Consider the following 71,113-nt stretch of genomic DNA (forward strand, 5'->3'; position numbering starts at 1 on the left):
GGGCATCACTTAAGTCTTCTTGTCTGTGTGACCTGAAGACTTATTACACTTGAGGACTGTGCATCCTCCAGACGGTTAGGCATCGCGTTCTGAGCATCCAAGAGACATTGTGGATTGCCAGTGAACGAAGTCTGTGAAGGTTTGGGAGTCTACCTTGAAGACTTACCAGAGTGATTGGGCGAGGTCTGTGTGACCTTAGCTCAAGGAGAAAACGGTGAGGACTGGGTGCCTTGGACTAAGTGTCCTTGACTGGGTGTCCAGGACTGTGTGTCCTTTGGTTTAAATACCTAGCCGCTCCAACCAGACGTACAGTTGTCACAGCAACTAGAACTGGTCCAACATATCATTGTCTTCAACGAGTCACTGGTTTCATCTTCACTTCCTTTGACTTACTGTTATTCATTATGAAGCCATTGCATGCTTGCTTTATCTTTGTCTTCACAACGTGAATATATGATCTGTTTGGCTTCATAACTTCTTCCTACCTGATCCTTATTACACTGCAGTTTTTTGTCATTGTGCTTTCACTCTATTGAATACCTGACCATGGCTGGCCTAGTGTAATCTAACTTCCGCTGCATAGTAATAGGCATAATCTTCATTGTATGTCTTCATAATGCCCACGTTTTGAAGACTTTCATAAAAATCGCCTATTCACCCCCCTCTAGTCGATATAACGCACTTTCAGTCAGGCAGGTAATCGCCAAGATTGCTATAACCGGGCACCATCCTCGGATCATTAGCGAGGTTGTCGCTAGGCACCTTGAGCGGGGGCCACGATTGCTTCGCTTGTTCGCCAAGCTGGGCAATTTGTTTCCCAGCTCGTCGTTCTTTCAGCCTTTGATCACTGACAGTACTTCCCGACCGCTCCGCTTCGGCAAATTCCTTTCCAATAATGCGCTCATAGTTTTCTTTCGGCGGAGACTTGGGTGGTTTTGTCAGGGCAACCAGAGTGCGCTTCGCTTTCACCGGATCTACCTTCTCCTCCGGAGGTGGATGTTTCTTTGCTTTCACCCCTTCAAAGAAGTTCCTCACTTCTTCTCGCGCGATCTCGGCATTCTTCTCCGGGGTCCTCTCGTATGGTAACTTCTCTGGAGTCTTCAGAGAAGGACCGAATCTGTATGTCCTCCCGCCTCTGGCTATACTGCTAGACGCCGGCAGAGCAGACGGAGCGGTTGTCTTCTTTACTTGCTTACGAGGCGGAGGAGAAGGACTACGACGCGCCGGAGCAGCCGGAGCGGCGGCAGGTCTCTTCCGCCCTTGCTGACGAGGCGGGGAAGGAGGAGGCTGGCTGCTCGGGCGTGTCGGCGCAGGCGGAGAAGGAGGCGGAGTGCCGCCACGCGCCGGAGAAGGAGCCGGTCGAGTGCCCTGATCATCACTCGCCGGAGGAGAAGGCGGTGGAGGAGGCAGAGTGCCCTGACTCGCCGGAGGAGGAGGCGGTGGAGGAGGCGGAGTGCCCTGACTTGCCGGAGGAGGAGGAGGAGGCAGAGGCGTCCAGTTCGGAAGGTTGATGAGCTCCTTCCGCCATAGGCATGGAGTCTTCAAAGTAGAAGCCAGCCTAGTCTTTACTTCACCGGTAGGGTGGTCAAGCTGGAGGTCCTCAAATCCCTCCGTTATTTCATCCACCATCACCCTAGCATATCCTTCTGGAATCAGCCGGCAGTGAAAGGTTGCGCCGGGTTCAGTAGGATAAACAGAGCCAACAGCCACCTTGACCTTCAAATTCATCCATTGCGTCATAAGGTGGCAATTTTGAGACTCCGTGATAGCATCCACGGGATAGCTGGCAGGAGCCATCAAGGCATGCTCCGGCTGAAGCAGCTCGGTGGAAGCCACGCTGCTTCTCCGCTGAGATGGCGGGGTAGCTTCGGGGGAAGCTTCGGTAGTTCGTTTGCTGCGATTTGCTTCTCGTTCCTCTATCGCTTGTACCCTTGCTTGCAGCGCCTGCATTTGGGTCTGCTGCACTTTTTTCCTCCTCTCCTGGCATTTGTAACCACCTGCGTCCGAAAACCCAACCTTCCACGGAATGGATCCTGGCGTGCCTCGTGTCTGTCCAGGGTGCTCAGGATTCCCGAGGGCCATTGTGAGCTCGTCGTTCTCTCTGTCTAGAAAGAACGTCCCTTGCTGCGCTGCTTCGATATACTGCTGAAGCTTCCTGACTGGTATGTCCATTTGATCGTTTGTCCAAATGCACTTCCCTGTTACAGGGTCCAAGGTTCTGCCAGCCCCGAAGAACCAAGTCCGGCAACGGTCTGGCCAATTAATTGTCTCTGGTTCGATCCCTTTATCAACCAGATCATTCTCGGTCTTGGCCCACTTAGGCCGGGCTACGAGGTAGCCACCTGACCCCGTGCGATGGTGATGCTTCTTCTTCGCATCATTTTGCTTGTTTGTCGCCGACATCTTCTTACTCTTTTCTGATGTCTTGCAGGCCACAAATGCGGGCCAGTGATCTTTGATCTTCTCATATCTGCCCTTGAATTCTGGTGTCTCTTTATTTTTGACAAACTTATTCAGCTCTTTCTTCCACCTCCTGAATAGTTCTGCCATCCTCTTAAGAGCAAAATACTTGATTAATTGCTCTTTAACTGGCTTCTCCGGATCATCCTCTGGCGGTAGGGTGAAATTTGACTTCAGCTCAGTCCAAAGATCATTTTTCTGCATATCATTGACATAAGACACCTCAGGGTCTTCTGTAGCCGGCTTTAACCATTGCTGGATGCTGATCGGGATCTTGTCCCTAACCAAAACCCCGCACTGAGCAACAAATGCGCTCTTTGTCCGGAAGGGTTCAATCGGTTGGCCGTCGGGCGCGATTGCTATGATCTCAAACTTTTCATCCGAGCTCAACTTTTTCTTCGGGCCTCATCTCTTTACCGAAGTTGTGCTTGATCCGGAGGGCTAGAAAAAAGAACAAAGACTTAATTAATATGTGTACATAGCAAAACAATGAATGCATCAATTAGCTAGTCAGCAGAAGCTTAACTAATATATATACCTGGCCGGACTCGGTTCGGTCACCGGAGACGTCATCACGGTCTCCTTCTTGCACCGGCATTGGGTCACCGGAGCCGTCCTCACGGTCTCCTTCTTGCACCGGCATTAGGTCACCGGAGCCATCATAATCATAGCCAGCTGCTTCTAGACCATCGGTGTCGTTGAGAAACAACGAGCAAGCGGCATCACTTCCTCGTGCGATTATGTCCCCCAACAACTCTTCTTGTACTTCGTCTCGGGTGGTGTCCATAGTTTCTACAAATATTGACAACATGGCAATTATTATTCAAACATGACAGATGGATATATTAGTGGCAAACGTAGAACTAATATTAATTAGTGGCCTCGACGCTGCTTCTCTAGGGTTTGGGGTGGCCTCGACAATGCTTCAAGGATAAAAAAAGAAGAGGAAGAAGAAAAAAAGAGGAGAAGAAAGAATAGAGGAGTAAGAACTCCTCTATTCTTTCTTCTCCTCTTTTTTTTCTTCTTATTCCTCTTTTTTTATCGGGAACGAGGGTCGTCGAGGGTCACCGAGCGGTAGAGGAAACCCTAAATAGCAAGTATCGTGGGTGTGAGATACATGTGGCCGTCGGTGTCGGACAGTACATCCACATCCCACAAGTGACGTGGGCGTCGAAGCCCGCGTCACTTGTGGGATGTGGATGTACTGTCCGACACCGACGGCCACATGTATCTCACACCGACGATACTTGCTATTTAGGGTTTCCTCTACCGTTCGGCGACCCTGACCCTCGACGACCCTCGTTTCCGATAAAATATTCCTCTTTATTTTATATACACAGAGAACATATATACATATATATATAACAAGCATATAAGCATATATATATTCTATTTTTCTCTTCTTCTCCTCTATTCCTTTCTTCTTCTCCTCTTCTTTTTCTTCTTTTTTCTTCTTCTTATTTGTTTCTCCTCGTCTTCCTCTACCCTCTTCTTCTCCTTTTTTCCTCTTCTTATTTCCTTTTTCCTCTCATTCTTTTTCTTCTTCTTCCTTCTTAAAAATACATGAAGTAGTATTGCCTAATTCATTGTTCATATGAATATACAAACATTTGCATATTTACAATAATTAATATCACCCAAAAAAAATATGAACAGAAAAATCCTATTTTTTTCTAAAAAACTATCTTTTGCATATATACATGAACATATATATACACAGAGAACATATATACATATATATAAAAAACAAGCATATATATGAAGAAAAAAATGCTAGCTAGCTAGGGAGGGCGCCGGCCGGACCAGGAGGACCGCGGGTTCGGCGGCGAGGATGGCGACGGGGCAGTGGGCGCGCGCTCGGGGTAGGGGGCGCGGGCGACGGCGACGGCGGGCCAGGGCGGAGCGCATCGGGGAAGGGGCCGGCACGGGCGACGGCGAGGGCGGGCCGGGGCGGCGCGCGTCGGGGCAGGGACGCGGGCGACGGCGACGGGGGCGGGCCGGGGAGGCGCGCGTCGGGGCAGGGGCGCGGGCGACGGCGACGACAGGGGCGGGCCGGGGCGGGCGGCGTCGGGGCAGCCTGGCAGCGTCGGCGTCGTCGGGGGCGGCAACTGCAAGATGAGAGTGAAAATTTCCTAAGTGTGGACTTATATAGCAGAGCCTTTAGTCCCGGTTCGTGGCAGCAACCGGGACTAAAGGTGGGCATTAGTCCCGGTTGGTGCCACCAACCGGGACCAAAGGCCTCTTTTCAGCAGCCCAAAGGGCGGGAAGCGGCGGCCTTTGGTCCCGGTTGGTGGCACCAACCGGGACTAAAGGGAGGCATCCAACCGTGACCAATGCCCCCCTTTAGTCTCGGTTGGTGCTACGAACCAGAACCAAAGGCCTTGTGCTGCTGCGGCGTCGAATGTTTAGTCCCACCTCGCTAGTTGAGAGGGGTGCGCAGTGGTTTATAAGCCCCACTGCCGCACCCCTCTCGAGCTTCTCTCCATTGCAGGCTTACGGGCGTAATTGTCATTGCTATGCCTGTGGGCCTACTGGGCCTCCTGCGGGCCTGAATCCTGGCCCTTGGATGGGTTTCTAGTCGTATTCAGGCCGTGGGGGCCCAGTAGGTGGCATTTTTTTTGTTTTTTTGTTGCTTTATTTATTTTATTTTATTTTGTTTTTTTCTTTATTTTTTAATTCTTTATGCTTTTAGTTTTAGAAAAATTATAAACTTTTTGTTAATGCCATTAGTTTTCAAATTTGAAAACACTTTTTTTGTTTTTTTGTTGCTTTATTTATTTTATTTTGTTTCTACTTACAACAAAATACTTATTGTTGCTATTTTTTTCCAGTTTTTTTGTTTTGTTTTCTGAATTATTTATTTTCTTTTGTTTTTTGCTTTATTTTTTTATTCTTTTTGCTTTTAGTTTTAGAAAAATTATAAACTTTCTGTTAGTGCCATTAGTTTTCAAATTTGAAAAAACTTTTTTTAGTTTTTTTGTTTTCTTTGTTGCTTTATTTATTTTATTTTGTGATTAACTTTACTATAAAAATAGTTTTTTTTCCTATTTTTTGATTTGTTTTTGCATTATTTATTTTCTTTTGTTTTTTGTTATAATTTTTAATTCTGTTTGCTTTTAGGTTAGCAAAATTATAAACTTTCTGTTAGTGCCATTAGTTTTACAAAAATTATAAACTTTCTGTTAGTGCCATTAGTTTTCAAATTTGAATAGTTAAAATTTGAATTCTTTGAAATTTGTGTAAATCACAAGTTTGTGATTAACTTACTAAAAATGAGAATAGATGCGCTTATAGAGAAAATTCAACCTAAATTCATAGTAAATTTCTATGAATTTCAGAGAAATTCACTATGAATTTAGGTTAAACTTTTCTCTATTAGGGCATCTATTTTCACTTTGAGAGGAGCTCAACAAGGCAGAGAGGGAAGGGCTTATAAACTGGTGTGAGCCCCCTTCGGTTGGCGAGGTGGGACTAAACTCTGCCCGCAACGAGGACCAACCCTTTAGTCCCGGTTTGTGGCACAAACCGGGACTAATGGTCATGGGCCAGGGGCGAGGAGCAAAATTATAAACTTTCTGTTAGTGCCATTAGTTTTAGAAAAATTATAAACTTTCTGTTAGTGCCATTAGTTTTCAAATTTGAATAGTTAAAATTTGAATTCTTTGAAATTTGTTTGAATCACAAGTTTGTGATTAACTTTACTTTTTCCAGTTTTTTTTTATTTTTACATTATTTATTTTCTTTTGTTTTTTGCATTTTTTAATTCTTTTTGCTTTTAGGTCAGCAAAATTATAAACTTTCTGTTAGTGCCATTAGTTTTAGAAAAATTATAAACTTTCTGTTAGTGCCATTAGTTTTCAAATTTGAATAGCTAAAATTTGAATTCTTTAAAATTTGTGTGAATCACAGGTTTGTGATTAACTTTACTATAAAAATAGTTTTTTTCCTGTTTTTTGTTTTGTTTTTTGAATTATTTATTTTCTTTTGTTTTTTGCTTTATTTTTTAATTCTTTTTGCTTTTAGGTCAGAAAAATTATAAACTTTCTGTTAGTGCCATCAGTTTTAAAAAAATTATAAACTTTCTGTTAGTGCCATTAGTTTTCAAATTTGAATAGTTAAAATTTGAATATTGGTATTACGAGGGCCGAACCATAAGACATTAAAGCATTTCAAATGAACTCTGAAAAAGTTGAAAGTTGGCATGGTATCATAATTTCACCCACATAGCATATGCATGTACAAAACGGACAATGGTAGCATACTCGTGTGTTACAAAGTTGGCATGGTATCATCATAATAGTTGCGGGAGAAAGTCTTCACTTTTCTTCGCTTGTGTCATTTGCTTATTGCGCCGTAACCATGGATAATCTTCATCATTTATCATGATGCTTGGGTCAGCCTTGACATTGAAGGGAGGAATTTCATGAAACTTTTCATAATCTTCAGACATGTCTGTCTTGCCGTCCACTCCCAGGATGTCCCTTTTTCCTGAAAGAACTATGTGGCGCTTTGGCTCATCGTATGATGTATTCACTTCCTTATCTTTTCTTTTTCTTGGTTTGGTAGACATGTCCTTCACATAGATAACCTGTGTCACATCATTGGCTAGGACGAATGGTTCGTCACTGTACCCAAGATTTTTCAGATCCACTATTGTCATTCCGTACTGTGGGTCTACCTGTACCCCGCCGCCTGACAGATTGACCCATTTGCACTTAAACAAAGGGACCTTAAAATCAGGTCCGTAGTCAAGTTCCCATATGTACACTATGTAACCATAATATGTGTCCTTTCCGCTCTCGGTTGCTGCATCAAAGCGGACACCGCTGTTTTGGTTGGTGCTCTTTTGATCTTGGGCGATCGTGTAAAATGTATTCCCATTTATCTCGTATCCTTTGTATGTCAATACAGTCAAAGATGGTCCCTTGGACAACAAGTACAACTCATCACAAACAGTGTTGTCACCTCTGAGACGTGTTTCCAACCAACTGCTGAAAGTCCTGATGTGTTCACATGTAATCCAGTCGTCGCACTGCTCCGGGTGTTTGGAGCGCAGACTGTTCTTGTGTTCATCGACATACGGGGTCACCAAGGTAGAGTTCTGTAGAACTGTGTAGTGTGCTTGAGACCAAGAATATCCGTCCCTGCATATTATTGAGTCACTTCCAAGAGTGCCTTTTCCAGTCAGTCTCCCCTCATACCGCGATTTAGGGAGACCTATCTTCTTAAGGCCAGGAATGAAGTCAACACAAAACCCGATAACATCCTCTGTTTGATGGCCCATGGAGATGCTTCCTTCTGGCCTAGCGCGGTTACGGACATATTTCTTTAGGACTCCCATGAACCTCTCAAAGGGGAACATATTGTGTAGAAATACGGGCCCCAGGATGACAATCTCGTTGACTAGATGAACAAGGACGCGCGTCATGATATTGAAGAAGGATGGTGGGAACACTAGCTCGAAACTGACAAGACATTGCGCCACATCACTCCTTAGCCTCGGTATGATTTCTGGATCGATCACCTTCTGAGAGATTGCATTGAGGAATGCACATAGCTTCACAATGGCTAATCGGACGTTTTCCGGTAGAAGCCCCCTCAATGCAACCGGAAGCAGTTGCGTCATAATCACGTGGCAGTCATGAGACTTTAGGTTCTGAAACTTTTTCTCTGGCATATTTATTATTCCCTTTATATTCGACGAGAAGCCAGTCGTGACCTTCATACTGAGCAGGCATTCAAAGAAGATTTCTTTCTCTTCTTTCGTAAGAGCGTAGCTGGCAGAACCTTTATACTGCTTCGGAGGCATGCCGTGTTTTTCGTGCAAACGTTGCAGGTCCTCCCGTGCCTCAGGTATATCTTTTGTCTTCCCATACACGCCCAAGAAGCCTAGCAGGTTCATGCAAAGGTTCTTCGTCACGTGCATCACGTCGATTGAAGAGACGACCTCTAGGTCTTTCCAGTAGGGTAGGTCCCAAAATATAGATTTCTTCTTCCACATGGGTGTGTGTCCCTCAGCGTCATTCGGAACAGCTAGTCCACCGGGACCCTTTCCAAAGATTACGTGTAAATCATTGACCATAGCAAGTACGTGATCACCGGTACGCATGGCGGGCTTATTCCGGTGATCTGCCTCGCCTTTGAAATGCTTACCTTTCTTTCGACATTGATGGTTGGTCGGAAGAAATCGACGATGGCCTAGGTACACATTCTTCCTGCATTTGTCCAGGTATATACTTTCAGTGTCATCTAAACAGTGCGTGCATGTGTGGTATCCTTTGTTTGTCTGTCCGGAAAGGTTACTGAGAGCGGGCCAATCGTTGATGGTCACGAACAGCAACGCCTTAAGGTTAAATTCCTCCTGTCTGTGCTCATCCCACGTACGTACATCGTTTCCATTCCACAGCTGTAAAAGTTCTTCAACTAATGGCCTTAGGTACACATCAATGTCGTTGCCGGGTTGCTTAGGGCCTTGGATGAGAACTGGCATCATAATGAACTTCCGCTTCATGCACATCCAAGGAGGAAGGTTGTACATACATAGAGTCACGGGCCAGGTGTTGTGATTGCTGCTCTGCTCCCCGAAAGGATTAATGCCATCCGCGCTTAAAGCAAACCATACATTCCTTGGCTCCTTTGCAAACTCGTCCCAGTACTTTCTCTCGATTTTTCTCCACTGCGACCCGTCAGCGGGTGCTCTCAACTTCCCATCTTTCTTTCGGTTCTCACTATGCCATCGCATCAACTTGGCATGCTCTTCGTTTCTGAACAGACGTTTCAACCGTGGTATTATAGGAGCATACCACATCACCTTCGCAGGAACCCTCTTCCTGGGGAGCTCTCCGTCAACATCACCAGGGTCATCTCGTCTGATCTTATACCGCAATGCACCGCATACCGGGCATGCGTTCAGATCCTTGTATGCACCGCGGTAGAGGATGCAGTCATTAGGGCATGCATGTATCTTCTCCACCTCCAATCCTAGAGGGCATACGACCTTCTTTGCTGCGTATGTACTGTCGGGCAATTCGTTATCCTTTGGAAGTTTCTTCTTCAATATTTTCAGTAGCTTCTCAAATCCTTTGTCAGCCACAGCATTCTGTACCTTCCACTACAACAATTCTAGTACGGTACCGAGCTTTGTGTTGCCATCTTCGCAATTGGGGTACAACCCTTTTTTGTGATCCTCTAACATGCGATCGAACTTCAGCTTCTCCTTTTGACTTTCGCATTGCGTCCTTGCATCGACAATGACCCGGTGGAGATCATCATCATCGGGCACATCGTCTGGTTCCTCTTTATCTTCAGCAGCTTCACCCGTTGCAGCATTATTGGGCACATCGTCTAGTTCCTCTTGATCTTCACCAGCTCCCCCCGTTGCAGCATCACCATATTCAGGGGGCACATAGTTGTCATCGTACTCTTCTTCTTCGCCGTCTTCCATCATAACCCCTATTTCTCCGTGCCTCGTCCAAACATTATAGTGTGGCATGAAACCCTTGTAAAGCAGGTGGGAGTGAAGGATTTTCTGGTTAAAGTAAGACCTCGTATTCCCACTGTCGGTGTCAAAACCGGCGGATCTCGGGTAGGGGGTCCCGAACTGTGCGTCTAGGCCGGATGGTAACAGGAGGCAAGGAACACGATGTTTTACCCAGGTTCGGGCCCTCTTGATGGAGGTAAAACCCTACGTCCTGCTTGATTAATATTGATGATATGGGTAGTACAAGAGTAGATCTACCACGAGATCAAGGAGGCTAAACCCTAAAAGCTAGCCTATGGTATGATTGTTGTATGATGAAGTTGTCCTACGGACTAAAACCCTCCGGTTTATATAGACACCGGAGAGGGTTAGGTTACACAAAGTCAGTTACAATGGTAGGAGATCTTGAATATCCGCATCGCCAAGCTTGCCTTCCACGCCAAGGAAAGTCCCATCCGGACACGGGACGAAGTCTTCAATCTTGTATCTTCACAGTCCTGGAGTCCGGCTGAAGGTATAGTCCGGCTACCCGAACACCCCCTAATCCAGGACTCCCTCAGTAGCCCTTGAACCAGGCTTCAATGACAACGAGTCCGGCGCGTAGATTGTCTTCGGCATTGCAAGGCGGGTTCCTCCTCCAAATTCTTCATAAAAGTTTGTAAACACCAAGAGTAGTGTCCGGCTCTGCAAAATAAGTTTCCACGTATTGCCACAGAGAGAATAATATTAACACAAATCTAATCTGCTGATGTATTCCGCAGCATGACATCACACTATGGCCAAGCCTTTATTCGAATCGTTTTCACTTTTCCACCTCAGCGTGTTTCGCGAGGCGGTTTCCTTGGCACGTCTTGTCAAAGCAGAGATCATGTCCCCTTTATTTATGGGATTCTCATCAATACGGACGTGGGTAACCCAATCGTGCCCGTGAGCATGTCTTCTCGATTAAAGGCGAGTCCCAAATGGTTACGGGGAGGGCTCCTGGTATTCAACCTCTTATAAAGAGACCAAGGCCTTACTCCTTTTCTCCAATCTCAAAACAAGTTCGCCCGTCGCCTCGAGTTCCAACACCCTAGGCTCCAGATTCCAGGCGCTTCGGACCTTCGACAATGTCCGGTTCCGACCTTCAAGGCCGATGGATGCCCTCCTCCGTCACGGAGAAGGACGTGCTAAAGTTGAGAGAGGCTAAGTTCTTGACCGCTGAAATTTTGCATAGGTTGCCTGCTCAAAGGCAGGCTATTCCCAGTCCCTAGCCCGGTGAGAGCGTAGTGTTCATGTCTCACTTCCTTCGGGGGTTAGGCTTCCTGATGGATCCCTTCGTGAGGGGGCTGATGTTCTATTATGGGCTGGAATTTCATGACTTAGCCCCAGAGTCCATCCTCCACATTTCCTCATTCATCGTTGTGTGCGAAGCGTTCCTCCGTGTTACTCCTCACTTCGGATTATGGCTCAAGACTTTTGGAGTGGAGCCGAAGATGATCGAGGGACGGCATGCAGAGTGCGGAGGCGCTGTCATAAGTAAGAATGCTGATGCTCCATGGCCCGAGGGCTCCTTTCAAGAGGAGCTTGGCTTGTGGCAACGAGAGTGGTTCCATATCACCGCTCCCCGGAGCGCCAAGTGGGTGGCGCCTCCTGCCTTTCACTCGGGTCCCCCACCATGGCTAGCGTCATGGGTCAACAGAGGATTAGATTGGGGGTTATCCAAAGACGTGCCCTTATTGCAGGGCCGCATTAGGGATCTCTTAGAAAGAGACCTCAACCTGGTCAAGGTGACACAGGTCATGCTAATTCGCCGAACACTGCCCGGCAAATGTCGCTCCCTTCGTCTGCGGGAGTTTAATCCGGAGGGACCACGAGCTCTCCAGCATTTTATGGGCGCAACGCCCATGGAGATGTATAAAATGTTCTTCGGATCACAAGAAATGTGTTCGGATTTGACCAAGGACGCAGGTTTAAGCTGCAATCGCCCGGATACTCAAGTAAGTAACCTTGTGCCCGGACTCGCTATCCGTAAAATTGTCATAAATTCGCCCCTAAAAGAGTTGTCCTTTTAAACATGAGTGGATAGCGAAGGCAAAGCTGATCAGGTGTCCGGCTCCCCTTCCTGAGACCAGGCCGGATCCCGTGCTAGTCAGGATGTTGAAGATCGTGCCTTTGGAGGGAAGTGAGGGGGAGGACAAGGAAACTATGGCCTCCTCGAAGGAGGCTGCTCCGAAGGGGAGAACCGACAATTCCTCTCCTAAGGGGAAGAAGAGGGCCGCCTCTGACGACCCGGAGACCATGGCCTCAAAGCGGGGGGAAAATTCCTCGTCAGAGGGTCCAACGCCGGGGAGATCCTCGGCCGAACTACGCCCTCAAAGGGATCAGCCCTCCAGCGAGCCGTAAGTAGAGAAAGATTTTCCTTTAGAGGGATGAGAGAAATCCTTGCTTTTTATCTGAGAAGATTAACCGAAATTTTACTTTGTAGCTCGGACCTTAGCCCTTCTCAGCAGAGCTCGTCTTCGAGGGATCTTCTTCCGGAGATGATGGAGAGTGGAACGCCTCCCCCTGCCGTACCGCTTGGCGAGGCGGGCGACCCTAAGGTGTCGTCGCGGAGGGTTTCTCCGAATCCGGCAGGGGTGGAAGGTAACCATATGTCCCCCCAAGGTTCTCCGTGTCCGGCCTTCGATGGAGGTCATAGGACGAGTCCGGCACCGTCCGATGCGCGGTCGGAGGAGCTGATGATTCTGCTGGGGCGAGCTTCTATCTCAGAGGAGCACCGTGCATTGATGGGTACGGTGATTGGAAGGATTTCGTCCGCGGAAAGCGGATTGCATGAGGCCGTCAGAAGTTTGCTGACGGGTTTTGAGGTATGTTTGATAATGTACTTCTTTGTCAGTTGCGCATAAACAAGATGCGCCCTGTGTAGATAGTAGCCCCTGAGACTCTGTGTGTTGTCAAAATTGACGGCACGCAGAGGATCATAATCCCAGGTCTAAAATGTCACATTTGTATACAGGTGACGAAGTGTCATGATTCGAGCCGAACTGATGATTTTGCCGAACTAAAGCGGCAACTTGACGTGGCAGATGCCGACATCGCGCTCGTCAACGAGCGGCTTGATGAGGCTCAAGGTATGCAATTCCTCGGGCGGCATCTGGTAAGAGGAGCTTTATGCCAGTATCTTACAATGTGTGTGCTTGACGCAGATGGTGCGGCCGCCATGGAGAGTCTTCGGGCGGAACTTGCCCGAGCTAAGGAACAAGCCAGAAAAAGTGATGCAGCTGCCAAGAAGGCCCTTGAAGAGCTGAGAGCCGAACGGGCTGCTCACTGCCGAAGCAAGAAGGAGATGGCCGTGATGGCCGTGAAGTTAAAAAGTGCTGCTGACCGTTGCAAGTTTCTTGAGAAAGAAGACCGGGCAAGACAGACAGACTTAGAGAAGGCCGTTGCTGATGCCAAGGACGCTCGCTCTGCAATGAGAGTTGCGAAGGAGGAGCTGCGTCAAGCCGGACAGATTGCGGCTGGAAAGCCCTTTATGCTGCGGAGGAAGTTTTGCGATCTGAAGTTTGCTCCGTTGGACCGAATGTGGAGTGCGGAGGACACCTATCTGGATTTGGCAGCGAGTGCTGCTGATGCGACCGAATACTTTCGAGATCAAGAAGATCGCGAAGTGGAAAGGCTTTTCTGGTCGCAGTTCCAGAATCCAGAGCGTCCATTGGTAGTGGACGATCGTCTAGCTCAATGGGCCGAACTAAATAGATTGTCCGGACTCGCCATGAAGTACGTCATGGTTCATCTGTGGCCGGGGAGATCGGAGCCGAAGAGTTATTTCAGCTTGGTGCAGCAATTCCTTGACGCGGTGCCACGTATCAATGCGATGAAGAGGTCGGCATGCATAGAGGGCGCACGGATGGCTCTTGCCCGTGTCAAGACATACTGGGCAGAGATGGAGACCACCGTTGTTGCATTCCGAGATTCGGACAAAAGCCGAGTACCCTCCGAGCACTATTTTCAGGAAGTCCTTGAAGGCGCTCGTGTAATAGAGACGCAGTGCTCGAAGGATGCTATGTTCTGATAGCATATGTAATTATAAAGCAATATATTGATGAATTGTAGTAGCCTTTTATACTTGTGCCTTCAAGTATTTGGAACACCTCCTGTGCGGCCGTTTTAAGATATATGTACAAAATCTGAAAGATTGCAGTCGTTGGCTTCAGCCCCCACGCACATAGTGCGGGGTGCTCGCAGAAGGCGCATTTTCACACTTAATCCAACGTCTTGGTCCTACAAAGGAGGTGATAGCGCAGCGAGCTAGGCAACCGGACTATAATGCTTTAGCACTTTCACTTAGCCATAGGAGCTTGACAATGGGACTATTTAGGTAGCCCCTGGTGGCGACTGCGCTCGCCTGAATTTGGGGCGCGTATGTGCCTGGCCGGGAAACGGCCCTTCGTTAATGCGGAGGAATCCTACAGATTCCGGAGAGTCATCGAGTGGTTGACCAGTCTCACGCCATATCATGACAGTCGGTTTTCGGCTTTCTCTACTGAGGTGCTCGCCTGGCCGAACCAGGGCACAATCGCAGTAGTTCTCCTGGTGCCGCCTTAGCCGATAGAGCGGAACATAAGGCGGCCGAACACAGGAGCCGGGCAACCCAACATTTGACCAAAATCATGACTCGGAGCTGATGCATATAAGGCCAAACTCGCGACGCCGAACACTCCCTAAGGTATTCGGTCTTTATGAGAGCGGGCGAGGTAACGCTCTGAGGTATAAGCCCCTAGTGTCCAGGTACGCGCAAGAATTCTGACGTGGCCACATGCCAAGACGCCAGCCTCCTCCTTGGTCATAGAACCAGGGGATGTGTATCAACAAGAGACAGTAAAAAAGGTTTACGCAGGGTCTTAATCTGAAAAGAATCCTTGGAACGGGTCCCTACTGCACGTCTGCGCCTGTGTCTCTGTTGTGCCGTATCCTGGACGGGCGCAGCACGACGTTCATCTGTAAAAAGAGAGCAACTAAGTTGAAAAAGGGGCGTGCCGAACAAAAGTTATATGAAATAAACAAAGTGTAAAGTAAAATATGAAAAATTGAGCTTTATTGTCTCTTATTTTATACATGTGAAGCCCCTAGTGCAGGGGTATAGGCCACTAAGCCTTTATCAACGATACTTTTGTGCCGGACTCGTCTATCCGTGTCCGTGGTCTTAATGACCTGTTCCGATGTTCTGGCTAGTGAAGCCATTGTATCGTGGGGCTGTTAAAGCGGCCGCACAATCCTCCGTTTGGGGGAGGTGTTCTCACTGCTTCCCCTTTAAGGAGATGATGCTGCGTGGACCGGGCATCTTAAGCGTAAGAGATGCATAATGCGGTATTGCGTTAAAGCGGGCGAAAGCTTCGCGTCCCAGTAGTTCTTGATAGCGACTTGAGAATGGGACGATGTGGAAAGTCAACTTTTCGCGACGGAAGTTATCAGCAAAGCCGAAAATAACCTCGAGCCGGAGAAAACCCATGCAATGGGTGTCCGGACCTGGCGTTACTCCTTGAAAGGAGGTTTTGCTGTGGCGAATTCTTTTTGGGTCGATCCCCATGTGGCGGATTGAGTCCTGATATATCAGGTTGAGTCCACTGCCACCGTCCATAAGGACATTTGAAAACTGGAGTCCGCCAATTATTGGATCGAGTACCAGGGCAGTCCAGCCTGGGTTCCTGACACTTCTAGAATAATCCAGATGATCGAAGATGATTGGTTTTGACAACCAGTGGCGGGATTCCTTTGGGATAGGTCGTGGGGCGCGTACCTTTATGGGCGCCGCACGTTTTGTTATGTGGAGTAAGTTTACTGTTTTTACTTCTTGTGGGAAATTCTTTTGTTTCCTGGTACTCCGCTTTTGGGGTTCGTCCTCGTCTTCGCTTGGTGTGTCGAGCCCCTTGTGTTCGGCGTTGAGTCTGCCGGATTGTTTGAAAACCCAACAATCTCTGTGGGTATGGTTAGCAGGCTTTTTGGGAGTGCTGTGTATTTGACATATCCTATCCAAGATTTTGTTTAGGTTGGATAGGTCGTCCCTGTTATCTTGGAGGGGTGGCTTTTTCTGATTCTGTCGTGAGCTTTTGAATCCGACGTTGACTGTCGTGCTCTTCGGACTTTTTTCCTTAGTCCGGTGACGGTCCTTATTGCGTCGCGGTTTTCCGTTTCCATCCCTAGTTTTGGATCTACTTGGGTCACTGGTGCTACATCTTGCCAACCAGCTGTCCTCTCCTGCGCAAAAGCGGGTCATGAGGCTTGTTAGTGCGGCCATTGTTCTTGGCTTTTCTTGGCCGAGGTGTCTGGCAAGCCATTCGTCTCGGACATTATGCCTGAAAGCCGCTAAGGCTTCAGCATCCGGACAGTCGACTATCTGATTCTTTTTAGTAAGAAATCTTTTCCAGAATTGCCGAGCTGACTCTCCGGGCTGTTGAGTTATGTGACTAAGATCGTCTGCATCCAGAGGGCGGACATAAGTCCCTTGAAAATTTGCTCGGAAAGCGTCCTCGAGCTCTTCCCAACTTCCAATTGTGTTTTCAGGAAGGCTTTTGAGCCAATGCCGGGCTGGCCCTTTAAGCTTGAGGGGTAAGTATTTTATGGCGTGGAGGTCATCTCCTCTAGCCATATGTATGTGGAGGATATAATCCTCGATCCAGACTCCAGGGTCTGTTGTTCCATCATATGCCTCTATGTTTACGGGTTTGAATCCCGCTGGAAATTCATAATCCAGGACCTCATCGGTGAAACATAGGGGGTGTGCGGCACCCCTGTATTTGGGTGTGCCGGATTCTGATAATGGCTTTATTGCATTGCTTACGAGAGCTTGCTTTCTTGGCCCGTAAATGGACCTAGCTGGGCCATGATGCGAATCCTTAAGTGGGTCGCATGCCGGCTTAAGTGCGGCGCTGCTTGCCGCTTTATGCTGGCCATGGGGTCATCTATCCGACCGTGTGGCTTTCTCACTTTTGGAATGCGAGGGCTCTAAGGCCTCCTCGTCGAATTCAGGCAGTAGCTTTCTCTTCGGATAGCTTTTAGTGCGGCGACTGTCGCCGTATTTGTCTGCGGTATTGATTACTTTACTCCATCTGATCCTGAGTGCATCTTCCGCAGTTTTTAGCTTCCGCTTCTGCTTTTTCAGGCTGCGTGCGGTTGCAACGAGCCGTTTGTGGAGGTTCTTCTGCTTCGTGGGCTTGTCCGGCGTAGGGTCGTCCGGAATGCCATTTTCGCCGGGGGAGGGATGTTTGGTTTCTCTATCCGGGTTGTCCTGTTGGGACGGTTGCTCTAAGGCATGCTCGTCGTCTACCGGCTCATCCTGCTCTATGGCTGGGTCTTTATCGAGGCGGGGCTTGGGTCGGCGTTTACGCCGACGCTTTGATTGTTTTTCGAGAGATCGATCCCTCTTTCCATCCTCGTTTTCCTCGTTGTTGCTTCCTTTAGGGGTATCGACCATGTACACATCGTGAGATGAGGTGGCTGTCCAATGCCCTATAGGCGTTGGTTCTTGGTTGTCTCCTGCATCGTCGTCCATACCGTCGATGTCTTCGGAGTCGAAGTCGAGCATGTCGGTTAAGTCGTCGACAGTGGCTACGAAGTGGGTGGTGGGTGCGTTTTGAATTTCTTCATCATCCGAATCCCATCCTTGCTGACCGTAGTCCGGCCAGGGCTCTCCTGATAAAGAGAGAGACTTTAGCGAATTCAGGATGTCGCCGAAGGGCGAGTGCTGAAAGATGTCTGCGGCAGTGAACTCCATTATCGGCGCCCAATCAGATTCGATCGGCAGGGGCGCGGGGGGCTCGGAGATCGGAAAGGAACCCGGCTCCTCGGAGTCACGGGCCATGCGGAGTACGGGGCTGGAGTTCGGCTCGATCGCCTCTGAGATCGCAGCCCCTGAGGCAGCGTCCAACCGCTGATCCTCGATCGGCGCAGTAGGCTCCGAATCAATGGTCAGAACCGATGCGTGTGCGGCCTCCAAGGCGCTGTTCGGCGGCAGAGCTATGCCCATCGAGACAGTGCGGCGCGCTTGGCTGTGGCTCGAATCCGTCGAAGATCAAGTCCCCGCGGATGTCAGCCGTGTAGTTTAGGCTTCCAAACCTGACCTGATAGCCAGGGGCGTAGCTTTCGATCTGCTCAAGGTGGCCAAGCAACTTGGCCCGCAGTGCGAAGCCGCCGAAGACGAAGATCTGTCCAGGGAGAAAAGTCTCACCCTGGACTGCATCGTTGTTGATGATCGAAGGAGCCATCGGGCCTAAAAGCGACGACATAGAGGAACTATCAATGAAAGCACCAATGTCGGTGTCAAAACCGGCGGATCTCGGGTAGGGGGTCCCGAACTGTGCGTCTAGGCCGGATGGTAACAGGAGGCAAGGAACACGATGTTTTACCCAGGTTCGGGCCCTCTTGATGGAGGTAAAACCCTACGTCCTGCTTGATTAATATTGATGATATGGGTAGTAAAAGAGTAGATCTACCACGAGATCAAGGAGGCTAAACCCTAAAAGCTAGCCTATGGTATGATTGTTGTATGATGAAGTTGTCCTACGGACTAAAACCCTCCGGTTTATATAGACACCGGAGAGGGTTAGGGTTACACAAAGTCGGTTACAATGGTAGGAGATCTTGAATATCCGCATCGCCAAGCTTGCCTTCCACGCCAAGGAAAGTCCCATCCGGACACGGGACGAAGTCTTCAATCTTGTATCTTCACAGTCCTGGAGTCCGGCTGAAGGTATAGTCCGGCTACCCGAACACCCCCTAATCCAGGACTCCCTCACCCACATTCAGTGCATGGACAACACATAAAACCATTCTTCTTGTTTGCCTCAGCCGCATCGCGAAACTCATGCACGCCCTTAATGTACTTGCAGGTGTGTCTGTCACCGTACATCCATTGCCGGTTCATCTGCGTGCATTATATATAATTAAGTGTCCAAATTAATAGAAGTTCATCATCACATTAAAACCAAAGTGCATACATAATTCTCATCTAACAACATATAGCTCTCCAGAGCATCTAATTAATTAAACCATACATTGAAACTATGTAAAACATTTCAATGCGAAAACAAGTGCGATCATAATCGCAACCAAGGTAACAATTGATCCAACGGCATAATGATACCAAGCCTCGATATGAATGGCATATTTTCTAATTTTCTAATCTTCAAGCGCATTGCATCCATCTTGATCTTGTGATCATCGACGACATCCGCAACATGCAACTCCAATATCATCTTCTCCTCCTCAATTTTTTTTATTTTTTCCTTCAACAAATTGTTTTCTTCTTCAACTAAATTTAACCTCTCGACAATAGGGTGGGTTGGCATTTCCGATTCACATACATCCTACATAAATAAAATCTATGTCACGTTGGTCGGCATAATTTTCATAAACAATAAATGAACCAATAGTTATAAAGATAATATATATACCACATCCGAATCATAGACAGGACGAGGGCCGACGGGGGCGGATACCAAAACCATCGCACTATATAAGATGCAATAATAAAAGTAAGAAAATAATACAAGTATCTATGTAAACATACAGGTAAGAATATTTTTCCTTTCAGAAAGAAGATAAGAACAAGAGGCTCACCACGATGGTGCCGGTGATGAGCTCGGCGCGGGTGATCGACGGCGGTGAAGACGGGGACGGGGCGTGATGGACCGCTAAACCTAGACAAATATTGTGGAAAATGGAGCTTGGAGAGGAGAAAGCTTAAGTAGTGTGGCTCGGGCATTCCATCGAACACCTTGTGTGCATAGGAGGTGAGCTAGAGCACCACCAAGCCCTCTCCCCCTCGGGCAGAAAAAACAAAGCAGTGTTCTCTGCTCTTACGCGAGGGGGTATATATAGGCACCTCATTGGTCCCGGTTGGTGGCATGAACCGGGACTAAAGGGGAGCCTTTGGTCCCGGTTCAAGCCACCAACCGGGACCAATGGTGGTGGGCCAGGAGCGAGGCCCATTGGTCCCGGTTCGTCCCACCAACCGGGACCAAAAGGTCCAGATGAACCGGGACCAATGGCCCACGTGGCCCGGCCGGCCCCTGGGCTCACGAATCGGGACCAATGCCCCCATTGGTCCCGGTTCTGTACTGAACCGGGACTAATGGACTGACCCGGCCAGGACCAAAGCCCTGTTTTCTACTAGTGGTAAACTCTACATCCTGGAATTGCCCTCTTTGGTATTTGATATCTTGTAAGATGGAATGATAATGGCAAGGAACTTCAACTTGTATATTCGACACCACTTCCAAACAATCTGAGGCCACACAAAAAGATTGGACATGCAAATCAGCTGCAAGAGAGAGTGCCTCACTGCAGGCCTGCGCCTCGAGGATGGTTGGATCAAGTCGGCCCTCATGGATGATTACCGAGGCACCTAGGTACTTGCCCCTTTTGTCCCTGCATACCACTACTGAAGCTGCTCTGTCCCTAATCTTGAAAAAAAAACCCGTCGACATTCATTTTAACCTCATGATGCTCGGGTGGTAGCCAATTGGGCGCTGACGAGACCACGTGATCACCTCCTGTTACATGCAGGCCCCTGATATTCACATGCAGGTCCCTGCAGTTTACATGCGGGTCCTTGGGGCGTGATTGTTTGTCCGGTAACATCTCAAGCTCGGCTAGGAACTTCTTGATGAAAATGTGGGTACTCAGTGGGCTCTGGAACTGGTTGTCGTGTATGGCTCGGCGTCTTGCCCACCAGATGGCCCACATTGTAACTAAAACTTGTGCTACGTCCGCCGTAGGTAGAGTGTCAACGAGCCATAACATCCATAACTTAGCATCCTTTTCCCTGTTTGAGATGATTGTTTCAGTGAGGTCCTCATCGGTGAGGGCCCAGACACACCGGGCCATGCGGCAATCAAAGAGAGAATGGCGCCATGTATCAATGGCCGCGTGGCAGATCGAGCATTCCGCCGAGTCAGGCATGCTTCGATGCTTGCGGACCTCTCCTGTAGGGATAGAGCTCTTCGCCAAACGCCAGGTAAATACACGAACTTTCGAGGGAACTGTAGCACCCCAGAGCGTAGACCAGGACCTTCGATCTGAATCCCCACGCGAGTGACCCTCGTTGTTTTCGAGCCAGTCCGTGCGCTGCTGTTTTGTTGCGGACAAGAGCTTGTACGCTGACCTGACAGTGAAAATTCCTTTTCGTTCATAATGCCACGCCCAGAAAATCTTCCCGCACGCGGGAGCTGAGCGGGATATTGCAGATCGCTACCTTGTCCATCGTGTAGAAGTGTGTCTCAAGCAAGTCGATATCCCAAGATGAGGTGATTGGGTTAATGAGTTCTGAAACCATCTGGGGGGGTCGGCATTTTGGGGCACACCGGTCGAAGCTTGAAATCACGCTGTATCCAATTGTCCCCCCAGATATTGGTATCTTCGCCGGAACCAATACGTTTCACTAGCCCGAGCCGTAGAGTGTCTATTCCTTCTATCAGGGAACGCCAGACCTGCGAAGGGTTCCTGCCCAGCTCGGCTTCAAGAATTGACGAAGTAGGATAATAAACCGCTTTAAGAATCCGGGCGCTCAGGGAATTTGGTTCCTGGAGAAGATGCCAAGCTTGCCTTGCGAGCAGGGCTAGGTTGAAGAGCTCGATGTCGCGGAACCCCATCCCACCCATGAATTTCGGCTGCGTCATGATTTCCCATGATACCCAAGTAGTCTTCCTTTCGCCGTTTTTCGATCCCCACCAAAACTTCCTCAAGATGCCATTGATGTGCTGACATAAGCCTCTAGGGAGCTTGAAACACGCCATAGAGTATGTAGGAATTGCTTGAGCCACAGATTTGATGAGCACCTCCTTTCCTCTAATCGAAAGTGCTTTCTCCATCCAGCCTTGCACTTGCTTCCAAATTCTGTCCTTAAGATATTTAAAAGACCCCTCCTTGGCTCTCCCTACATCAGCAGGAAGGCCAAGATACTTTTCGGACAATTTCTCATTTTGGACTTGAAGTATTTGCTTGACCTCTTGCCTCGATGCTTCTGAGCAGCCTTTGCTGAAGAATATGGAGGATTTCTCCTTGTTGATTCGTTGCCCCGAAGCCGCGCAATATTTCTGGAGGAGTGTGTCCACTCTGTTTGCCATCTCAGGGGTAGCATTAAAGAATAAAAGGCTATCATCTGCAAAAAGCAAGTGATTTACCTGTGGTGCACCGGCTGCCACCGTGATGCCATTTACAATCTCATCTAGTCTTGTGGATTTCAGAAGGCAGGAAATTCCTTCGGCGGCTAGTAAAAATAAATATGGGGATATAGGGCAGCCCTGCCCGAGTCCTCTGGGCGGCCGGAACTCCTCTTGCTTGCCTCCGTTAAAGATGACCGAAAAGGAAACCGATGTGACACACCGCATCACTGTTTGTGTAAAGCGTGGACTGATTCCCACTTTGAGCATGACTCGCTCCAAATAATTCCATTCTAGCCTGTCGTAGGCCTTCATCATATCAAGTTTTAAGGCGCAATACCTGTTGCTCTTCAGCTTCCTGGTTTTCATAAAGTGGAGGCATTCGTAGGCTGATATGAAGTTGTCCGTAATAAGACGTCCTGGAACAAAAGCTGATTGTTCTTCGGAGATGATGTGGGGGAGAATAAGCGTGAGCCGATTTGCCAAAGCCTTGGATGCAATATTGTAGATCACATTGCAGAGGCTTATCGGTCGAAATCATGCTAAGTTTTTTGTACTAGCAATCTTGGGAATTAAAACAATGAATGTTTTGTTAATCTCCTCCAGTGAATCCTCTCCATTAAGAACTCTGAGCACCATCGCAGTAACCTCATCACCACACAACTCCCAGTGCCGTTGGAAAAAATGTGCCGGAAAGCCGTCGGGCCCTGGGGCCTTGGTCGGAAACATCTGAAATAAGGTCGTTTGACCTCTGCATTGCTATACTGTGCAGTAAGCGAGGCGTTCATGGAAGCGTCTACCCGTGAGGGTATATGTGACAAGACTTCCTCGATGCCCACCGTATTTTCTGATGTGTACAAGTTGTTGTAGAAGACTGTAGCCATATCCGCCATCTCGTGTTCATTTGTACACATCGAACCGTCAGGACGTTGCAATTCTGCAATGCAGTTTTTGGCCTTACGAGCACTTGCTTTGCGGTGGAAAAATTTGGTGTTACTATCCCCTTCCGCAAGCCATTGGATTCGCGCCCTCTGTCGCCACATAATCTCCTCCCTTAGGCAAAGTTCTACCATACGGGCTTCCACTCTTTCCTCCTCATTCAATGGTCCTGTTCGGTTGGGAAGCGAACGCATCTCCTCAAGCTGCTTCCGTAGGTGGCGCAACTCTGACCGGACTGCACCAAAGGTAGTGCGTCCCCAGCTCTGCAACCTGCCCGCCACCAATTCTAGCTTACCTGACAGTTCCATAACCGTGTTAGCTCTGCCTGTTGAATTCCATGCTTCAGTAAGCACGTCTCCAAAACGGGTGTCCCTCTCCCACATGCATTCATAGCGGAAACGCTTTTGGTTGGCCCATACACTTGTGTCAACTAGGTCAATCTCCAGAAGGATCGGACAGTGGTCAGACTTGGCCGCGGTAAGATGCTCAAGAGAAGCAAACGGGAAAAGGGCAGACCAACAGGGTGAAGCCAAGGCTCGGTCCAACCGAACACGGCAGAAGTGACCCCCGGCGACCTTCTTCTCCCAAGTCCAATCCAATCCTCGGTAGCCCAGATCCGCTAGACCGCATACATCCACGGCTTCTCTGAAAGCATCAATCTGTGAGCTGTCATGCTCATTAGGACCATGTTGTTCTTCCGGCCGCAAGATTTCGTTGAAGTCACCTATGCACATCCACGGGAGGGTGCACTCTCCCCTCAAACGTTTCATAGTATCCCATGTCTTGTAACGTAGACTTCTAGTGGCTTCCCCGTAAAAACAGGTTAGCCTCCATTGCTCTTTCCCTGGTTTCGTGACCCATGCATCGACATGATACTCGGAATAATTCTTTATTGCAACATCCAAAGAGGTTTTCCAAAAGATACAAAGGCCTCCGCTACGGCCCGAGCTGCCAACTCCAAAACTGAAATCATAACCTAAAGAAGTCCGAAGACCTTCAACACGACTCTTTTGCAATTGAGTTTCAACTAAACACAAAATAGAGGGCGAACTAATCTCCACAAGATCGCGGAGCTCTCGAACTGTCGCAGGATCGCCTATCCCACGACAGTTCCAGCATAAGATTTTCATTGGGCCTGGCGGCACCCCAAGTCGGAGCCCGCCAATAATGCCGAGTTGTTTGTGTTCTGCTTCATTGGTGAAGTTGATTTCTTCGCTTTCTTTGCATCTCTGGGAGATACATACTATGGGGGAGGTGGAGGGACAGCCACCTGTTCCGTCTCTGAACTTCCTCCCTTGGTTTGCTGATCTAGGTCTGGTGTGCTGCTGGTTGTGGAAAAATTCAGGTTTCTTCGAGCTTCCGTGGGTCCTCCCTGCTCCTTCCCCTCGGTATTGATCGGTTTCAGGGGGCTGGTAACCTCTTCCTCTTCCTCCTCTGCACCCGAATACAGACCCGCTTCCTGAGATGAACGTTTACGTACTGGAGATGGTTGGCGGGGTGGTGGGGCGCCCCGGCCTGTTCTTCCTCTGCCTCGGCCTCCAAAGCGGCCTCCTCGAAACGCTCGACCGCCGCCCGGCTGCTCCTGGGCTATCTCCCTTCGCTGTGCCAGCATCCAGCTGCCCCATTGCTTGTCTTTCGCCTCCCACACTCCATCTCCACACTCCTCATGATTGTGGCCCATGAAACCACACACTTGGCAGAAGTAGGGTATTTTCTCATATTTGACAGGGAGGAATTTCCTTCCCTCGCCCACCATGTTCAGCGGAGTCACCCTCGTGAGGGGTTTATTCACCAGAATCCTAGCACGGACCCGTACATAATCACCCTCATAGAAGAGCCTAGGTGAAAGCTGTGTCTCCTTGACCCGGCTGATCCGGCGAGCTAGCTGGTCAACCACCTCAATCTTGCGGTAAAGTTCTGGGATGGTTCAACTGATTGAATGCTGAATGGGCTACCCACCCTATCATAAACAAATGGGCCTTCTTACATCTGGGAAAGAAAAGAAATGTCACTGGGCCAAGTAAAAGCGCCGTCGGCCCACAGCCCGTCCCACGGCCATCGTCCCCATTCGCACGCCGCACCTCTTCACCGCAGTCCTCAGTCTCTCCTCAGATTCAGAAGCAGCGGCATCTCCATCGCCGTCGCCGCAGCCGCCGCGCCTCCACGGAGCTCTGCCCTCGCCTCCGCCTGTCCCCGTGCACGCCCACGAGCCCCTGCCCTGCCCTGCGCCTCCCGCCCCCGGGCCCGGTCCTTCCTAGGTAGGTAAGCACGCACGCACCCTGCATCTCCGACGGTCGAAGGCTCATTATGCTTTATTATGTGCGCGGGTGCCCTTCTGCTAGATCCATTTCAATGTCCGCTATAATTGTTGATAGCATGATCGGAGGAAACCAATTTTCAGCTGTCCATTGTCTGCTATATGCTGCTCGGTTCAGGGCAGGCTCGTGTGTTATAATCGTTAGTGTCTGAGGCAGTGGCGCAGCAATATATCCATGTCCACATTTTAGATGTATACTTGGTCAAAGTAGAGGCAGTGTCATATCGGTATATATATGCAACTACAGACCCATTTCAGTGTCCGCTATGATTGTTTGTGCCATGCCACGATCTTGGTCTTCGCATGATCGGAGGAAACCAATTTTCAGCTGTCCATTGTTTGCTATATATGCTGCTCGGTTGAGGGCGGGCTCGTGTGTTACAATCGTTAGTGTCTGAGGCAGTGGCGCAGCAATATATCCATGTCCACATTTTAGATGTATACTTGGTGAAAGTAGAGGCAGTGTCATAGCCGTATATGCATGTGCGGATCTTAGATTTATTATAGTTGGTCAAAGTAGAGGCAGTGCCAAGAGTTGTTTTCTTAGTGCACCCCTGAATTTCGTAGTTGCATGCCGCTTCGCAGAGACGTGCCGTGCTTTTTCGTCTACCGACAGCTCATGTCTTCTGAGATTAGACTTTGCTTTGAATTTACAGGAGAAATACAAACCATGTCTGAATCTTCACTGGTTGTAAATATTATTGTTCCAAAATATCGGCCAGTTAATCGGCATCTCGGTCAGTTAATCGCTACTCGGTTGGTCACTGAATAGCCTATTAATTGATTTACTGGCCGATTGACTCAAAAATTCACCGATTTATCCCTACCTCTGCACCCGACCGATATGGTACCAGTTACCAATATCCTGAAATTGAAATATTATGACCCTGCATTACATCACTGGCTCCTAACGCATTTTGTTTTTCTGTCTGATCCTGTTGTAAACATTGGGGGTTCATAGCAGCCTGCCTGAGTGTCTCAACTGAATTAGAATTTCACAAGTCTTTGTACCTGTTTCCCCTCTCCTCATCTTACTTTATACTGATTCTTCTGCTGGGCCAGCTCCAGAATGGGTCTCCTCAGCATCATCAGAAAAATCAAGCGCAAGGAAAAGGAGATGCGGATTCTCATGGTGTAAGCGTCCTGCTCCATTCCTTTTCCGCCTTCTTATTTTACCCCAGATTCCTCCTATCCAAACAGACTATTATTCTTGGTTCTTTGGTTGATATGTATGCTTCTTGACTTTCAAGGCTTGTGCCATTCAGTTCTTTGTTCTTCTTGATTGATTTATTCCACCGATGTCAAATTTTCAGTGGCCTGGACAACTCGGGTAAGACGACAATTGTGCTCAAGATAAATGGGGAGGACACCAGTGTCATCAGCCCTACTCTTGGCTTTAATATCAAAACCATCCAGTACCAAAAGTATGTACTATAGTCATTTTTCATTTATCAAGTTAATTATGCCAGAAATCGAAAGGTTGTACCAGCTGATGTTATACTTGATCATTCCAACTCTGTATCATGTTTAGCAAAATGCCAGTTGTATTAACCTAAAGGTGTTCTGGAAAATTCCATTGTAATTTTAGGTTGATCATTCCAATTTTAAGGTATATCTACAGAATGGCACCTGTATTAACTAAGGGCGTTCTAAGAGATTTCATTGTAAGTTTAGCACATCCATAACTAATTAACTATGCATGTGCCACTAGATAGTACTGCTTGCTATGCTAGATCATGTCTCCTGACTGTTGCAAGTATGCCATAGATTCTGTTAAGTCAAGGGCACCCTAGTCTTTGTAGTTGCATAAGATAATTGGAGGAGCAATCTTGTAATCTGAGCTTGTTGTTTGGAAGTTTAGTGATTACTCAATACAATTTCAACAGCTTTAGATAATCTGATACAAATTACTGCTTGGTGGAGAAAATTGTTGTGTAGTCCTTCAGCTAAAATTGACCGAAGGTGGTCCAGTAGTATTCGAGCTGTGCAGCTAGGTTCTTGGGGAACAGCTAAGAGAGGGAGACGTCCATAGATATGTTTGGGAATGTTGTGAGTCATATTGGTCCACAACCACAATCATCAAAGTGTACTTTGGCGTCAATGTTTTTATGTTGGAAGAGCAGAGGACACTATTAAAATTCAACACTGATGCAGCACAATTTTAATGACTTTTAGTGATCTGGTCAGAAAATTGACAGTTTTAGAGACAGAGTAGGACAACTGTGACACCAAATGGCACAATCAGATGATATGATGGTCCATTTGAGATTTTTTTAGGTCCAAGTTAGTCAACATCTGTTGTTTTTCAGCCAACTATGAAGCAAGTTGTGCCTAGATAGGTGGTTGTACTTTTAGTGTTCAAAGTAGGCAATGCAATTGATGATCTGCTTTAATCTGAGAAACTAGTAAATCATATTGGTGAAAATACAACATATTTTGGCCCAAATTTCAGTTAGCGTCTGTTGTTTTTCAGCCTACTATGAAGCAAGTTGCGCCTACATAGGTAGTTATACTTTTAGCATTCAAAGTAGGCAATGCAAATTCTAATCCACATTAATCTGAGAAACTAGTAAATCACATCGGTGAAAATACTACATATTTTGGCTAAAAAATTACAGCTGCTTGATCCTTGATGCCCATCACTCAGGAATCATGGTGTTCAAAAACTCAAAATGCATTTAGTAGTAATAGGGAACAGCAGAACAAATTGCCGACAATTGATAATGTTGTGATTGTGGCAGGTACTCGCTGAACATATGGGATGTTGGGGGGCAGAAGACCATCCGTTCATACTGGAGGAACTACTTCGAGCAGACTGACGGTCTCGTTTGGGTGGTCGATAGTTCCGATGTTCGAAGGCTCGATGATTGCCGTGCGGAGCTCCATAATCTTCTGAAAGAAGAGGTAAACCGCCTAGTGAATACCACTGATCATCCACTTTAGCGTAATTCGTCTTGGTTTTTTTTTTTGCTTTGAATAACTTCACTGAAAACTAGCAAAAGATAATGTTTGCTGTTTAGCATCAGGAAACTCTTGGGACTACAAATTCGGTTACCTAGCATGTTTGTGCTTAATTTATGTGCTATCTTGTTCAACTATTGGAGTGATCCTTCAAATTTCTGTTGCAGAGACTAGCTGGATCATCGTTGTTAGTTTTCGCAAATAAGCAAGACATTCAGGGCGCTTTGAAGCCTGACGAAATCGCCAAGGTAAAACACACTAGTCAAGCAGTATGTATATGGACCCCCATATATTGGTCTATCTTCGTACCTGGAGCCACATGATCATCTTGTGATCTTTGCTTTAAGGACAGTCAAAACGGAAAATAATCCTAGCATATACATACAAGTTTGTGGTCTTTGCTTCATGATGATTTTAAAAAAAAATCTAATAATTGGCATGTTTAGTGTTCTTCGAGTTCGATGGTAACCGGGTGGAGTTTTTGGATCCAGGTTCTGAATCTTGAAGTGATGAACAAGGACCGGCACTGGAAGATCGTCGGCTGCAGCGCCTACACCGGCGACGGCCTGCTCCGGGGCTTTGACTGGCTGGTCCAGGACATCGCCTCCCGCATCTATGTCCTCGACTGAAACAACAACCAAACACTGGACAGCCATATGCACCACTGTTATGGGCATGCTGCTGCTTTTGCTTTGGCTATCTCATGTAATACTCATGTTTGAACCAAACCATAGATGAGATGACACTTTTGTTATGCACCCTCATTGTGCTCTGTGTACTGCAATCGCGCCAGTTATGATAGATGTATTACAGCGTTGGTGCCAGCAAGTTTTGCATCTTATGCACAGAAGATTAGAATTAAGCAACCAGGAGGGAGAGGATATTTTGCGTTTCGTCTGAATGAGATTGGAATGTCATCAGCTGAATTGGCAAGTTTTTGCACACTTGCTTAAGAAAAAGACAGATGGATGCTTGCACACTTGCTTGAAGAATGGATGCTTCAGAACGAAAGAGAAAAAAGAATAAAAGCAATCGGTACACATAGGAGGATATTTCGCAGCTATCACTTGAATTTTCTTCATCCATTTAAACTGAGTTCAAACATAGGTTTCCAACATCACATCCCAATCCATGACAGAAGGGATTGCTGCATCACCGACGAACACGACCGACCGACCGACTGAAAGATAACACATGTTGTTTCTTCCTCGCGTAACCAGCTCTAATTAACCCCGGACAGAGCGACACTCGAGCTCGCGATCAAAAACACCACAGGACCGAACGACACACACGACTCAAGACTGACTGACACAGGAACACGACGACGACGACACTGAAGATAACTTGCTGACGAAGACGACGAGATGGTAGATAGATCGATAACTGGAGGGCCCCGCCGCTCAGTTCCTCCACTGGCCGCCGGAGTCGCCGCCGCGCTGGCCGCCGTAGCCGCCACCGCCGCCGCCGTAGCCACCGCCGCCGTAGCCGCCGCCACCGCGCTGGCCGCCGTAGCCACCACCGCCCTGGCCGTAGCCGCCACCGCCGCCCTGGCCGTAGCCGCCGCCGCCCTGGCCGCCGTAACCACCGCCGCCGCCGCCGTAGCCTCCGCCACCGCCGCGCTGGCCGCCGTAGCCGCCGCCGCCGCCCCCACCGCCGGAGCGGCGGGACTGGGCCTCGTTGACGGTGATGTTGCGCCCGTCGAGCTCCTTGCCGTTCATCTCCTCGATGGCCTGGCGCATCGACTCCTCGCTGCCGAACGTGACGAAGCCGAACCCACGGGACCTCCCCGTCTCGCGGTCGTTGATGATCTGCACGCACGCACAAAACACAAACACCACACCAGATCCGGTCAGATCCGCCACACAAAAACCCCAGATCGGGCCAGATCTACACCCCACGACGCGAAATTCGAACGGATCGGGACAGATCGGAGGCAGGGGTTGGTTGGTCGGTTGGTTACCTTGGCGTCGAGGATCTCGCCGTACTGGCTGAAGGCCTGCTGGAGGTTGTTGTCGTCGGTGGCCCAGGCGAGGCCGCCCACGAAGCAGCGGTACTCCGTCTCCGCCATGGATCTCCCTTCCTCTCTACCGAAACCCTAGACTAGGCTAGCTACTCGGCCTCTCTCTCGAACCGAACCCGAACCGAACCAGAACCCGAACCGGAAGGGGAGGAGAAGCCAACCCCGAGAGCGATGAGGAGGACGCTGCCCCGCCGGGGGCACGCATTTATAGCGGTGGGTGGCCGCCCGGATCGCATCGGGGGCGCGCCCGCGCGTGCGACGGGGCCCACGCGTCAGCGGGCGGGTGAGGATGCGGGTCTCGGGGTTTGGAATATGCGGGGCCGGCCAAGTGGGAGTGGGTGGCCGCGAGATATTTCCCTCCCCCGCTACGCGCACGCCTCGAGTCTTCCTTTCCAAGACAACGAATGGAAAAAACTGGATTTGCTTTCCCCTGTAACTAACCCTAAGGACAATGCATTAATTCCCCCAATCTTTCTATTACTCCCCAAAATTCTTGTCTTATATTTCTCTAAATACGAATGTATCAAGCCATGTTTTTACTATTAGATACATCTATATCTAAACGAATCTAAGACAAGAATTTTAGGACGGAGGGAGTAGTATACTATACATGGCCGTGGGAAACCCGACCCAGCCCGGTCTTGCACGCGGGTCGAGCCTAGGCTTGAAATCTGAGCCCGGATGTCGGGCGGGGCTTTGCATTTTTGCGTTTTAGGCCTGAGGCTCGACGGGCTTTTCCTCTGATGGGTCGGGCCTGGGCCTAAAATCTAGGGCTAATGGCTGGGCCGGGTCTATGTTTTTTTGCTACGGGCTTTAGTAGGCCTGGCTCGAAGCCTGGTCCGGCCCGACTTATGGCCATGTATGGTGGGTACAAATAACTGGTGTCCTTTTACGTTGCAAAGCTGATTTTTTTAAATAAAAAAACTTGCAGTCCGCCAATCCATCGGTTCCGATCTTGGGTACCTTCTTGTAATCCAGCTCATGGAAGCGTGCAGCGTCTGCCTTGCTCTAGCCGGAGCCGCCGCGCAACACCAATGAAAATTGTTGTTTTGCTTCCTCGGTGGCGTGGATGTGAAATGTTTAGCGCAAAAAAAGAGTAGTCAATGCGGTGATTCAAAACGTTTGTGGATAGATGCTCACTATACATGCCTCGTGCGATAACGCGTTTAGAACGTCGTTTTCTCCTCAATTGCTTGCCTCACATCCATCGGCTTCGTGTTTGCGAAGATGGATGCTAGCTCTGTGATGCCGCCAAAATTGCAGCGCCAGGCCTTGTGTGCGTCATGTTTCTTCTGTTTACTTCCTCTCCTACGGTCACCCTCCTCTCCTACGTTCCTATCCATCCGTGAGATGTCAGTCTTGGAGGACTGCAAGTCCGTAGTAACAATGGTCTAGGCCAACTCCAGCGATTCCCAAGTCGTCCCAGTCGGGATCCCTTCCTCAGTTGCCTCACATCCATCAGCTTCGTGTTTGCGAAGATGGATGCTAGCTTTGTGATGCCACCAAAATTGCACCGCCAAGCCTTCTGTGCGTCAGGTTTCTTCTGTTTACTTCAACCAAATCGTGTGGTGAGTGTGGCAGAGCACATAACCTAGCGGGGCCTAATCTAGCCATGAGCCATTAGGCAGATGTTACTGATACAATGTGTCCCAAATACTTTAAACAACATTCTTTGCATTTTCCATTCCTTAGACCCCGTCGCTTGAGGCACGGACCGTGGCAGCCGCATTCCATCCGGTGCAAGAAAAATCCATGGGCCCTCTTTGACTCACATGATTCTAAAAATGCGGTAGTAGAAAAAACATATGATTGAAATGCCATGCTCATCTCAACCCACATGATTTTGGGCTGTTTGATTGCATCATAGAAAAAAAACAAATAATTTTTTCGGAGCGGTTTGGGTGGATGGTTTATAAATCCTATGCGAAGTAGTACAGAGAATTCCAAAGAAAAAACTCCTATAGGATTCAATCACGTGAATCAAACAATCAACATAAGAATATTTATAAGGACTAATCCTTCAAAGTTTCTATGAAAATTTGTTTGTATCAAGGGAAAAGATTCTAATCATCCGACGGATCCAATGCCAAACGTCTGCCGTCTCTCCTATGCGCCACGTGCCCACGTGAGCCTGCACCACCGCTCTAATTTTTCCTTCTTATCTCTAACAAACAGATCCCATCCACATCTTTCTTTCCCAACCTCTTCTTCCACCTCCACTGCATCAAACCAAACGTTGTTGCTCCGCCACCCGCGCTCGTCCTCTTCTCCTCCCTCCTCCTTTCCATCTTTCCTCTGTGAGGCACGCCACTGCCGGAGCACCGTGTCACCATCCTGGAGGAGCACTGGTGTGGATAGGCATGGCTGCCGCTTCCTCAAGGTCAGCTACAAACGTCGGTACCGCATGCAGCAGCAGCAGTTCCTGTAACAATGGTGTTATTGTAATGGTGGCTGGGACGAGGTGAAGTTTTCTGCATCATGTTCTTTGTTGGGTAAAATTGCAACAAGGGGTTTGTTGCAGGAATACAGAGAAGAGGTAAGAGATGCTGCTGCAAATTTTGCAACAATGGTCTTTTGGAAGAATACAAAGAAGAGGTTGTAGATATTGCAAATTTTGCAACTAAGATCTTGTTGCAGGAATTAGGTTCGCAACAAGAGTCTTGTTGCAGGAAAAAGGAGAATAAATTTTGCATCTGGGGTCTTGTTGCACTTGTTGCAGGAATTAAGTTCGCAACAAGAGTCTTGTTGCAGGAAAAAGGAGAATAAATTTTGTAACTGGGTTGTGTTGCAGGAATTAGGTTCGCAACACGAGTCTTGTTGCAGGAAGTAATGGGCGGAGCTGTGTCTGGACAGCGGCGTACAGGGGATTATGTTTTTGAAACAGAACGCCTGTTGCAGGAAGTAACGACCTGGTCAATTGCAGGTGATGGTTGCATCCGACGGCTGTCAAGTGTCTAATCAAATGGCTCTTTGGATGACGGATGTTTCTAACACATCCGTCGGCGGATGCGTTGGGGCGCCCTTGTATCAAAGGAGCCCAGAATCACAACCATAAGAAATCACAATACGTAAATTGTTCATTATCATATATTTTTTTTGAAACCGGCCACCTGCACGAATCGAAGAGTCACGCACCACGGAACCAGCTTGAGGCCAGGTCGGGCAGCGAAAGTCGGGGGACTCGGAGCGAAGCAACCGGGCGGGGCGCCGATCCCTAGGCGCAGAGCACCGTGCCCCACGTGACGTGGCCCGGGGCACAGGCTGCCCCCGCACGCCCTCTCTCCGCGCCCCTATCGTATCGCGGAGGCCTGGAAGAAAACAATAATATCTCGGCGCGGGAAATGACGGCCATGCCCCTGAGGCCCTCCCCGTGAAAGTGAAAACTCCGTCCAGTCCCGTCCGTCCGTCCAGCCGGAGCGGAACGGAAACCGGCACGCACGTCGGCGTCGTGGCCTCGTGGGTGGGTTGCTTAATCGGTCTCCTCCTGGCGATGGGACGGGATTTGGTTAACTAATCAGCGGCGGGCAGGGCCTGCCTACCTGCGGCCGCGGGCAGGGGAGTGTGGGCGGATGGATTGGATTAGGCCGGTGAGGTGTCACTCGACGTCGCTGTCGCGTGATGGGACGGAACGGAACGGAACGGGCGGGTGCTTGCTTGATGATTGATCAAAACGGGACAGCGAGCGATGGATCCATGGGCGTGTGGACCGGGTCATGTCAAGGGTGATCGAATCTCGTTCCAGCAGCTGCAGGTTAAACAAACGATTATACGGCCCAAAAGCTAAGCACACAAATGGTGATGATTCTTTGGAGGAAGGGCGAGGAAAAGGAAAATGCGAAGCGATAATTTAGAGGCAGTAAGAGGAATGGGAATAAGAAGCAAAAATGTTGAGAAAATGGCCAAAAAAATGAGGTCCCACCGAGACTTGAACTCGGGTTACTGGATTCAGAGTCCAATGTCCTAACCACTAGACCATGGGACCATTTGATGCACAGGGTTGAGATGTTGATTTACTTATTGTGTTGTCCAGCCCCATTGACTGATTCCAAATGCATAACCCAGCGCCATCGATCCAATTAGCTAACTGTTGGTCAAGACAGGAATGTCTAAACTCACTTGTCTGATTCAAAAAAGCTCTGCTGATTTTGTCACGCAGCAAACAATATCGTGGTGTGAACAAGGATGCAAATTGTATACTGAGATTATTCATCGGCAGATTAATGTGTGAACCAGTTAGTTAGCAATCAGCACAAAGAGGCGATTCAAGTTTGAATCATTATGGATTAGAGCAGAAGGATTCATGGGCGTGGTTAAGTTGGCATGGAGCTCAACGCCTGCAATCTCGAATGACTACCTTACGCCGCAAAACAAGTTGAGAGCAACTGCGGTGAGCCTCCAAAGGTGGAGCGATCGTTGGATCGGCGATGTAAACCTGCAGATTGCCATCGCACTTGAAGTCATTAAACAACTTGAATACTTGATACCGCTATGGAGGGTAGAGCTTTGTCGGATTCTGAGAGGGAGCTGCGGAAATGCTTAAAGAAGAAGCTCCTTGAGTTGAGCTCTCTGGAGAGGACGATTGCTAGGCAGAGGTCAAGACTACTGCAGTTGCGTGAGGGTGATGGAAACACCAAGCTATTCCACCAGCAGGCCAGCCACAGGCAAAGGAAGAACATCATACGTACAGTTAAGCACAATGGAAATATATATATGTTGGGCAGGACGAGGTTGCGTCAGCAGTGGACGCTTACTTTGGCGCGGCTTTTGGTGCCTCGGATACTCGGAACCATACGCTTAACTTGGATGTGTTGGGTCTGCTACATCTAGACCTATCGCACCTTGAGCTGAAGTGGAGAAGGTGATCAAGAGCATGCCCCTGGATAAAGCTCCGGGACCGGACGGGTTTATCGGAAGGTTCTACGCAATATGTTGGAGCATCACTAAGGAGGATTTTATGAGGGCGATGGACTGTTTTTACAATGGGGATATGAGAGGTTTGGCCACAATCAATAAGTCTCTCGTCTCGCTCTTGCCCAAGAAGGAGGGAGCCTTGGAGGTGCGTGATTTCAGGCCCATAAACCTTGTCCATGGGGCCATCAAGATCTTTGAGAAAGTGCTAGCATGTCGGTTGGTGGGTGATCTACCCAAGCTGGTTGGAAATCATCAGAGTGCATTTGTAAAGGGCAGATCGCTGCATGATAATTTTATGCTTGTGTAGAGTATGGCAAGACGACTGCATGCCTTGAGGAACTCAACTGTCCTGTTGAAGTTCGACATATCAAAAGCTTTTGACTCCGTACAATGGCCCTTTCTAATAGAGGTTTTGCATCAGTCGGGCTTCGGGCCAAGGTGGAGAGCTTGGATATGTGGGATCCTTGCAACATCTACCACCATGGTCATGGTGAATGGCGATCCGGGTGACACGATTTGCAATTGCAAAGGGCTGCGGCAGGGAGACCCCATCTCCCCTATGCTTTTCATTCTCACTATGGAGCCCCTACAGAGGATGTTTGAGGTGGTCGCGAGTAGACGCGTGCTGGCACCTCTGGCGCGTGAGGGCATGAGAAAGCGTCTATCCATCTTTGCGGATGATGCCGTACTCTTTGTCAAGCCTAATCTAGTGGACCTTGAGGCTTGCAAGTGCATATTGGAGCTGTTTGGTGAGGCGGCTGGACTGAGAATCAACATGAGCAAATCCATAGCTCTACCTATCAGGTGTTCAGAGGAGGAGATAACTACGACATGCAACGCGCTTCAGTGCCCCTTGGGATCGTTCCCAATAAAATACCTTGGGCTGCCACTGTCATTAAGGAAGCAATCAACATCACAGCTATAGTACTTGGTTGATCATATGGCCAATAGATTGCCAAGGTGGAAGGCAGCACTCACGCCGAAGAGTGGCCAACTAACCCTGGTGCAGTCAGTGCTATGCGCTTTGCCAATTCATCCAATGATGGCTGTGGATCTTCCCATGAAAACTAGCACGGCAATGGACAAGATTTGTCGAGGCTTCTTGTGGTGCAGAAGAGCAGAAGCGAATGGTGGTAACTGCGCGGTTGCATGGGACATGGTGTGTACGCCGAATTGGGCAGGTGGATTGGGGCTGCCAAATCTAAGATGGATGAATGTAGCCATGCAGGCTCGTTGGCAGTGGCTCAAAAGGACTGATGAGTCAAGACCTTGGAATGAGTTCAAAATCAAAGTCACCGAGGAAGCAAAAATGTTGTGTCAGGCGGCCATGAGGAGTACAACACATTCTGGTCTCACAACACTCTTTTGGGAGTACCGATGGTTAGATGGGCGAAGAGTTCAGGAGATTGCGCCGCGGGTATATGAGCTAGTTCCACCACGAACTCGAGGGATGAGGTCGGTCAGTGCAGCTATGGAGAACGGGTCTTGGGCAATGGATTTTTGCACCAACTTTGGGTCGGATACTTTGCAAGAATTTCTGTCACTATGGCAGACAATTACTGCTTGGGAGGCCTCTGAGGATGCGCCGAATGAAATAGCCTAGTCGTGGGAGGCTAATGGGCAGTTCTCGGTGAGATCAGCGTATGCGGCTGGATTTTGGGGACGCGAGGTCATCCCTACGGCGGATCTGACACGGAAGTCGCGTGCCCCTTTACAGTGCAGATTCTTCACTTGGATGGCCATGAAAGACCGATGCTGGACCTCGGATCGTCTTGCGCGAAGTGGTCTACCTCACCAGGTTGCATGCCCATTCTGTGACCAAGAGGAAGAAACGATAAACCACATATTGCTCATGTGTGTGTTTGCTAGGACAGCCTGGGTGGCCATTTGCGATGCGCTGGGTACACCGGATTGGACCCCCTCTCCCCATGCGCTAGGTCGAGTGGGCCGTCGACAAGAGAGGATCGAACAACATGAGTACAAAAGATCTACGCACCATCTTCCTGCTTACTTGGTGGGAGTTGTGGAAGCACAAGAATACCATTGTCTTCGAGGGAGCACGGTCGTTGATCGAGCAATTATTACAAAGAGTGAGATATGAGGGTTTGGTTTGGTCCTCCGCTGGATTACTGAAAGGGAATGTAACCCCCTTCTTTAGTAGGGTAGAGAGATGGGTGAGTGGTGAGGATTAGCATGTAATAATAACCTTGTAACATATGGTGAAGGCACTCTTTGCCTTTCTTCTTTAATATATGATATGCACACTCGTGCATATTCGAGATAGTTAGCAACAAGCTCTGCCTGCATTTTCCTTGTACTGGGCACCGTATCATCCCTTCTTTCCTGATGCCATCTACATTCCAAGGTGTTGCGCAAGCCGTGCGTTACAACATCATAGGACTTAAGGTCATCTTCAAAGTGGACCATCAAACCGCTTGTATCCATCTGGACCATGGCATGGATGTTGGGGAACGTAGCAGAAATTCAAAATTTTCTACGCAACACCAAGATCAATCTATAGAGTAATCTAGCAACGAGGGAAGGAGAGTGCATCTACATACCCTTGTAGATCGCTAAGCGGAAGTGTTCAAGTGAACGGGGTTGATGGAGTCGTACTCGTCGTGATCCAAATCACCGATGATCCTAGTGCCGAACGGACGGCACCTCCGCGTTCAACACACATGCAGCCCGGTGACGTCTCCCACGCCTTGATACAGCAAGGGGAGAAGGAGAGGTTGGGGAAACTCCGTTGGGCAGCAGCACGACAGCGTGGTGGTGGTGGAGGAGCGTGGTACTCCAGCAGGGCTTCGCCAAGCACCGCGAGAGACGAGGAGGGAGAGGGGTAGGGCTGCACCAGGGAGAGGTCAAAACTTATATGTTGGCAACCCCAAAGACCTCAACTATATATAGGGGAGAGGGCGGGGGCTGCGCCCCCTCTAGGGTTCCCACCCCAAGGGGTGCGGCAGCCCCAAAACCCATCTAGGGCGGCGGCCAAGGGGGGAAGAGGGGGAAACTTGCCCCCCAAGAAAGGTGGAGGCGCCCCCTCCCCAAACCCTAGGCGCCTTGGGCCTTGGTGGGTGGGGGGGCGCACCAGCCCACCTGGGGCTGGTCCCCTCCCACACTTGGCCCATGCTGCCCTCTGGGGCCGGTGGCCCCACTTGGTGGACCCCGGGACCCTCCCGGTGGTCCCGGTACATTACCGATAGCAACCGAAACCTTTCCGGTGACCAAAACAAGACTTCCCATATATAAATCTTTACCTCCGGACCATTCCGGAACTCCTCGTGATGTCTGGGATCTCATCCGGGACTCCGAACAACATTCGGTAACCACGTATATCTATTCCCTATAACCCTAGCGTCACCGAACCTTAAGTGTGTAGACCCTACGGGTTCGGCAACCATGTAGACATGACCGAGACATCTCTCCGGCCAATAACCAACAGCGGGATCTGGATACCCATGTTGGCTCCCAAATGTTCCACGATGATCTCATCGGCTGAACCACGATGTCGAGGATTCGATCAATCCCGTATTCAATTCCTTTGTCCATCGGTACGATACTTGCCCGATATTCGATCGTCGGTATCCCGATACCTTGTTGAATCCCGTTACCGGCAAGTCTCTTTACTCGTTCCGTAACACATCATCCTGTGATCAACTCCTTGGTCACATTGTGCACATTATGATGATGTCCTACCGAGTGGGCCCAGAGATACCTCTCCGTTTACACGGAGTGACAAATCCCAGTCTCGATTCGTGCCAACCCAACAGACACCTTCGGAGATACCTGTAGTGTACCTTTATAGCCACCCAGTTACGTTGTGACGTTTGGCACACCCAAAGCACTCCTACGGTATCCGGGAGTTGCACAATCTCATGGTCTAAGGAAATGATACTTGACATTAGAAAAGCTTTAGCATACGAACTACACGATCTTTGTGCTAGGCTTAGGATTGGGTCTTGTCCATCACATCATTCTCCTAATGATGTGATCCCGTTATCAACGACATCCAATGTCCATGGTCAGGAAACCGTAACCATCTATTGATCAACGAGCTAGTCAACTAGAGGCTTACTAGGGACATGGTGTTGTCTATGTATCCACACATGTATCTGAGTTTCCTATCAATACAATTCTAGCATGGATAATAAACGATTATCATGAACAAGGAAATATAATAATAACCAATTTATTATTGCCTCTAGGGCATATTTTCAACAGTCTCCCACTTGCACTAGAGTCAATAATCTAGTTCACATCGCCATGTGATTAACACTCACAGGTCACATCGCCATGTGACCAACATCCAAGAGTCTACTAGACTCAATGATCTAGTTCACATCACTATGTGATAAACACTCAAAGAGTTCTGGGTTTGATCATGTTATGCTTGTGAGAGAGGTTGTAGTCAACGGGTCTTGCCATATTCAGATCCCTATGTATTTCGCAAAACTTTATATCGTAGATGCTGCTACCACGTTCCACTTGGAGCTATTCCAAATTATTGCTCCATTATACGTATCCGGTATCTCTACTGAGAGCTATCCGGATAGGTGTTAAGCTTGCATTGACGTAACTCTTTATGTCGAACTCTTTATCACCTCCATAACCGAGAAACATTTCCTTATTCCTCTAAGGATAATTTTGACCGCTATCTGGTGAGCTACTCCTAGATCACCTTTGTACCCTCTTGCCAGACATGTGGCAAGGCACACATCTGGTGCGGTACTCAGCATGGCATACCGTATAGAGCCTATGACAAAAGCATAGGGGACGACCTTCGTCCTTCCTCTTTCTTGTGCCATGGTCAACCTTCGAGTCTTACTCAACTTCACACCTTACAATTCAGGTAAGAACCCCTTCTTTGACTGATCTATTTTGAACTCCTTCAAAAACATGTCAAGGTGTGCGTTCTTTGAAAGTATCATCAGGCGTCTTGATCTATTTCGATAGATCTTGATGCCCAATATGTAAGCAGCTTTATCCAGGTCTTCCTTTGAAAAACACTCTTTAAACAACCGTTTATGCTTTCCAGAAATTATACATTATTTCGGATCAACAATATGTCATCCACATATACTTATCAGAAATGTTGTAGTGCTCCCACTCACTTTCCTGTAAATACAAGTTTCTAGATAAACCTAAAAGCTTTGATCACTCCATCAAAGCATATATTCCGACTCCGAGATGCTTGCTCTAGTCCATAGAAGGATTGCTGGAGCCAGCATACCTTTTTAGCATCCTTAGGATCGACAAAACTTTGATTGTATCACATACAACTTTTCTTACGAAAACTGGTAAGAAAACTTTTTTTGACATCCATCTGTAAGATTTCATAATCGAAAAATACAGCTAATGCTAACATGATTCCGATGGACTTAAGCATCGCTACGGGTGAGAAATTCTCATCGTAGTCAACTCCTTGAACTTGTGAAAAGCCTCTTTCCCACAAGTCGAGCTTCATAGACGGTAACATTACCGCCCACGTCCGTCTTCTTCTTAAAGATCCATTTATCTCAGTGGCTTTCCGATCATCGGGCAAGTCCACCAAAGTCCATACTTTGTTCTGATACATGGATCCTATCTCGGATTTCATGGCTTCTAACCATTTGTCGGAATACGGGCCCACCATCGCTTCTCCATAGCTCGTAGGTTCATTGTTGTCTAACAACATGGTATATAAGACAAGATTATCGTACCACTCAGGAGTAGTACATATCCTTGTCGACCTACGATGTTCGATAGCAACTTGATCCGAAACTTCATGATCACTATCATTAACTTCCTATTCAACAGACGTAGGCGCCACAAAAACATCTTTTTGTGTTGCATCCCTCTCTGGTTGAAGTAAAGGTTCGACAACCTCATCAAGTTCTATCTTCCTCCCACTCAATTCTTTCGAGAGAACCTCCTTCTCGAGAAAGGACCCGTTCTTAGCGACAAACAATTTGCCCTTGGATCTGAGATAGAAGGTATACCCAACTGTCACCCTTGGGTATCCTATGAAGATGTGTTTGTCCGCTTTGGGTTCGAGCTTCTCCGGCTGAAGCCCTAAGCATCGCATCCCCAAACATTAAGAAACGACAACTTTGGTTTCTTGCCAAACCAATGTTCATATGACGTTGTCTCAACGGACTTAGATGGTGTCCTATCTAAAGTGAATGCAGCTGTCTCTAACGCATAACCTCAAAATGAAAAACGGTAGATCGGTAAGAGACATCATAGATCGCACCATATCTCATAAGGTTCGATTATGACGTCTGGACACACCATTACAACTGTGGTGTTCTAGGTGGCTTCAACTGTGAAACAATTCCACAATGTCTTAAGTGATTTGCCAAACTCATAACTCATAAAATCCCCTTTTGATCAGATCGTAGAAACATGATCTTATTGTTATGATGATTCTTAACTTCACTCTGAAATCGCTTGAACTTTTCAAACGTTTCAGACTTGTGATTCATTAAGTAGATATACCTATATCTACCCAAATTGTCATTGAAGATGAGAAAATAGTGATATCCACCGCACGCTTCAATTCTCATTGAATCACACGCATCATCATGCATGATTTCCAACAAGTCACTTGCCCGTTTCATTGTACCTGAAAACGAGGTCTTAGTCATCCTGCCCATGAGCATGGCTCGCATGTGTCAAGTGATTCAAAATCAAGTGACTCCAAACATCCATCGACATGGAGTTTCTTCATGCATCTTATGCCAATATGACCTAAGCGGCAGTGCCACGAGAAAGTGGTACTATCATTATTAACTCTACATCTTTTGGCGTGAACATGTGTATTACCATGACCGAGATTCAATGAACCATTCACATAGGGTGCATAACCATGAAAGGTATCATTCATGTAAACAGAATAACCATTATTCTCTAATTTAAATGAATAACCGTATTGCAATGAACATGATCTAATCATATTCATGCTCAACGTAGACACCTGATAACATTTATCTAGGTTCAATACTAATCCCGAAGGCAGATGGAGCGTGCGATGGTGATCTCATCAACTTTGGAAACACTTCCAACACACATCGTCACCTCGCCCTCAACCAGTCTCCGTTTAGTCCGTAGTTTTTGCTTAAGTCACCAATGATAGCAACTGAACCGGTATCCAATACCCAGGTGCTACCAGGAGTACTAGTGAGGTACACATTAATAACACGTATATACTTTGTTGAAGTTTCCAGCCTTCTTATCTACCATGCATTTGGGGTAATTCCGCTACCAGTGACCGTTTCCCTTACAATAGAAGCACTTAGTCTCGGGTTTGGGTTCAACCTTGGGTTCCTTCGCTGGAGCGGCAACTGGTTTGCCATCCATGAAGTTTCCCTTCTAGCCCTTGCCCTTCTTGAAACCAGTGGTCTTGTTAAACCATCAACACTTGATGCTCCTTCTTGATTTCTACCTTTTGCGGTCTTAAGCACCGCGAACAGCTCCAGGATCAACTCCATCCCTTGCATGTCATAGTTCATCACGAAGATCTAGTAGCTTAGTGATAGTGTCTAGAGAACTATGTCAATCACTATCTTATCTGGAAGTTTAACTCCCACTTGATTTAAGTGATTGTAGCACCCAGACATTCTGAGCACATGCTCACTAGCTGAGCTATTCTCCTCCATCTTGTTGGCAAAAGAACTTGTCAGAGGTCTCACACCTCTCAACACGGGCATGAGCCTGAAATCCCAATTTCAGCTCTTGGAACATCTCATATGTTCTATGGCGTTCAAAACGTCATTGGAATCCCGATTCTAAGCCGTAAAGTATGGTGCACTAAACTATCAAGTAGTCATCAGGATGTGTCTGTCAGGTGTTCACAACATCCACAAACGACGTTGTAGGGGTTTGCACATCGAGCGGTGCATCAAGGACGTAAGCCTTCTGTGTAGCAGTGAGGACACTTCTCGGACTACGAACCTAGTCCGCATCATTGCTTACAATATCTTTCAACTTGGTCTTCTCTAGGAACGTATCTAAAACAGTAGAACTAAAGCGTAAGCTACGACATAATTTGCAAAGTCCTTTTGACTATGTTCATGATAATTGAGTTCATCTGATTATTTCATGAACTCCCACCCAGATAGACATCCCTCTAGTCATCTAAGTGATACATGATCCGAATCGACTAGGCCGTGTCCGATCATCACGTGAGACGGACTAGTCATCATCGGTGAACATCTCATGTTGATCGCATCTTCTATACGACTCATGTTCGACCTTTCGGTCCTTCGTGTTCCGAGGCCATGTCTGTACATGCTAGGCTCGTCAAGTTAACCTAAGTGTTTTGCATGTGTTCCGAGGCCATGTCTGTACATGCTAGGCTCGTCAACACCCGTTGTATTCGAACATAAGAATCTATCACACCTGATCATCACGTGGTGCTTCGAAACGACGAACCTTCGCAACGGTGCATAGTTAGGGAGAACACTTTTCTTGAAATTTTAGTGAGGGATCATCTTATTTAAGCTACCGTCGTTCTAAGCAAATAAGATGTAAAACATGATAAGCATCACATGCAATCAAATAGTGACATGATATGGCCATCATCACTTTGCTCCTTTTGATCTCCATCTTCGGGGCTCCATGATCATCATCATCACCAGCATGACACCATGATCTCCATCATCATGACCTCCATCATCGTGTCTTCATGAAGTTGTCTCGCCAACTATTACTTCTACTACTATAGCTAACGGTTAGCAATAAAGTAAAGTAATTACATGACGTTTATGTTGACACGCAGGTCATAAATAAATTAAGACAACTCCTATGGCTCCTGCTGGTTGTCATACTCATTGACATGCAAGTCGTGATTCCTATTACAAGAACATGATCATCTCATACATCACATATATCATTCATCACATCCTTTGGCCACATCACATCACAAAACACTTGCTGCAAAAACAAGTTAGACGTCCTCTAATTGTTGTTGCAAGTTTTTACGTGGCTGCTATAGGTTGCTAGAAAGAACGTTTCTTACATACGCCAAAACCACAACGTGAATTGCCAATTTCTATTTACCCTTCATAAGGACCCTGTTCATCGAATCCGATCCGACTAAAGTGGGAGAGACAGACACCCGCCAGCCACCTTATGCAACTAGTGCATGTCAGTCGGTGGAACCGGTCTCACGTAAGCGTACGTGTAAGGTTGGTCCGGGCCGCTTCATCCCACAATGCCGCCGAATCAAGATAAGACTAGTAACGACAAGTAAATTGACAAAATCGATGCCCACAACTACTTCGTGTTCTACTCGTGCATAGAAACTACGCATAGACCTAGCTCATGATGCCACTGTTGGGGAACGTAGCAGAAATTCAAAATTTTCTACGCAACACCAAGATCAATCTATGGAGTAATCTAGCAACGAGGGAAGGAGAGTGCATCTACATACCCTTGTAGATCGCTAAGCGGAAGCGTTCAAGTGAACGGGGTTGATGGAGTCGTACTCGTCGTGATCCAAATCACCGATGATCCTAGTGTCGTACGGACGGCACCTCCGCGTTCAACACACATGCAGCCCGGTGACGTCTCCCACGCCTTGATCCAGCAAGGGGAGAAGGAGAGGCTGGGGAAGACTCCGTCCGGCAGCAGCACGACGACGTGGTGGTGGTGGTGGAGGAGCGTGGTACTCCAGCAGGGCTTCGCCAAGCACCGCGAGAGACGATGAGGGAGAGGGGTAGGGCTGTGCCAGGGAGAGGTCAAAACTTATATGTTGGCGCCCCAAAGACCTCAACTATATATAGGGGAGAGGGCGGGGGCTGCGCCCCCTCTAGGGTTCCCACCCCAAGGGGTGCGGCAGCCCCAAAACCCATCTAGGGCGGCGGCCAAGGGGGAAAGAGGGGGAAACTTGCCCCCCAAGAAAGGTGGAGGCGCCCCCTCCCCAAACCCTAGGCCCCTTGGGCCTTGGTGGGGGGGCGCACCAGCCCACCTGGGGCTGGTCCCCTCTCACACTTGGCTCATGCTGCCCTCTGGGGCCGGTGGCCCCACTTGGTGGACCCCGGGACCCTCTCGATGGTCCCGGCACATTACCGATAGCAACCGAAACCTTTCTGGTGACCAAAACAGGACTTTCCATATATAAATCTTTACCTCCGGACCATTCCAGAACTCCTCGTGACGTTCGGGATCTCATCCGGGACTCCGAACAACATTCGGTAATCACGTATATCTATTCCCTATAACCCTAGCGTCACCGAACCTTAAGTGTGTAGACCCTACGGGTTCGGCAACCATGTAGACATGACCAAGACATCTCTCCGGCCAATAACCAATAGCGGGATCTGGATACCCATGTTGGCTCCCACATGTTCCACGATGATCTCATCGGCTGAACCACGATGTCGAGGATTCGATCAATCCCGTATTCAATTCCTTTGTCCATCGGTACGATACTTGCTCGAGATTCGATCGTCGGTATCCCGATACCTTGTTGAATCTCGTTACCGGCAAGTCTCTTTACTCGTTCCGTAACACATCATCCCGTGATCAACTCCTTGGTCACATTGTGCACATTATGATGATGTCCTACCGAGTGGGCCCAGAGATACCTCTCCGTTTACACGGAGTGACAAATCCCAGTCTCGATTCGTGCCAACCCAATAGACACCTTTGGAGATACCTGTAGTGTACCTTTATAGCCACCCAGTTATGTTGTGACGTTTGGCACACCCAAAGCACTCCTACGGTATCCGGGAGTTGCACAATCTCATGGTCTAAGGAAATGATACTTGACATTAGAAAAGCTTTAGCATACGAACTACACGATCTTTGTGCTAAGCTTAGGATTGGGTCTTGTCCATCACATCATTCTCCTAATGATGTGATCCCGTTATCAACGACATCCAATGTCCATGGTCAGGAAACCGTAACCATCTATTGATCAACGAGCTAGTCAACTAGAGGCTTACTAGGGACATGGTGTTGTCTATGTGTCCACACATGTATCTGAGTTTCCTATCAATACAATTCTAGCATGGATAATAAACGATTATCATGAACAAGGAAATATAATAATAACCAATTTATTATTGCCTCTAGGGCATATTTCCAACAATGGATGTATTTTGCCATTCAAAGGGGATTATATCGGTCCGCCGACCGATCCAGATGCACGTTTTCATGCAAATTGAAAGCAAATTGGGGGGAGGGGGCTTTGTGGGAGTCCGGACAGCAGCCACATAGGACTCCGACACCCGCGTCCCACTTAAAACCCCACATCGGTCCCATTCTCTTCCCACTCCGCCCCTGCCCCCCTTACTTTGCATTCGCGCCCTCCTCCTCCAACACCACTGTTGTACCTCTCCGACCGCCATCTAGGAATTGTCGAACACCCGCAACCACCACCCACGCGCCCGCCCGCCTTGTACTACAGCATCCGTCCACCCAGGATCCATCCACAACAAGGTACCCCCTGCCCCCTGTCGGATGGTGGGGTACTCGAACCTGGAGGATGAGTTGTTGTGCGATGCGTGGTCGGTTGTATCCACGAAATTTGTAGGCGGGAGCAGAAAGGGGCTTTCTGCCAGAGCGTGCATAGTATGTTTCACACGCGGAAGCAGATTGTGCCCTACGAACATGCACATCATTCATGAACACAATGTGTAGTCATTAGCGTATCTATGTTATATCATCTAGACCACGGTCGCCAAGTTTTGTGGCTAGGTTGATCGGCTGGAGGCAAGGTGGCCATTTGCGAGCGGCAACCGTGGATATTGTAAGTTTTGTTTTTTCTTGCTCAACTTGTTAATTGATTTATTCATTCACTCAATGTTGCTCTACACATTGTGTAGCTACTACGCGTTGCCATGATGTACCACAAGATAGAGGGACGACCATTTACACACATACACTGTTGCATGAAGCTCAAGGGTGTGTGGGATGATATGATCCGTTCATGAAAAACTTGTTGAACATCTAGTTAATCTCGTTGAATTTGAACTATTTCTAATTGAATTTGAACTATTGTTGTATTAGACTTATTTGGATGCCATGTATGGATGGTTTATACTATTTTCTATCTGAACTTTGATGAATTTCATCGTGTTTTATGCATTTTATCTGGTTAGTTGAAATGCAGTTTGAGATGTGTGCGGATAGCGGATGGCCGGCTCCCGCATCCGTATCCATGCACTGTCCTCCCTGTCCACGGATGGATGCGGTGTCCGGTTTGTGGATCAGCATTGAAGATGCCCTAATTTCCCAAACCTGTCACATTTGCATTTAGGTTTGCAGAAACCATTGTATGGATTTTAATTCCCTGGACGTGTCACATTTTGACACTGTCTCCATCCTAAGGCGAGCAGAGATAGTGGTCTCCCCTCTGGCAATGTGTGAGGAGAGATAGTGATCTCTCCTCCGTCCTCGACTTAGCTGTCCTAACATAGAGACAATGTTCCTCTCATCCTCTATCTAATGCGTCCCTACGACATCTGCACGCACTGATCCTCTTCGGCATGGTGTTCATCTTCGGCCCGATCTTGTTGTTTTCTTTGGTGGTAGTTGTGTTTGGGCTTCTCTAGTTAGCATCTCGATAGTCGTTGCCCTGCATTTATTGCATGTATTAAGTTTGTATCTTTGTAGTCAACACCATTGTATCTCCTAGCCGGTTGATGGCTCCATTAATTTAAAGTTTTCGGACTATATGCCTTTTCTCTAAAAAAAATCATTCGAAGTTCCTATCTGAACTTGCCCTTTCATTTGCCTTGATGACCATTTTCACTTGATTTCATCCTCGCATGGGCTAACTTGAAGCCTTTCTTTCGATGCAGACCGATGAGAATTATATAACCAATATAGATATAGAAAACATGTAGTACGTGTTAGTTCACAAAATGATTCATAATTTCTTACCATACCACTCAAGCCCATGCGGTACATAACTTGCACTTGTGAGTTGACCTCTAGTTCAATATTTCATCTTTATCTTTACTTCACAATCAAAGTTGATGTCTTGAAGGTTATTTAGATTTGCATATAACTCATCACTGTTTCTAGTCGATCTTGGGTGGTTCTCTACGTGAGAACCTCTGGCATGTTGCTAAAACACACGCAACAAATTTTGCATCGTCGGACAATCCGGCCAAGTGCATCGTCGGCTCAGAAACCTTCCATGAGGCCAGACAGTTTGGTCATTTTGAACCAGATAGTCCGAGTGCACCAAAAAAATGCCCAATAGGCAGATTTGGGTATGAAATCTCCCATTTCTCTTGCTCTTTGTTGATCTTAATATATTCATCATTACAACTCAATGATATTGACATATATCTTGATCTTGATGGCATTCATTCCAAAACATCCAATTTTCTTATTGCATCACACATGAAACATGTCGTCATACATAGGGGACGACATATAATTGGAGAAAGAAGAAAACTAGTATCATCTTGAACGCATTTTTTACTGATTATTCCGTGTCCAACTTTTTTTTTCATTATACTGGTCATTGTTTTCCTCGATAATTATCATATCTAAAGTGTCCTTGTGTTTCCTCAAAAAGCAAAATGTTGCTTCACACGTCACTGCAAATACCTTAATCTCCAAAAAGGACAATTATTTTTGGCCTTTTCTCTAGACCCGAGTAATGTCGTTTTGGGCTCGCACTTCCCCTTAGACCCGGGCATGGACAGCCCGACCCGAAAGCCAGACATCCGGGCGTAGTTCGGGTTCAGCTTTTCTACCCGAAGCCCGGCCTAAAAGCTCGAAAAGGGCATTAATCACTATTTTATTACAAATATAGGTATAATATATATCATTTAAATATCCCAAAATTAATCATTTCAATTCAAAAAGGTCACTGTTCATGTGTTTCGGGCCGGGCCGGGCCGGGCTAGGGCTTGAGATTTTGAGATCGGTCTTCGACAACGTCCGGCCCGACGAATGCCCAGGTTTACTTTCCCTGATGGCAAAGCAAAAGGGACACGTATTTTCCCAAATCCGCCTTCCTACGAGTGCCGCCGCGAGTCGCACTAACAACCACGCCCTCACTCACTGGCCACCTGAAATAGAAACAGAAACAGAAAGATTCTCTCTCAAGTCCGGCCGGCGGCTAAACCCAAACCCCGCGGAGCCCGATGTCGCCGGCGGCGACGCGCATCCTGCTCGCGGGCGCCCGGCTCCGCGGCCGCGGCCTCTCCACGTCGGCCGAGCCCTCCCCCTCCCCCTCGCAGCTCCCGAGGGGCAAGCGCTGGGACGCGGTGGTGATCGGCGGCGGCCACAACGGGCTCGCGGCCGCCGCCTACCTCGCGCGCGCCGGCCGCTCCGTCGCCGTGCTGGAGCGGCGGGGCGTCCTCGGCGGCGCCGCCGTGTCCGAGTCGGACCTCGTCCCGGGCTTCCGCTTCTCCCGCTGCAGCTACCTCCTCAGCCTCCTCCGCCCCGCCCTCATCCGGTAACGCGTCTCCCGATCCCCTCCTCTTTCTGCGATCGATCTCAGCCTCCATTTCCATCGGATTTACTTACAAACCGGGCCCCTGTTCCGTACCTGCATTCTGAAATTCTGTGAGGACGTATGTACTGAAGAACTGATGCTTATGCCACTGCCACTGCTACTGATGATGGATGATTCAGGGAGTTGGAGCTGGAGAGGCACGGCCTGAAGCTCCTGCCGCGGAGCCCGTCGTCGTTCACGCCGTGCCTCGACGGCCGGTACCTGCTCCTCGGCCCGGACGCAGAGCTGAACCGCTCTGAGATTGGCAAGTTCTCCAAAAAAGATGCAGAGGCATACCCGAGGTGACAGACAGACACACCGAGAATTCACTGTGGTTTCCTCTGTGCGTTTCAGCTTGGATTTGTCTTTTACACTAGCAATGGGTTTGATGTGTGAATGTAGTTACGAGGAGCAGCTAGAGAAGTTCTGCAAGCTCATGGACTTCGTCATAGACTCGCCTCCGCCGGAGCTGAGGCAGCTGTACCATGCTTCCATGGTCGACAGGATGAAGGATAAGGTCGACAAGTCAGTGTTCTGGAGCAAGCTTCTTGGCATCGTGATGCAACAGGGGCAAAAGGACATGGTGTGAGTACTAAATACATCACCTCTCTTAGTGATGTTACTGTTGCAGCCATTTGCGAACAATGCAGTATGTAAAGTTAAATCTTTTTACACTGGCAGGAACTTCTTCGACCTTCTTCTGTCGCCAGCGTCGAAGGTCTTGAATAACTGGTTTGAGGTTGAAAGCTTGCTTCCCTCTTCTCTGAAACACCTCTCTTCTGTCTTCACAATGAACATATGGAGAAAACTGTATTGCATTTGACCATCTACACATGTCGGATGAGAATAACTTCTTGAGTTCTTGTGTAACTTCTTGAGTTCTTGTGCTGACCGCTCTGGTACTACAGGGTGATGTATTGAAGGCGACCCTGGCGACTGATGCTGTGATTGGTACTATGGTAAGGGTGCATTACTTAATCCACTTTTTTGTGTGCCTGCTGGATTAGTGTTTGACAATTGCGTCTCCCCTGTATAGGCTGGTGTGAACACTCCAGGATCAGGATATGTTCTCCTGCACCACATCATGGGAGAAACTGGTGGTCAACGTGGTGTTTGGGCGTATGCTTCTGACCATATCCATGTTATTCTGTTCCACCATAAAAATATGTAGTTAGCAAAAAGCCAAAAACCTATAGGATAATGTAGCCTTCATTGTTCTACATACACTTGAAACTGAATAAAGGATTGCTGGTGCTCATCTCCATTGGCTAGGAAAACAAGTATTCAGTTGCCTTAGAGTCAGTTTCAAGGGTTGATGTCACAGGAAATGTCATCACACTCTACCCAAATTTGTTGGTGTTGCCACTTTTAGTTCTTTATTTAGTTGGTGTCTTCGTTTACCTTTTTTTTTCTCTTTTTCAGAAAACCTTACATTCATTTTTTTATACACTTGCAGGTATGTCGAAGGTGGTATGGGCTCAGTCTCATCAGCTATAAGCAAAGCAGCTCTGGAAGCAGGCGTGCAAATTGTAACAAATGCTGAGGTGCATTTTCTCTTCTTGTGCAAGCCCTCTTTGTTGCATGTCGATCATGTTTGGCTGAACAAATAATTAAAATCAAAGCAGACCAGAAAGAAAACTGGATTTTACATCGAAGAAGTCATTAACTATGTAGTGGCATAAATTTAATTGTGAGAGCAATTTTTTATTTGTCGTTTCTTGCCTCACTTGCCCAAGTGTTTTTGCATAGGTTTCACAAGTAATGGTCGATGAAACTACTGGAAAGGTGCAAGGGGTAAGTCTTGGACTAATCAGCAAGTGTATGCGCACTGTGTAGTTCATTTCTTTCCACCTATTGAAGGATTGCGAATCTGTAGGTTGCTTTGGCTGATGGAACCGAGTTGCACTCATCAGTTGTGTTATCAAATGCCACACCGTATAAAACATTTGTGGTAAGAATCACTCTGAATATGTATTGGTGTGAAGATTTATTAGCTCTACCTTTGCAGGCATAATTAGAAAATATCCTCTAAATTGACACCTGGTTTTGTTTGCAGGACCTTGTGCCTGCCAATACTCTTCCAGAGGAGTTCCTCTGTGCCATCAAGACAGCGGATTATAGCTCTGTAAGTACTTAGTTACTAGCTTATTTAAATAAAGGAACTACATTGGTGGTGTGCGTTCTTACAAATATCTGTCTACGCAATATACGATGATAACCTTGTTCATTTACTTGTATAGTCTATCTATTATCCTTGCACTTCATTAGTATGGATGCCAAAGTTTTCTCAAGTAAAAAGAACTCGTGATTGTGGGAAAGCTATTTGTGGTCCACATTGACTTTCAGTAACCAACTTGTAATATTGTTGCTAACTATGCTCTGGAGAACAGGCAACAACGAAGATCAACGTTGCTGTTGATGCGCTGCCACAGTTTCGCTGTTGCAAAGACATCAACCGTAAAGGTGGCCCGGAGCACATGGGCACCATACACATTGGATCTGAAAGGTACTTAAGTTAGGGAATAGTTCCTACTTTGGCACATATTTATCAACTGTGTCTATTGTTCTTCTGCATATCTGTGGACAAGCAACAATCTATGAGACACTGTTTGTTATCTTTGTCCTGTTCATGTATAGCAGGGCAAGGAAAATAATCTCTTAATTCAACATTGTCACTCTTCAATAGAAAATTCTGCTGTTTACATTTATGTTCCTTGCTTGTCATGTCAACCTGATGCACCAACTTGGTAGCCTACATCTATGTATTGAAGTACATGTTATTGCTAGTACCTCAGGATAATAAAGAGCATAGTCTGGCCAGGCTAAGTAGTCATAAGATGTCCGAGTTGTGGATTAGCATTTTCATTCTTCTAAGAAAAAGCTAGATGATCTGGCCAATCAATTCTTTTGTGTGAGACGATTTTTGTATAGTTCAGCAGTCACTTTTTCAGACTTAAGTCGTGTTACATTTCAATATGGAACTTTTACTTGCTCTTCAGCATGGAGGAAATCGATATAGCATACAAGGAAGCTGCAGGCGGCTTCTCATCCACAAGGCCTGTAATAGAAATGACAATTCCTTCAGTCTTAGATAAGACCATCTCTCCACCAGGTATGCCATTTTCTTTTGCTTCCCCATAATTGCATCTGAGTAAATTTACCATTCTGGCAATATTTAATTGTAAGGAACCTTTTCTGTGTACACTAAATTTACATTTTAAAGTTAACGTGTTCAAGGTCATTTTGGATGTTTATAATGTTGTGATCTCCCATATTGTGTATATACTTCACATGGAGTTATGGACTGACTCATATTCCATCTTTCACTTTATCCTTTGGATAGGTCAGCATGTTATTAATCTTTTTGTTCAGTACACGCCCTACAAACTGTCAGAAGGCAGTTGGCAGGATCCGGCTGTTAGAGTAAGTTGATCCTTCTTACATTTTGATTTCATGACGCACTGTATGTTTAATCTTTGCACTGCACCACAGCCCACACTTCTTGCTGTGTATATTGCCCCCCCCCCCCCCCCCCCCAAATTATTTTTTACCCAAACACAAATGGGATAAATGATAAAATTGATAACCTTGCCCTTGGGCATTGTGATCCATCACTGTGTGGAGAGAACGATTTTTCTGAATTCAGGTCCACCTACTGACCATTGACCATTTTGATCGACACCAATTTTCAGAAATCATTTGCTGAGAGATGCTTTTCCTTGATCGATGAGTATGCACCGCACTTTAGCTCATCAGTGATAGGCTATGATATGCTGACTCCACCTGATCTTGAAAGGGAGTTTGGCCTAACAGGTAACATCCCTTGGTTCCATGTATTGTCTTTTGTAAGCTGTGCGCGGGCAGACCGGATGCCGTTTTGTATTGTTCCTTCTTTTTACCAGTTAAAAAAACTTAGCTAAGCAGAGATGATTCACATTTCTCAGGTGGCAACATCTTTCACGGAGCGATGGGCTTGGATTCCCTCTTCCTGATGAGGCCTGCCAAGGGATGGTATGTTTGAGTCACATGCATATTAAGTTGTGCTCTGGTCCCTTCTACTCCACAACCTTTGACCCTTCCAAGGTTCAAAACCTGTTCCGCTTTGTGATAATGGCTAACCAGTTTCGCTTTGCACCATACAGGTCAGATTACAGAACCCCTGTGAAGGGGCTGTACCTCTGCGGCAGCGGTGCGCACCCAGGCGGCGGGGTGATGGGTGCCCCGGGCCGCAATGCTGCTGCTGTGGTTTTGGATGATCTCAAGGCAAGATAGATGCAATTCATGGAAGATGGAAATGGCAGCTGACAATAGGGTAGCATTTTCAAGCGCAAGGCTGCAAAACCAGCACGTGTGTAGTCTAGTATCAAAATGCGAACCTTGTCATTAGGCCATCTGGTAGAGATAATTTTGTCATGCGTACTTGCATGATTGAAAGGATGAGACACGAGAAGCATTTTCTGAATGAATTGCTGGCAGCTATTCTCATTTTGGCTCCTCTTATCGGAGGGCTAAAAGGGATTAATTCTCAGTTATGCACTTCCATCTATTTTCTTCTCTATGAAGTAGGTAGTTTTTGGGTGAGGTCTCTCGAATCTTCAATTTCGTTAGATGTGAAGAGAAGTAGAGTTTGCAAAGTATAGTTAGATATAAACTTGTGAGTGCTATGCTCATCTGTACTTTTGAACTGCCATCCAGTAATTTGTGTCGCTTAGCTTGTCTGCAGACTTGAATTTCAACGTAGGTAGCTTGTATAGAGTAAAGGAATTCCAGTGTCACTGCTTTCCCATCTTTTGGTTTTCCTCCAATATCCCAGGTTGTCCGGTATACTGATTTCACATTTGTGAATCTCAAGTCTTAGTAAGGACTAAATGGGGGTATTTATATGTCAGGAACCTGACAAGGATCGAACGAACTAAACACTCAACTATGCGAATTCAGAGGTGAATTTAGGAGAATTTGCGCTAGGGTTTGTATTGCAGCAAAGGGGAAAGTAGCAAGCACGCCACAGGCGGCTAGGGTTTATACCCAGTTAGAATAATTCATGCCCAAAACTGAGAGCGAGGGGTGGCTATATAGCCAATACAGAGAGAAAAGCAGAACAGAAAGCAAAGACAGAGCACATGGCGTGTCGGGCGATGAACAACGACACTCGGGGCGATGATAGCCGTTGGATGAAGAATCTACGACTCTGATGACAAGCCAGTGGCGAACCGTTATCTTCACTGGAGAGCCACTGGATGGCAGATCGATGACTGACCTTGCTTCCAACACGCAGAAACAGGGGATTTTTTTAGAGATGCAGTAACTGTCTGACAATTCCCCCTGTTGAGACACAGCTTGTCCTCAAGCTTGAAAGGAAGGAAAAACCTTTTGTATGAAGGCCGAGTCCTCCCAAGTGGCTGCTTCTTCAGGCATATTGACCCACTTGATCAACCATCGGACGACTGGAATGCTGATGTTGCCCTGAGGTCTGGGAATTAGTTTTCTGTCCAATATTGCTTCCGGTTCCATTTTTATAACTCCATCAGCATCTATCAGGGGCAAGTCCTTGGAAGGAACCACTTTTGGGCCAATGTGCCTTTTGAGCTGACTGACATGGAAGGTATTGTGTAGGAGACAGCCTTCAGGTAGCAGTAGTTGGTAAGCAGCTCTGCCCACTCATTGCATAATTCTGAATGGACCATAGAACTTGGAGTGTAACTTGAGGTGTCTATGCAGACTCAATGATGTGTGCCTGTATGGCTGTAGTTTCAAGTAAACCATATCCCCTGCCTCAAAGGATCTTTCCTGCCTGTTTCTGTCAGCATAATGTTCCATTCTTTGTTGTGCCTTGGATAGATTTTGCTTAATCACTTCCAGTGCGAATTCCCTGTTCTGCAGTAAATTATCACTGTCCTCAGAAATGGAGTCAGGTAATGCAGATTCAGCTACCATGGGTGGAGGAAATCCATACAAAGTTTGAAAGGGGGTCATTTGCAATGAAGTATGGAAACTTGTATTGTACCACCATTCAGCTAGGGCTAGCCAGCCATGCCACTTCCTTGGCTGTTGGAAACACATGCACCTCAAGTAGTTCTCCAAACATTGGTTCACCCTTTCTGTTCGGCCATCAGTTTGTGGATGGTAGCTAGTGCTCATGTGCAGTTTGATGTTGAGGGATTTAAACAGTTGCTGCCATAATTTGCTGGTGAAAATCTTGTCCCTGTCAGTGACTATGACCAATGGCATTCCATGTAGTTTGAACACTGTATCAAAAAATGCTCTGGCTACAGTTTGGACAGTGATGGGGTGTTTCATAGCAATGAAGTGGGAGTATTTTGTGAACCTGTTAACTACAACCAGAATAAGGTCCTTGTTCTCAGAAGTTGGCAATCCTTCCACAAAATCCATGCTAATATGGGCCCAAGCAAAATCAGGGACTGGCAGGGGCTCTAGCAGGCCAGGGTAAGGAGTGTGCTCAGCTTTGTTTAGTTGGCACACAGGACACTGTTTGATGAAGTTAATAACATCCTGTTTAAGTCCATGCTAGTGGAATACCAAGTGTACTCTGTGATATGTTGCTCTTTCTCCTGAGTGGCCCCCTAATTCAGAGTCATGGAATGTTTTCAGTATGTCCTGTCTCAGGGAAGTTGCAGTTCCAATGATAATTTTGTTTTTGTATCTCAAGATCCCATTCCTGTAGGTGTATCTAGTGGAGTTATCTTTGCTGGTGGTACACTCAGCTATGAGATCTTTGACTTTTTGATCTGCAGCATAGCTTTTGAGGACTTCAGATATCCATTTTGGGGTAGTTACACTAGTGGAGAGGAGGGAGATCATGTGCTTCACTCTTGACAGGGCATCAGCAGCTCTATTTTCTTTGCCCTTTTTGTACTCCACTGTAAAATTGTAACCCAACAACTTTAGCAAAAGCTTATGTTGTATTCCCTCAGTTAGCTTTTGCTCTTGGATGTATTTCAGGCTCTCCTAGTCAGTTCTGATAATCAGAGAAGTTGCTAGGAAATAGTGTTTCCACTTTTTACAGCCTCAATAATTGCTAGTGCTTCTTTGTCATAGGTGGACCATGCTGCTGCTTTGGGTCCTATGGACTTACTGAAATAAGACAGGGCCTTCCCTCTTGCATCAGTACAGCTCCTAGACCATATCCACTTGCATCAGCCTCTAGGATAAAAGGGTTTGGAGAAGTCAGGCAGGGCCAAAACAGGAGCTTGTGTTAGCTTTTCTTTAATAGCTGAAAATGCTGCTTGTTGCTCTTGCTGCCAAGAAAAGGAGCCTTTCTTCAGACAGTCAAAAAGGGGCCTGCAAATTATGCCATATCCCTGAATAAATCGCATGTAGTAACCACTCAGGCCCAAAAAGCTTCTGAGTTCAGTGACTGTTGTAGGAGCTGGCCACTCCTTGATAGTAGCAATTTTGGTGGGGTCTGCTGCTACACCTTCCTTGTTAATAACATGACCCAGATATTCTATCTCAGACTGTCCAAAAGAACATTTGTCCAGTTTGGCATATAAGTGATTCTCTTGCAACACTTGGAATACTTTCTTCAGGTGTAGTTTGTGCTCTGCCATGGTCATGCTGAGCACTATAATGTCATCAAAGAACACTACTACAAATTCAAAAGAGCCAAACAAAAAGTTCATAAGGGCCTTGAATGAAGGAGGTCCATTTGTTAACCCAAAAGACATTACTAGAAATTCAAAGTGCCCTTGCAGTGTAGAGAATGCTGTCTTGTGGATGTCTTCTTCAGCCATTCTTATCTGATGATATCCACTTCTGAGATCTATCTTAGAGAAAATTGTTGCTCCTTTTAATTGATATAGAAGATCTTCTATTATGGGAATGGGATATTTGTTTTTGATGGTGATGGCATTCAGTTTTCTGTAATCAATACAAAGTCTCCAAGTTCCATCCTTCTTTTTGACCAGGAGCACATGAGAAGAGAAGGGGCTAGTGCTAGGCCTAATCAGACCAACTTTGAGGAGCTCAGCAATGATTTTCTCTAGAGCTTCTTTCTGGTGATGAGGTACTCTGTAAGGTCTGTGATTCACAACTTTTGCTCCTTCTATTAGTGGAATTCTGTGGTCACAAGCTCTGCTTGGAGGCAATCCAGTAGGTGCACTGAATAATTTATCATACTGCTGAATAAGTTCTTGGAGCTCCACAGGGATGGGGTGATAAGCAGCATGTGTCACAGTGTGACAAGTGGACAGGAGGAAAAATCCACAGACAGCTTGATCCATCAATTTTTCTGCATCATCTGTGATCTCCACGGGGGAAGATGAGGGCACAGTTTCATCCACAAAGGTGGCTTGAGTAGTTGGTGTTGCATTAATTCTCATCTCCATCTTAATGAAGTCCATCAACACAGGGCTGTATTTTCTTAACCAATCCACTCCCAGTATGATATCATATCCCTTCAGTTTTAAAACTCTGAAGGTGTCCTGTAGCTGTATGCCCTGTATTTCATAGGGGCAGTTGTGAGAAGTGAACTCACTCCACAGTACTCCTCCACTAGCTACTAGCACTTTAATCTTTGGGTTTGGAACAGGTGCAATAGGTAGTTTTGCAGCTATGTCAGGAGATACAAATGTGGAAGTGCTACCACTGTCCACAAGTGTAGTAGCTATTGTTTGGCCCACCTTAACAGTTAAGATAAAGGTGTTCTTAACTGCACCAATGCCCATGGCAGCATGCATAGAGACTTGTAGCACAGAACTATCAGGAGGTGGTGCAACTTGGTCTAGCTCAGGATCTTCAAAATCTGTGACATAGATGATTTCTGCATTTTCTTCTTCCTGTGCTTGTAATGCTTGTACTTGTGCTTTTTGGCTCATTCTACACACTTGTCTGTGGCCAGGCACCCAAGGTTCTCTGCATTTGTAGCGGACTTGGTTTTGTTTTGCTTGCTGTATGACTGTGTTTTTGTTTTGTATTGGAGCAACTAGGGGTGGTTTTGCTTGGTCAAATATCACTTGTCTTCTAGGCTGAGGAATATAAGACTTGGGTTGAGCAGGGGCACCAGCTTTTTCCATTCTTCTCGCATACCATACTGCTGTTTGCATATCTGTTGGTTTAAAACACTCCACATGACTTCTGATATAAGGCTACAGCCTAGAAAGGAAACTGGTTACATAATAGTCATTGGGTATAGCAAGGTTTTCTCTTCTCATGCAATTCACCAGCTGCTCAAACTGCTCCACATACACAACTACAGTTGATGTTTGGGAGATAGCATGGAAGGAATTGACAATGTCACAGGCAGAGTCTATAGAAAACCTATCTGCAATATAAGAGCAGAATCTATGCCATGGCACATTGTGGGGTGAAAACCCAGTTCCTCTCCACCATTGTATAGCAGGGCCTTGCAAATACGAGACTGCTAACTCAGTTCTGTGCTCCAATGGAGTTCTTGTAGCAGCAAAGTACTGCTCTAAGTTCTGAATCCATGACTCTAGGTCAGTACCACTGAATTCAGAAATGTTCAGTTTGGTAGGCTTCACTGTGAGCACATTCCTTTTATCTTCGAATGGGGAGTGAGGTCTTCTATTTCTGTCTCCTCCATCTGGCCACTCCTCCTGTTCATGATCGTCCACTTGAATTGGTTGTTGCTGGGGAGGTGGGACTTGAAGTGCTAAACTTTGGTGTTGGCAAAATTGGGATGACGATACGGCACTTTCAGTGTACCATCCAAATTGAGCTCTTTGCCTGCATGATCTCTCAATGTTGCTGTCCCTATGATGGGAGGGGCCTCCTTTTCCACCATTGCTACTGAGGTTGGTGTGTTCGCAAGCAGCTGTTTGGGCCTGCCCGACGCGTTGACTGGAGAATGAAGCTGCGGATGCTTGGGCTGTACGCTCCCCTGTGCAGACTGCTCATCAGGGATCGCGATTGGTTCAGGAAGAAGCAACAAGCGCTTGAAGTTGTCTTGGATCTTGTCGAAATTTTGCTGCATTTTGACGAAGTTCTTGTTGACCATGGACTGGAATTCTTGGAATTCTTTCTTGTCCTCCTCACGATAGCGCTGTAGGGTCTTGATATCAAGCTCCAACGACTGGAGCTGCAGAACACCTGTGTCGCTGGACTCGTCCGGCTGGGACATGATTTCCTCCGTAATTCCAAAAAGGGGTGGGAAGGGAGGGATTTAGCCAACGCTTATGTTCTACCGCCGCCAACTCCGACTCCTACGCCCGCCACCAAGAAGCATCGTCCGATTTCAGCTGCTGGGATTTTACCGTAGGAGACTTGCTCTCGGCAACCAGAACTGACTTCAGACTGCCTCCGAACTGTGCCACTCCGGCCACCTCCAATGCCGCCGCTTGATCAACGACTTGCAGAGGGATTTTAGGGCCGATGCGCCAACCACTACATGCCAGATCCAACTCCTCCAAGAACCGATTGGGCCTATGATACCAATTGTCAGGAACCTGACAAGGATCGAACGAACTAAACACTCAACTATGCGAATTCAGAGATGAATTTAGGAGAATTTGCACTAGGGTTTGTATTGCACCAAAGGGGAAAGTAGCAAGCATGCCACAGGCGGCTAGGGTTTATACCCAGTTACAATAATTCATGCCCAAAACTGAGAGCGAGGGGTGGCTATATAGCCAATACAGAGAGAAAAGCAGAACAGAAAGCAAAGACAGAGCACATGGCGTGTCGGGCGATGGACAACGACACTCGGGGCGATGATATCCGTTGGATGAAGAATCTACGACTCTGATGACAAGCCAGTGGCGAACCGTTATCTTCACTGGAGAGCCACTGGATGGCAGATCGACGACTGACCTTGCTTCCAACACGCAGAAACAGGGGATTTCTTCAGAGATGCAGTAACTGGCCTGACATCTATGAACTTCTCACCCTTCTTCATGCAATTGTCATCATTTTCTTCTTCTCTTCCGGCAAGAGGAAATAAAATATGGAAATAGAATGACCTCATGATTTTGCGGCGCTTATTGCATGATGGAATAGACTGTAAATGAAATCTGGCTCTTGAATGATTTGCTCAACACTCATCGCAAGGAATCTCACTGTTCCTCATGTGATTGACATAAAATTAAACAACTCATTGCACGAAGTCTTCAATATTTTTGCCTCTGTTCTTGAAGAGGCAATGAAACATAGAAATATAATGATCACATGATTTTGCAGTGTATACTCGCATGATAAAAGAGGGGCAATAAAACACTTCTTGAATGACTTGATCGACACACTTTTTGCGTGCTCTTGCTAACAATATTGCATCATTAGTGCCCTACATATATCCAGCTGCCTTAGAATTTGGGTGTCAAAGGTCCAATGTTGTATGGTAGTATGTTTCCTTCTGTTTTAATTTCCGGTCTATGGGATACTCTGAAATGAAATATTGTAGGAAAACAAAATATAATGGCATTTCCTCACACACTCCTACATTACCAAAAACCCTAGATTCATCAACCCCAACCCGATCGGAGCCAACAAGCACTTCGCCGTCGCAGCGGCAACCGTTCCGTTGTATTCAGCAGCACCATCTGGCAGCTCCGCCGCACTCCAGCCTTCCTCCCACTAAAGCGCCACACAATCTAGGCAGTACAGGCTGCACCGCATTGGAAGGAGCTCGCCTCTGCCCTGACCAATGAGCACATTCTCACCAATCGTTCGCCGGAGAGGCACGACACCCGGAGGAGCATCTAGGACACACCACTATGGGTCGGGCCTTCCTGGTGGGAGGCAGGGAGATGACAACATCGGTGACATCTTATGCGAGCTCGTTCAGATGTCTGTCCTGACTTTTTGTGGCTAAATGCCCATCGTGAAGGCTGGCCAACTCAAAAAGCCATGCCGGACTATCAGACTAGTTCGAGCTTAGCGACGGAGCAAACCTGCCGAGCTACCGAGCATATAACATCAAGGGGGATCCACTTCCCTATGATCTGGTTGTACACATATCCGCAATGACACTCAACCTTCTCCAAGCATTCACGAGGGCATTTAGTATAGTAGGGCAAGGAAAATGATCTTTTAGTTCAATGGTGTCACTCTTCAATAGCAAATTATAGTGCTTACATTTAGTTTTCCTTACTTGTCATGTCAACTTGATGCAGCGATTTGTTAACTTACATCTATGTGTTGAAGTAGTTAATGTTTTTGCTAGTACCTTAGGATAATAAAGAGCATAGTCTGTCCATGCTTAGTTATAACATGTCCAAGTAGTAGATCAGCCTTTTCATTCTTCCTAGGAAAAAGCTACATCATGATCTGGACACTTATTCTATTGCGTGAGATGATTTTTGTATAGTTTGCAGTAACTTCTTCAGACCTAATCCTTGTCACATTTCATATAAGCAAGCTACAGGTGGTGTCGCATCCACAAGGCCTGTAATAGAAATGACAATTCCTTCAGTCTTAGATAAGACCATCTCAGTTATCAAAAAAAAAAAAAAGACCATCTCTCCACCAGGTATGTCATTTTTCTTTTGCTTCCTCATATTTGAAATTTTGTAAATTTACTACCATGTCATATTTAATTTCACTACCCCGATGAAGCAAGAAATGTACATGGAACCTGTCCTATGTAAACTACATTTACATTTTAGAGGTCACTTTTGCATGTTTTGATTTCTCGTATTGTCTATATACTTAAGATGCAGTTATGGACCGACTCAAATTCCATCTTCCACTTTATCCTGTGAGCAGGTCAACATGTTATTAATCTCTTTGTTCAGTACGCACCTTACACACTGTCAGAAGGCAGTTGGCAGGATCCGAATTCTAGAGTAAGTTGATCCGCCTTACGTTTTAGTCTAATGATGCACTGTGTGTTTAATCTTTGCACTTCACCACAGCCCACACTTCTTCCTGTGTATACTACAAATAATTTCTACTCATACCTTAAAAGAGTAGACGATGATGCCCTTGCCCTAAGGCACTGTGATCCGTCACTGTGCGAAGAGAACTATTTCTCTGAATTTGGGTCCACCTATACCAATCACTGACCATTTTGATCGACACCAATTTTCAGAAATCATTTGCTAAAAGATGATTTTCCTTGATCGATGAGTATGCACCGCACTTTAGCTCATCAGTGATAGGCTATGATATGCTGAGTTGCTGACCCACCTGATCTTGAAAGGGATTTTTGCCTAACAGGTAATCTGTCTTCGTACTATGCGTACATTTGTCTTTTGTAAGCCACAAACACACACACAGACCGGATACCATTCTGTATCATTCCTTCCTTTACCAGTTGGAATTTTTTTAGTTAAAGGAGAGACGATTCACATTTCCCAGGTGGCAACATCTTTCACGGTGCGATGGGCTTGGATTCCCTCTTCCTGATGAGGCCTGCCAAGGGATGGTATGTTCGGGTCACATGCATATTAAGCTGTGCCCTGGTCCCTTCGGCCTCACAACCTTTGATCCTTCTAAGGTTCAAAACTCATGCCGTTGTGATCATGGCTAACCTGTTTTCCCTTTGCACCATGCAGGTCAGATTACAGAACCCCTGTGAAGGGGCTGTACCTCTGCGGCAGCGGTGCGCACCCAGGCGGCGGCGTGATGGGTGCCCCGGGCCGCAATGCTGCTGCCGTGGTTTTGGATGATCTCAAGGCAAGATAGATGTATTTCATGGGAGATGGAAAATGTCAGCTGACAGTAGAGTAGCCTTTTCAAGCACAAGGCTGCAAAAGCAGCAAGAGAGTGCAAAAGCAGACGGAGTATCTGTGTTGTTTGTTGCAATTTCTTGTACTGAAATGCGAACCTTGTTGTTAAGCACCCTGTCCACTGTAGAGATATTTTTGTCATGCATACTTACATGATAAAAATTATGAGACATTAGAAGAATTTTCTGAATGAATCGCTGCAGATATTCTCATTTTGGCTCTCTTATCGGAGGGCTAGAAGGGATTATTCTCAGTTACACGCTTACATTTATGTTCTTCTTTATCAGTACAGTATCTCGAACATTCAATTTGATCAAATGTGAGAATGAGTAGAGTTCACAAAGTATAGTTAGATATAAACCACGAGCTGAACGCTGAACTGTCATCCAACAGTCATCCAGTAGCCTGTGCCGCAAGATTTGTGTGCAGACTTTGAACTGCAACATAGGCAGCCTTGACAGAGTAAAAGGAATTTCACTGTCACTACTTGACAGACTAGCTGTTAGATATACTGATTTCACATTTATGAATCTCAAGTCTTGAATAAGGCCTGAATGGAAGTATTTATAGAATGGGCATCCATGAACTTCTCACACTTCTTCATGCAATTGACATTGAACATCCCATTTCATGAAGTTGTCACTAGTATTATTTTCTTCTCTTCCTGCAAGAGGAAACAAACACATGCAAATAGAGTGATCACATGATTTTGCAGAGACAATAGAACGCTTCTTGAATGACTTGCCAACACACTTGCCACATGCATAGCTAAGAAAAACTACGTATAGCCCTATATATACCCACCCGCCTTATGAATTAGTATATTTCAAAGGTCCGACGTTTATCGTTAGTATTTTTTTTCTATTTTAGTGTCTAGTTTATGGTACACCCTGAATGAAATATTGGGGGAAAACAAAATATAATGGTATTTCCCCAGTCAGCGCCATGGTGCACGCCACTAGCCATGCCGCCCATGCAGCGCTGACCATTGTATCTGGCATTGCAGTCTTGCTGCCCGGTCGTGCCCCGTGCTTCCTCTGGCTCCAGCACCTACACAATCTGTGACGTCCATTCTATGCAGCAGTCGGAGTCTGCCGCCGCTGCCTCGCGGCAGCAAAGACCTTGTGGGCGCCGGATATGCCAGCAATCTCGCCACTGAAACTGGTGCCGTGTGTAGTGCTGGAAAGGAGGACCATGGAGAGGTGGAGGGCGAATAAGGCGCTTCAGCTGCCAGAGTACCAAACGGCCAGGAGCTAGTGTCGACGGTGTTCAACGGAGTGGCTTGACACCTGGTGGAGCGTCCAATGGACGCCGAAGCCGGGACTTCCTTGTTCTTTGGGGTGATTGCATTTAGATGTTGGTGGTCCTCACCTTTCACGGACAAAATGACCGTCATCAAGTCGGGAGAACGCTGGACAATTTGCAAAGCCGAGTTTGGACCTCTTCGAGGTTAGGGATGGTGTCAATTTGTTGAGCTACTGAGCAGACATGGAGGGTATGCTGCCATGTAGCGTGTCACGCAGTGGAACATCAATTTCAGCTAACATATATTGGACCACCTGGTTATGTGAGTACTGAATTCTCGACCCCCTCCTAATAAGAATGGGAATGATACGTGACCTTTAGGACTAGGACATGTTTCGATCTTTGGGCTAAGTTGAAATAGTGCAAAAGAAAAGAAATCTATAATCTATAATACCTAAATAGTGCATTCCCACTATCTTATTTCTCTTAACATGCAAGCTATCCACATCATCCTACATGGCCCATACATTTCACATAAAAAAAAACTCCAACAAATCATGCTACACTTGACGTGCAAGCTATCCACATCATCCCACATGCCCCACACATTCCACCTTAGAAAAAAAAACTAACTGATCATGCGATACAACTTTTATTTACTCCTCGATCGTTTGCTCTTATATACCACTTTTATTTAGCAGAAAGGATCAGCCACCCCTCTATCCTTTTTTTGACAGCACCTCGATCCTTCTATTTAGCACAAATGATCAGCCATCCCTCGATCGGTTGCTCTTCCATCTTCTATTGTAAGTGAGGTAGTCAAAGAGGTCAGGTGCATCTAACACGCTGCTTGATCTACACATCTCATCCTGGCCCGTCCGTTCCTCTTCCCCTACATGTGTATCTTCCTCCGTCCAGTTAGGATCTAGCACTACCGGACTCGCGGACTATGCCTACGGCCCAGGGCGTAGATCACGTCAGCGTAGTCTTGTCAGACCGTCGGCGTAGTATAGCCGTCGGCATTGGGGCCTACGCCGACGGCCTGGCGTCAGCCGTCGGCATAGTATAGCTGTCGACACTGTTTTTCGTCTGACGGCAACGGACGACGCCGTCAAAAGCGCGGACGAATCGTGGAATGCCACGTGGCAGAGGTACGCCGACGGCTTGGCCGTCGGCATATTTGTGCCACGTGGCATCCCGTGGTGTCTCCTGGTGGCAGGTCTATGCCTAATCTATGCCGACGGCTTTGCCGTAGGCATAGTTCTGCCATGTGTCGGCCCCTGGGTTCTCCTGGCGGCAGAGATATGCCTACGGCAAAGCCGTTGGCATAGACCGAAAACTATGCCGACGCCGTCGGCATATCTGTGCCACGTGGCGCGTCCTGGTATCTCCTGGGCTTATATATGCCGACGGCTTTGCCGTAGGCATAGTTTTTTTATTTTTATTTTCTCTGTTTTCTCTTTTTCAATTCATTTGACAACATTTCAAAGCAGAATAATATAGAATTATGCAGAAATATGATAGTTCATCATCTAAACATACTCAAGTTCATCATCATCATCTAAAGATCATCACCGGCGAAAGTTCGTGAACATAAAACTAGTGCAAGACATGGAACATAATAAAAGTAGGAACATGAAAGGCATGGCACGACGGCCAAATGCACGGAATCATCATCGACATCAAACAAGACCACCTCTGCCAAAACCACCAAGACCACCTCCGCCAAAACCACCACCACCAAGACCATCTCCGCCAAAAGCACCACCGCTAAGACCACCTCCGCCAAAACCGCCACCGCGACCACCATCACTCTGGAAGATCGGAGTGACTGGGGTCGACGAAGCAGGAGTCGAGCCACCGGTCCCCTACATGATTGAGAGAAGATTCTAACGGTAAGTATGATATGATAGTGTTGAATGAACGAGAACTAATTTGTCAGTAGTTAGGCAAATGTACTAACCGGACTATCACTGCCTAGTGCCACCCATTCATCGAACGTGGGCACGTGTGGGGGTTCTCCCGCAGGTGGTGGTGGGGGTCCCATTTGTGGTGGATCCATGCGGTTACTCCAAGACGCCAACATAGCCTGGATGTTAGTTAAACAAGCAAACTAGAAGGTCAGAAGGAATGAAAGTGCAAAATTTTAGCTTGGTTTTAAGAGGGCAAAACTAACCGCCATCATCTGACGGTTGTAATCATCGTTTGCCTTCACTCGTTGCAAGTACTCTCGCACCTCGAGATTCCTATGCTCGACAAAGGCCTTATATGCCTACATAATTTAGGTTGTTTCTAAGTGAGCAATGCTGAAAATAAACTGAGAATGCTAGAGAGAAAAAGATAAAGGGGAAGTACTTACAACATGCTGGCGGGCTAAGGGAGTCTGTGAACGCCCCGTACTCTCTAACTGGCTCGGGTTGGTAGACCGAAGTCATGTGTACGAGATCGAAGTTGTGATCAAGCCATCGAAACATGGATACCGGCCATGTGACTTCCCCTGGATGGCCACCACCGTTGTGTCGTCGATCTGAGACTGGGCGACCTCAGGAATAGGAACATCCGGATGCAACTTCTGATAGTGCTGAGTGTAAGACTCCAGGTGCTCCTCGGTCTTGCCGTAGTACTGGCTCTCGCCCTCCTTGGGATGACTCTGCTCGCAGGCCAGCTTCCACGACTCAATGTCTGACAGCGGCCTCTTCAACTTGTCCTCCTGCAATGTCAAACAGAAGTTAGCCATACATAAGAACATGATGGTAAAGAAGAACAAAAATGCATCATGCATATAGATATACCTTCATGGCCTTGAAGCCCCAGTGGTTCCTGTTTCCTTGGCCGTGTGCCCATCTTTTCCACGGTTAGCCCGGGCCTTGATGCTCTTGGCAGCAAACTCTGCATCGTCGCCGAGCCACCTATCCACCAAACTCGCCCATCCGTCATGCCTTCCATAGCACCAACAAGGAACAACCTATGCAAATTTTGGAAGCATGACATGTGAGCACGAAACATATAGTTGACTGCTTGAAACAATGAAAAGTCAGTAATAGTTACCATCATGAACTGCTCCTTGTTCAAGGTAAGTCGTTGCTTCCGCGCTTGAGTTTTGGTCATCTTTTGTTGCAGGTAGATGTGTTGGGGATCGTAGCAGAAATTTAAAATTTTCTACGCACCACCAAGATCAATCTATGGAGTAATCTAGCAATGAGGGGAAGGAGAGTGCATCTACATACCCTTGTAGATCGCTAAGCGGAAGCGTTCAAGTGAACGGGGTTGATGGAGTCGTACTCGTCGTGATCCAAATCACCGATGATCCTAGCGCCGAACGGACGGCACCTCCGCGTTCAACACACGTACAGAACGGAGACGTCTCCCACGCCTTGATCCAGCAAGGAGGAGGGAGAGATTGAGGAAGAGGACTCCAACAGCAGCACGACGGCGTGGTGGTGGTGAAGCTGCAGTACTCCGGCAGGGCTTCGCCAAGCTCTTACGGAAGAGGAGAGGTGTTGGGGAGGGGAGGGGCTGTGCCTTGGATGTCATCTGCAGCCCTCCGCTTGCCCCTCTATTTATAGGGGAAGGAGGAAGGGGGCCGGCCCCCTCTAGATGAGATCTAGAAGGGGGGCGGCGGCCAAGGGGAGGGGCTTGCCCCCCAAGCAAGGGGGGCGCCCCCTTTAGGGTTCCCCCCCAACCCTAGGCGCATGGGCCCAAGGGGGGGAATGCGGCCAGCCCATGTAGGGCTGGTTCCCTTTACTCTACAGCCCATTAGGCCCTCCGAGAGAGGTGGCCCCTCCCGGTGGACCCCCGGAAACCCTCCGGTGGCCCCGGTACAATACCGATATGCCCCCGAACCTTTCCGGTGACCGTATGACAACTTCCTACATATAAATCTTCACCTCCGGACCATTCCGGAACTCCTCGTGACGTCCGGGATCTCATCCGGGACTCCGAACAACATTCGGTAATCACATACAAGTCTTCCTAACAACCCTACCGTCACCGAACCTTAAGAATGTAGACCCTACGGGTTCGGGAGACATGCAGACATGACCGAGACGACTCTCCGGTCAATAACCAACAGCGGGATCTGGATACCCATGTTGGCTCCCACATGTTCCATGATGATCTCATAGGATGAACCACGATGTCGAGGATTCAATCAATCCCGTATGCAATTCCCTTTGTCCAGTGGTATTGTACTTGCCCGAGATTCGATCGTCGGTATCCCGATACCTTGTTCAATATCGTTACCGGCAAGTCTCTTTACTCGTTTCGTAACACATCATCCCGTGATCAACTCCTTGTTCACATTGTGCACATTATGATGATGTCCTACCGAGTGGGCCCAGAGATACCTCTCCGTTTACACGGAGTGACAAATCCCAGTCTCGATTCGTGCCAACCCAACAGACACTTTCGGAGATGCCTGTAGTGTACCTTTATAGCCACCCAGTTACATTGCGACGTTTGGTACACCCAAAGCACTCTTATGGTATCCGGGAGTTGCACAATCTCATGGTCTAAGGAAATGATACTTGACATTAGAAAAGCTTTAGCATGCGAACTACACGATCTTTGTGCTAGGCTTAGGATTGGGTCTTGTCCATCACATCATTCTCCTAATGATGTGATCCTGTTATCAACGACATCCAATGTCCATGGTCAGGAAACCGTAACCATCTATTGATCAACAAGCTAGTCAACTAGAGGCTTACTAGGGACATGGTGTTGTCTATGTATCCACACATGTATCTGAGTTTCCTATCAATACAATTCTAGCATGGATAATAAACGATTATCATGAACAATGAAATATAATAATAATAACTTAATTTATTATTGCCTCTAGGGCATATTTCCAACAGTCTCCCACTTGCACTAGAATCAATAATCTAGTTCACATCGCCATGTGATTAACACTCACAGGTCACATCGCCATGTGACCAACATCCAAAGAGTTTACTAGACTCAATAATCTAGTTCACATCACTATGTGATTAACACTCAATGATTTCTGGGTTTGATCATGTTATGCTTGTGAGAGAGGTTGTAGGCAACGGGTCTTGCCATATTCAGATCCCTATGTATTTTGCAAAACTTTATGTCATATCGTAGATGTTGCTACCACGTTCCACTTGGAGCTATTCCAAATTGTTGCTCCATTATACGTATCCGGTATCTCTACTCAGAGCTATCTGGATAGGTGTTAAGCTTGCATCTACGTAACTCTTTACGTCGAACTCTTTATCACCTCCATAACCGAGAAACATTTCCTTATTCCTCTAAGGATAATTTTGACCACTATCTGGTGATCCACTCCTAGATCACCTTTGTACCCTCTTGCCAGACATGTGGCAAGACACACATTAGGTGCGGTACTTCAGCATGGCATACCGTATAGAGCCTATGACAAGAGCATAGGGGACGACCTTCGTCCTTCTTCTTTCTTCTGTCGTGGTCAAGCTTTGAGTCTCACTCAACTTCACACCTTACAAATCAGGTAAGAACCCCTTCTTTGACTGATCTATTTTGAACTCATTCAAAAACATGTCAAGGTGTGCGTTCTTTGAAAGTGTCATCAGGCGTCTTGATCTATCTCTATTGATTTTGATGCCCAATATGTAAGCTGCTTTATCCAGGTCTTCCTTTGAAAAACACTCTTCAAACAACCGTTTATGCTTTCCAGAAATTCTACATTATTTTGGATCTACAATATGTCATCCACATAAACTTATCAGAAATGTTGTAGTGCTCCCACTCACTTTCTTGTAAATACAAGTTTCTAGCAAACACTGTATAAACCTAAAAGCTTTGATCACTCCATCAAAACATATATTCCGATTCCGAGATGCTTGCTCTAGTCCATAGAAGGATTGCTGGAGCCAGCATACCTTTTAGCATCCTTAGGATCGACAAAACCTTTTATTGTATCACATACAACTTTTCTTACGAAAACTGGTAAGAAAACTTGTTTTGACATCCATCTGTCAGATTTCATAATCGAAAAATACAGCTAATGCTAACATGATTCCGACGGACTTAAGCATCGCTACGGGTGAGAAATTCTCATCGTAGTCAACTCCTTGAACTTGTGAACAGACTCTTTCCCACAAGTCGAGCTTCATAGATGGTAACATTACCGCCCACATCCGTCTTCTTCTTAAAGATCCATTTATCTCAATGGCTTGCCGATCAACATGCAAGTCCACCAAAGTCCATACTTTGTTCTGATACATGGATCCTATCTCGGATTTCATGGCTTCTAACCATTTCTCAGAATACGGGACCACCATCGCTTCTCCATAGCTCGTAGGTTCATTGTTGTCCAACAACATGATATCTAAGACAGGATTACCGTACCACTCAGGAGTAGTACATATCCTTGTCGACCTAAGAGGTTTGATAGCAACTTGATCCAAAGCTTCATGATCACTATCATCAACTTCCTCTTCAACAGACGTAGGCGCCACAGAAAACATCTTTCTGTGTTGCATCACTCTCTGGTTGAAGTAAAGGTTCGACAACCTTATCAAGTTCTATCTTCCTCCCACTCAATTCTT

At 47.1% G+C, this 71,113-nt stretch overlaps 3 protein-coding genes, 1 non-coding gene and 2 pseudogenes across 4 annotated transcripts; 3 read left to right on the forward strand and 3 right to left on the reverse strand.

Moving 5' to 3' along the window:
* Positions 1-25,077: 25,077 nt before the first annotated feature.
* On the forward strand, positions 25,078-29,061 carry LOC125506962 (ADP-ribosylation factor-like protein 2). Its single transcript, XM_048671670.2, has 6 exons — positions 25,078-25,281; positions 26,399-26,470; positions 26,650-26,760; positions 28,078-28,240; positions 28,465-28,545; positions 28,789-29,061. Exons 2-6 carry the CDS (start codon positions 26,406-26,408, stop codon positions 28,924-28,926), a joined length of 558 nt encoding a protein of 185 aa, XP_048527627.2. The 5' UTR covers positions 25,078-25,281; positions 26,399-26,405; the 3' UTR covers positions 28,927-29,061.
* A 286-nt stretch (positions 29,062-29,347) lies between these two features.
* Positions 29,348-30,509, reverse strand: LOC125506963 (glycine-rich RNA-binding protein-like). The gene is made up of 2 exons (XM_048671671.2): positions 30,258-30,509; positions 29,348-30,105 (listed from the first exon to the last, which is right to left on the reverse strand). The coding sequence occupies exons 1-2, from the start codon at positions 30,363-30,365 to the stop codon at positions 29,698-29,700; spliced, it is 516 nt and encodes a 171-aa protein (XP_048527628.1). The 5' UTR covers positions 30,366-30,509; the 3' UTR covers positions 29,348-29,697.
* Positions 30,510-34,227: 3,718 nt separating this feature from the next.
* On the reverse strand, positions 34,228-34,299 carry TRNAQ-CUG (transfer RNA glutamine (anticodon CUG)). The gene has a single exon. It is a non-coding gene; the product is annotated as a tRNA-Gln (tRNA).
* A 14,935-nt stretch (positions 34,300-49,234) lies between these two features.
* LOC125506964 (FAD/NAD(P)-binding oxidoreductase family protein) lies at positions 49,235-54,206 on the forward strand. Its single transcript, XM_048671672.2, has 16 exons — positions 49,235-49,635; positions 49,815-49,976; positions 50,077-50,259; positions 50,356-50,413; positions 50,583-50,633; positions 50,711-50,793; positions 51,131-51,218; positions 51,424-51,468; positions 51,551-51,625; positions 51,731-51,799; positions 52,065-52,180; positions 52,674-52,786; positions 53,018-53,097; positions 53,367-53,487; positions 53,619-53,685; positions 53,817-54,206. Exons 1-16 carry the CDS (start codon positions 49,322-49,324, stop codon positions 53,944-53,946), a joined length of 1,755 nt encoding a protein of 584 aa, XP_048527629.2. The 5' UTR covers positions 49,235-49,321; the 3' UTR covers positions 53,947-54,206.
* Positions 54,207-57,804: 3,598 nt separating this feature from the next.
* Positions 57,805-59,910, reverse strand: LOC147967498 (uncharacterized; annotated as a pseudogene).
* A 1,451-nt stretch (positions 59,911-61,361) lies between these two features.
* On the forward strand, positions 61,362-63,273 carry LOC125506630 (uncharacterized; annotated as a pseudogene).
* The last annotated feature ends 7,840 nt before the right edge of the window (positions 63,274-71,113 follow it).

Source organism: Triticum urartu, chromosome 5A (genome assembly GCF_056163025.1).
Source record: "Triticum urartu cultivar PI428250 chromosome 5A, HENAU_Tu73, whole genome shotgun sequence".
Lineage (NCBI taxonomy): Eukaryota > Viridiplantae > Streptophyta > Magnoliopsida > Poales > Poaceae > Triticum > Triticum urartu.

Coding starts and splice junctions, on each gene's coding strand:
- LOC125506962 (XM_048671670.2), top strand. CDS start 26,406: ATGGGTCTCCTCAGCATCATCAGAAAAATCAAGCGCAAGGAAAAGGAG. Junction 26,761..28,077: donor AAAACCATCCAGTACCAAAA/GTATGTACTATA, acceptor TGATTGTGGCAG/GTACTCGCTGAACATATGGG. Junction 28,241..28,464: donor ATAATCTTCTGAAAGAAGAG/GTAAACCGCCTA, acceptor TTTCTGTTGCAG/AGACTAGCTGGATCATCGTT.
- LOC125506963 (XM_048671671.2), bottom strand. CDS start 30,365: ATGGCGGAGACGGAGTACCGCTGCTTCGTGGGCGGCCTCGCCTGGGCC. Junction 30,106..30,257: donor GCGAGATCCTCGACGCCAAG/GTAACCAACCGA, acceptor GCGTGCGTGCAG/ATCATCAACGACCGCGAGAC.
- LOC125506964 (XM_048671672.2), top strand. CDS start 49,322: ATGTCGCCGGCGGCGACGCGCATCCTGCTCGCGGGCGCCCGGCTCCGC. Junction 49,977..50,076: donor GATGCAGAGGCATACCCGAG/GTGACAGACAGA, acceptor GTGTGAATGTAG/TTACGAGGAGCAGCTAGAGA. Junction 50,414..50,582: donor TCTTGAATAACTGGTTTGAG/GTTGAAAGCTTG, acceptor CTGGTACTACAG/GGTGATGTATTGAAGGCGAC.